This window comes from Miscanthus floridulus, chromosome 4 (assembly GCF_019320115.1).
Source record: "Miscanthus floridulus cultivar M001 chromosome 4, ASM1932011v1, whole genome shotgun sequence".
Lineage (NCBI taxonomy): Eukaryota > Viridiplantae > Streptophyta > Magnoliopsida > Poales > Poaceae > Miscanthus > Miscanthus floridulus.
This window is the reverse complement of record NC_089583.1, coordinates 47842070-47913945: the sequence shown is the minus strand read 5'-3', so window position 1 is coordinate 47913945 and position 71876 is coordinate 47842070. Positions and strand designations below refer to the sequence as shown.

Below are 71876 nucleotides of genomic sequence, written 5' to 3'. Positions count from 1 at the left end.
ATGTCCATTGTGTCATCATACAGCAAAGAAGCCTCACAAGACCTCAAGAGCGCCAAGCCAGAGCAAGAAGTGCAAGCAGCTCATGACCTGCTCTATGCCTGCACATACCGGACGTGTTCGGTATGCCTACTGGACGTGTCTGGTATGGTCGAGGCAGCAGACCAGCAAGCAGCTGTTTGCAATGATGCTCAAGCCTGGTGGTGACCAAGTGATGAGTCAACCTTAGTATCTCATGATACTCATCACTTGTGTCTCATGGCCAAGAAAAGCAAGAAAAAGAGTAACAAGAAAGATCAAGAAAAGGAGAAAGCACAAGTAGATGATCAAGATGGGAGTGATGTTGAAGTTGAAGACAACTACAACCTTGATCATCTCAACTGCAAAGACAAGTTCATCATCATGAAGATATTTGAAAAGAATGATGAGCTTGAAGAAGAGATTGAGAAGCAAGAGCAATCACTTCAAAAGCAAGAATTGTTTCTCATCTCCAAGATGGAAGAACTAAAGGCTCTAAGTGAAAGGTATGAAAATTTGTCAATTGAGCATGCTTTAGTTACTAACTCCTCTTCTAGTGTTTCACAACTAGAGAAGGAAAACTTTGATCTCAAGGCAAGGCTAGATGAACTATCAAGCAAGTATAATGTGCTACAAGCAAACTATGTTCGTCTAAAGTGCTCTCATGAGGAAGTAGTAGAATCAAGCTTCATGCTTGAGGTAGCTCATGAGGTTATGATCACCTCGGTAAAATTTTCTCAACCTCTTACACATTCACTCACTAGTACACCATCTCAATTAAATATTTCTTATACTAATGAGTGTGCTCCTCAAGCAAGCCAATCTTCAATTGAGCTAAATCTTATAGAAAACATAGAGCTCAAAGAAGAAGTGCAAAGATTAAAGAAAGATGTGATTCGGTTGAAGGGTAAGGAGAAAGCACAACCTTCTCAAGATAACCGTGATAACATGGTGAAGAAGCTTGAGAAGGGTTCAAACCTTGCTTTCTCCAAAGCCCAACAAAAGAATCACATCTCAAGCAAGGCCAACACAACCAAGAGCAAGAAACATGGAAAAAGGATGTGCTATGGTTGTGGATTGTATGGACATGAGTGGGCTATGTGTCCACACAAGAGTTGGGCCGACAAGGTTGAAGCCGCCAATCAAAAGGCTTCTACCAAGGAGGCCAAGCAAATGAAGAGTGATGGACAAAGTGCTTGTCTCATGAGCAAGAAATTGGAGTATCCTACCAAGAAATGCCCAATGTACAAAGAAGCAATAAAGGAAGCCCAAGTTGCAACAAGAAGATGCTATGGATGCAATGAGATGGGCCATAAGGTTGATAGATGTTCATACAAGCAAAACAAGCATAGAGCAAACAAAGGCCGCATATGCTATGCTTGTAGAAGAAAGGGGCATCTAAGCTATGAATGCCCAAATGGTAACTCACCTAAGCCGAACACATTTGTTTATAATGATATGCTTAGGAAGACCACAAATGGAGTTAGCATTAGCAAGGTGATGTGTTCACCACAAACTAGTGATGAAGCCATTTGGGTGCCTAAGCACTTGTTGACTAACTCAAAAGGACCCAACAAGAGTTGGGTACCAAAGTGTGCTTAGGTTAATGATGTAGGTACTTGGTGATGAGATGAAGGTCTCGGGGTGGTTGAGCAAGCAATTTGACAATATTCACTCAATCTATCAACCAATTCTTATCATAATCCCTTATATGGTTGACCCGAAGATAATTCAATGAACATATCATATATTTCATCCTTGCCATTGGTAACAAGTACCTAAACCTTTTAGGATAGCCACCTTGTTCATTTCGTGTTCTATAGTTCACAAATAGGTACATTTGTGAAATAATAAAAGTGGCTAATTAGATTCAATTAAAAAGAATTCTACTTTGCCATATGATGCTTTTGATCACTATCTAGTAGAGTAATTTATTTGTTGAGATGCTAGTATATAATAAATAATAAAGCTAAACAAAGAATCACAAGCAGTGAATTAATTGTGTCTGTTCTGCACCTACCGGACGTGTCCGACATTACTACCAGACGTGTCCGGTATGGCTAGGGACAGAAAGGCAGTGGTTCTGTTCTAAGTATTCTAGACGTATCCGATATTGCAGGAACCAGAACACTAATAAGATTACAACTGAGTCTTTGATCCATATATTCTCATATATCCTCAATTTACTCAGAAGCTTGTGGTTTATCAAAACTAAGTGGATTGTGAGCATCTCTTGAACTCAATTGTAAATATGGCAATTTTATTAGGTTTATGGTCAAAATGGAAAATTGGCTCTCAATTTCTTAATAGAATAAAAGTGCTTGTTGAAAGTCATTCAAATTACTTGAAGCACTTATTTAGGGGGAGCTAAATTTCTATTTTGCACCATTGTGGACTAACAAATTTATCTAGCATTCTTTGTAGTTCTTTGGATGAAAAAGTATCTAGCATGATTATTTGGCAATTGAGGTCAACATAAAGATCATCATGCTATTTATCTTCTTAGTGGTATTCTTGTGGGCTCAAGGCAAAGGTATGTGTTTACATACATACATTGTAAGTGCATCTAAGGCCCTTTATATGTTAGAATGTGCATTTGTGTGACATAGGAGAGATATTTTTCAAAACCCATAACTATCATGTGTAGGTGGTGTGAATTTGAAAAACTATTTGAATCTTGGTCTTTGTGACCTAGCCTTGCCATGTGATGATTATAGCTCTCCTTGATTGTTTGATTGGCTAATCACACATGACATGGCTTTCTTAAGTCCACAATCTACTATGTCTCACTCTCTCTCTCTCTCAAGTAAGCGAAATCTTGTATATGCCAAATATTTGGAAAAGAGAAAATCAATTTATGGCATTGGATAAGAAAAGTGATGATACTCAGTTTGGATCAAGATTATATACCTTTTTGGACTGAGAAATAATAGAAAAGGGGATTGGAAGAGAGAAAACACATTTTGAAATAAGATGGGCTAGCCCGCGTATACCGGACATGTCCGGTATGTACCGGACGTGTCCAGTATGAGCGGGACTATAAAACCAAGCATACCCCTTCGGCCCAAACAAGACTTGTCTCCTCCAAACCAACCAGCCGACACCCTTCTTCCCCACCTAGGGCGATCGAGGATTTCACCAAGGAAAAGGAGAGAAGGAGATCGCATTGGAGAAGGCTTGCATCAAGATTGAAGGCCCGAGGATTTGGATTTCTCATCGCCTTCTCATCTCTTCTCTCAAGGTACCTAATCATGGACCTCATCTGATCTACATGGTCAATGCATGATTTTGAAATTCCTTCGGTCAATATGCTGCATTGGTGATATAGAAGCAATGCCCAAAGTTTGGAATTGATCCGTGATGGTTTGAATCAAGGAACCCTAGTTAGGGTTGCTGGTCGCCCATACCGGACGTGTCCGGTATGCTACCGGACATGTCCAGTATGGCCTAGTAGAGCAGGCTCTCTACTCTCCTTTGATTCAATCCTATCCTAGAATTGTTTGTTAGGCTTAGCTTCTTTTATATCTACATTTTGCAAACTTTTTGACAGTTGTATGTCAAGATGATTGTAAAACCATGGATAAAAGATTCTATGTCTAATTGCAATTCGAGAAAAAGTTATGGGTATGTATCTAAAATTCTATGAAAATCTTTGGATACAGGACAGCAGCCATGAGTGGACGATAGGAGCCGAGGTCCAAGCACAGGCATGATCCAGCACTTGAGAAGTACAAGAAGGCAAGACAGGAGATGCATCCTAGATTCAAGCCTACCAGCAGGAGGTCTACTAGGGCTGCCTCTAGTGCAGCAGCTCAGTATGCAGAGGGGTCCGGGAGCTCTTCTTCTAACACAGACACTGATGAGTTTAGAGTGGAGTCTAGAGAAGAAAGAAAGAGGAAGAGCACTGACAGAGGATCAGATGGTGATAGCTCAGATGAGGAGCAGGAGATTGAGGAGGAGAAGCTAGTTCCTCCTATTCAGCACCAGCCTGGTCAGGGGGTGCATTATGGTCTCCTTGAGACACGTTTGCCCAATGTGCCCTCTTATGTTCCCAGAGTTGACTATAGGGGAAGGGTATGACCAGGAGAGCTAGAGACGAGTGAAGGGTTGATTAGAGGGGCTTACCTAAGGTTCAGTATGATCACTGCTTCTCGACAACTTTTCACCTAGACTTCTACTCTAGTGTGATTCTCACCAAGAACCTAGTGATTGCTAGGTCTTAGTGGATTGACTGGCAATATATTAGAGAGTTACAGAAGGCCTCAGTTGATCATGCCATTGCCATCTGCCAGAGCACAGGAGTTTATGAGATCATGGAGTTCTAGCATGACTAGAACACAGAGGTAGTAGCTCAGTTTTATGCTACTCTATTCGTTGAGGAGGATGAGAGACGGATGCACTGGATGCTTGAGGGCCAGTGGTATAGTGTTGATAATGATGTTTTTGCCACCCACCTTGGCTTCTTAGAGGATGATCTCTAGAGGGACAGGATCCACACCGAGCAGGTGTTACCTCCTGAGTAGCTTGCATATATGTATCCTCCTAGTGGTGAGAGAGGAGTTGTGGGGAAGGTTCTAGGTCTTCACCCTACCTATAGATACTTGGACAGGATGTTTAGGAAGACTATTGACTACAAGGGTGGAGACAAGGGCAACATTGCTGATTACTCTAGGAACCTACTCCACAGGATGGCACCTGATGCTCGGCCCTTCAGCGTGTTTGACTTTATTTGGTCCGAGATCAGGAGTGTTGGAGAGAGGCCCTTCAAGGGCTGTGGTTTTGCTCCTTATATCATGCATATGATTGAGCAGGTGACAGGGCACACATTCGAGTATGATAAGATTCACAAGGCCCTGAAGATTGTTGTAGATCTACCTGAGATAGGGTTACCTCCAGCAGGACTAGGAGGAGCAGCAGCAGCACCAGAGGCAGATGCACCTAGGAGTGGTGCACCAACAGGAGCTTCACCTTCACCACGTGCTCGTTCATGTTCTACTTCACGCCATGGTAGTCCTCCCTCGCCTATCCATAGGCTTTTCAACTCCATATTTGGGATGTGCTGAGACATCCAGACCAGGCAGTAGAAGGAGAGGGAGGCGAGGAGGAAGGATACTCGAACCTTGAAGCAAATTGCTTCTAGGCTTGAGCTTGATCCTCCTAGGTCTCCACTATCAGATGAGGCAGCTAGTGAGCAGGAGACTGAGGAGCAGCAGCAGGCTAGATATGACAGAGAGTATGCTGAGTTCCTTCAGAGACAGCAGCAGCAGGCACTTGAGCACCCTAACACTCTACCACTTCAGGCTCGTGTGCCTACTCACTCTCAGCCATGTCCCAGCACTGCAGATGACTATGCCACAGATTGGTGGAGTGACCTGACAGGTGGTGGCAGCTACTATGGGTCTGGTGGCTATGACCCATCTGGTGCGGGTGGTTCTCGTCCAGCCGGTGTTGCACGCTCAGATGATGAGGATGCTGGTGATGATGATGATGATGATGAGTGATCTCAGCTTTTAGTGATAGCTTGTAGCCCCTTTGTCCTTAGTATGTCATTGTTGGACCTTTGTGGTGATAGATGACAAAGGGGGAGAGAGACTGATTAAAGCTTCAGGATAGTTTCATTTGCTTATCTTTGTACCTAAAGATATGTACTATAGGCTGTAGTGGTTTTTGTTTTTTGAGCTTCATTGATGTATCTTGAGTTTGAGACAGGTTGTATCATGTGAGAGATGAGACTTACTTATGCTTTATCTATGTATCTCTTGAGACATGATCTTTATTTATATATCAGTGGTTTCTGGACTTGAGAAAATTTGTAATGAGTGCTATGTGTGAATTACATGTGTTATATTTATTTTCATAAGGACTATGCATGCTAGAATGAAAATATTTGATGTGATGCCTTTATATTTATTCTTGTGTGATATATCTTGTCATATGCATCATGGTTTCACTTTGTCACACACACATGCACCCCACGGATGCAATGATTTAGGGGGAGTCTCCTATATGTTTTAGTATGTGCAATTGACATTTGAGGTCATTTTGTGAATTCTACTTATAAGCACATATTAAGGGGGGCCTCTCATAAATCATTGAACCCAAAAGCTTAAATGTTTATATCCATGTGTAAGCTTTAATCAAGTTGTCATCAATCACCAAAAAGGGGGAGATTGAAAGTGCATCTAGCCCTTTAGTGGGTTTTGGTTGATTGAATGACAACGTGATTAAAGGACTAACCCGTTTGCTAAGTGTGGACAGGTAATAGGTTATCTCACAGGTACTTAATGAAAGCCAAAATGATGTGTTGTTGTGTAAACAATCTAGTTTAAGCACAAGACAACAATGCAAATGGAATTCATGCAAAGGCTTAATTATTGTGGGATTTCCATGTACTATGTAAAAGAAAGCTTGTAAGAATTAATTAATGAGACATAAGGGATTGCATATGGATTGGTCTCATATTTGAAGCTTGCTAAATTGAAATGAAAAAGATAACAATACATGAATGGATGATTCAACACAAGATATGACTTGATGGCTTAAGATGGTGAAGATAGCAAGGAAAGGCTTCGAGCTACTAAGCAAGGGTGAAGGGCAAGCGATGGCTTGGCGGCCGAAGAACCTAGCTAGGGTGAAGAAGGAAGTACTTGCATTTAGTTGAGGTACTAATCAAGCTATGATGTTCATGTTTATGTGGAGGATCAAATCACTATTGGAGTGTTTGATGGAAGTGACTTGATACATTTGGGATTATTCAAATTTGATGAATGGAATCAAGTCACATGCTCAAGATGGCTATGCTCAAGTGAAAAGATCAACATCAACATGTTAGCACCCATTCTTGATGGAGATTGGAAGGGACAGCATCAATTCAAAAGAAAATAACTCAAGTGGTATAAATTCATTTTTCCTTTGATCTTGAGTTTAATAGGTATGCCGTACTATTAAGAGGGATGCATCATGTTGATAGATAATGTTTCATAAGTGCTCAAGCCAACCCATGTGAGTTTTGAGTATTTGAGCGTCAAAAGAGCTAACTTTATCTCTACTGGTCTGGCAATACCGAATGACCGGACATGTCTGGTATTTGCCCAGCAGCTATAAAATTGTTGTTCTCGGGTTGGTTCGTTGGGAGTTCTGACGTAAGTCGGGAGTTTCGACGGTTGGGAGTCCTGGCAAGGGTCGGGAGTTCCGACGTCTCACACTTTAACTGACTTGGAGGGTTCACTGCCCTGGTCATACCGGACGTGTCTGGTATTCATACCGGACGTGTCCGGTATGCATGACCAGAAGCCAACGGCTAGTTTTCAAAAGCCTTGAGGGTCGGGAGTTTTGATGGTCGGGAGTTCTGACAAGCGTCGGGAGTTTCAACACCTCAATAACTTTAACTCAGTTACATGTTTTTCAAATTTGCTGAGGGTCGGGAGTTCCGACGGTCGGGAGTCCCGGCATTCATCGGGAGTTCCAACGCCTCACAACTTCACTATAACTTAGTTACCGTTGGCGTAGTGTAAGTCATACCGGACATGTCCGGTATGCATACTGGATGTGTCCGATATTGCAACGGCTATAAAACGGCTAGTTTTTCAAGGGGGCTATAAATACCCCTAAGCCTCCACCTTTAGAGGCTGCTGATTCTGCTGACATACACGTTTTTGAGCCTTGCCAACTCTCCTAAACCCTCTCTTAGTGAGTGTGTGATACAAATTGCAAAATCCATTTGTGGGTTAAGAGAGAAATTGAAAAAGAGAGCAAGCCACCACTTGAGCACTTGTGCATATTGTCAATCTCGTGATTCGCATTTGTTACTCTTGGACTCTTCGGTCCTAGATGGTTAGGCGTCACCGGAGAGCACCCGAGAGCTTGGGGTGTGCCATGAAAAGTTTGTAACGGTCGATTCCGCCGCCTCGAAATCATCTAGTGGAAGGAGGAAAAGGAGTTGGAAAAGACTCTGGCTAGAGTGACCTTCATGGTACCCTCTAGGGCTGACCTTTGCTGGGTCACCCACAGCCCCCTCAATGGAGAGTAGGACTCGAACGAGTCTGAACTTCGATAAAACAAATATCGTGTCTCAATTTGCATTTCATTCGATATTTGTGTTGCTCCAGCTCTTGTGCAGGTTCTCTGTGTATATTGATATCTCTAGTAGGTACCTGCGGCCAAGTTTGAAGATAGAAATCGAAAGGAGCAAGTTCGAGGCTGTTCTGCAGAACCGTGCATACCGGACATGTCCGGTATTAGAGCTCTGTGCCGAAAATATTTATTTTCAGTTCTAACTTTGTGTTATAGGGTTATAGCTTCTAGATATATTATTTATACCTTGTATACTCTGTGGCTAACTTGTGAGGGGTGGTATTACTCTTATTTGGAGTTTCCAATTTGGAAACTCCCTTTACTAATTATTTCCACATTTAAAGGTGTTAATTTTTAGAAACGCCTATTCACCCCCCCTCTAGGTGGCATCCTAGGTCCTTTCAGTTCCTCCTTGGTTTCACCGTTTCGAGGGGGCTGTCGATGCTGACATTGAAGATTGCGCCGCCATGGAACAGAGGGGGAAGAAGTAGTTTGGTGGTCATTTCAGCGATGGTCTCCATAGAGCCCTAGGACTCGGAGTCTAGATTCTCCTCCAGGATGGTCTGGAGGGACGCTCTGGGGCGGTGGATGACATGCAGCATGTTGATGGCCGATGGAGGCTGGTCGGCGATCTGGTCGGTGGGAGGATGGACATCTCCAACCTGATCGGCGAATTTGCCCCTTAGGGCATCTTGGTAAACGGCGATGGTGTTGGTGAACCCGAAGGGTTGGGCCATAACCCTTGAAGTTTCCTGAGCATCCTTCGATAGATCTAGATCGGAGGGTGGTCGGCGCTGAACTAGAGTGTCCAGAGCCGATTCGGCGATGGAGAGGCAATCGACGAGCTTCAGACTGACCCGATCGATGGATGCGATCAGATCATCATTGTTGATCTGTCTCCTCTAGTAGCGAGAAAGTGAGCGGTGACTCATTGACGAAGGGGACCTTAGAGGCGGTTCCGAGATTAGATCTATAGTCGCAGGTGTTGGGGTGATCAGCGCAGCATTGATCTGTACTGGCTCGATGAGCTCTCTGACTCCGTCACCATTGATGACTTTTGAGATGGATCCAACAGTGAAGATCTAGCCAGGCTACAGAAGGGACAAAGATCCTACGGAAAAAGCCATCTTGTTCGACAAGGAAATAACATGCACCCCCCTACCTGGCGTGCCAACTGTCAACAGAATATCATCGGCAGTCCTCCGAGGGGTATCCCACAAAGGTAGATTGATCGGTAGAGAAGCGTGTGATCAAGAACAAGAAGGCAACAGAGACATACGAGTTAGACAGGTTTAGGCCGTTAGTATGACGTAATACCCTACTCCTGTGGTCTGTTGGTTTATATTAGCTATTGTATGATATTATGTGAGTTTGGAGGGGGTCCCTGCCCGCCTTATATAGTCCTGGGGGTAGGGTTACAAGTTGGTTAGATCTAAGAGATAACCAAAAAGTAATAACAGATTACAGGAATCTTAGGATCATACATATCCTAATAGATCTCATAATATCTTCAAGATATCTTTTTGATGTCTTGCGGGAGGCACCGAGCAGAGTCGTGCCCTGCAAGGCTTCATCTTGTGGGCTAGGCCACCTCGGGGGTGTAGCCCATGTGGTCTACCATGGGTATCTAGGGTCATACCCCCCACAAGTGGGGAGTAGCTTTATAAGATACTAGGTGAATACTTGCATGTTGGATGACTTGTCAGTGCATGCTACATGCATGTAGCAGTAGAATAGAAAAGGATTCTAAGCATGCTTGAGTTAATCTGACATGTTGGATGAAGAATGAATCTTGTAGTAGGGTCAAAGAAAAAAAGTCTAAAAGCTTTGCCGATGTCATCCGACATGCGCGCATCAAGACCCCAGACATGCTGCCCAAGATTAGCACCCTGATCCGAACAGCATGGAGCAGCTTGATAGCACACTGTCGACAAAAGATGCTCAACAGTCCACCGAGGGGTATCCCACGTTGGTAGATTTGTCATAGAGGTGAGCGAGATCAGGAGCGAGATGGTAAAACAAGCACCAAGCACAAGATTTAGACAAGTTCGGCCATTAGTATGACGTAATACCTGCATCCTGTGTTCTGATGTATTGCATTGAGATATATGGATCATGTCCACTAGGGGACCCCTGCCTCTCCTTATATACTCTGGAGGGGCAGGGTTACAAGGAAAGTATCCTATTTGGTACTATACAATAACTTGTGGTGCACATCGAGCAGCGTCGTGCATGCCTTAATCTTGTGGGCTGGGCCACCTTTGATGGTATGGCCCATGTCTTATCTTGTGGATACAGGAGGCCATACCCCCACAGCTAGTCTTCAAGCCTGATAGTAGGTGACATAGTCACGTGGTGCTAGGGTCAGAAAGTAGAAGACCAGCCGAGCAGGCAGCCAGTCCCCGGGCGTAGCCTCGAGATGAGAACAAGCACATTCACCACAAGGTGAAGTGTGCCCACTTAGTCCACGAGCCTGCTGGAAGATGAAGAATGAATCTTGTAGCAGGGTCAAAGAAAAAGAAGTCTAAAAGCTTTGCCGACATCATCCGACATACGCGCATCAAGACCCTAGACATGCTGCCCAAGATCAGCACCCTGATCCAAACAGCATGGAGCAGCTTGATAGCACACCTATGAGACATAGCAAGATCCGACCACCAAGGGAGCACCAAGGAGTCCCCGGCATCGCTGGCGATGTCCGAGCAACGAGGAGCGAGGAGTCCCCGGCGTCGCTGGCGATGACCGAGCACCGAGGAGCGAGGAGTCCTCGGTGTCGTTGGTGATGTCCAAGCACCAAGGAGCAAGGAGTCCCTGGCGTCGCTGGCGATGTCCAAGCACCAAAGAGCGATGAGTCCCTAGCGTCGCTGGCGATGTCCGAGCACTGAGGAGCTAGGAGTCCCCAATGTCGCTAGCGATGTCCAAGCACCAAAGAGCGAGGAGTCCCTAGCGTTGCTGGCGATGTCCAAGCTCCGAGGAGCGAGGAGTCCCCGGCGTCGCTGGTGATGTCCAAACACCAAGGAGCGAGGAGTCCCCGGAGTCGCTGGCGATGTCCGAGCATCAAGGAGCGAGGAGTCCCTGGCATCGCTGGCGATGTCCGAGCACCGAGGAACGAGGAGTCCCTAGCGTCACTGGTGATGTTCGAGCACCAAAGAGCGAGGAGTCCTCGGCGTCGCTGGCGATGTCCGAGTACCGAGGAGCCCCCGGTGTCGATGGTGATGTCCGAGCATCGAGGAGCGAGGAGTCCCTGGCGCCGCTGGCGATGTCTGGGCACTAGAGAGCGAGGAGTCCCCAGCGTCGCTGACGATGTCCGAGCACCAAAGAGCGAGGAGTCCCTAGCGTCGCTAGCGATGTCTGAGCACCGAGGTGTCTCTGGCATAGCTGGCAACGTCCGAGCACCAAGGAGTCCCCGGCATAGCTGGCGATGTCTGAGGAGTCCCTAGCGTAGCTGGCGATGTCCGAGCACCGGCGTAGCTGGCGACGTCCGTGCGGTGAAGTGTGCCCACTTAGTCCTCGAGCACGAAGAATCCGAGCGGCGAGGAGTAACCGGCGTAGCTGGCGATGAAGCACGAGCAACGAACAGTCTGGTCAACTAGTCGGCAGCGAAGTGTGCATCGAGTAGAAGCGAACGATGAACAGTCCGATCAACTGGTCGGCAATGAAGTCGATGAACCTAGCGGTCCGACTAGTTGATCGGTGGAGAAGTCCGAACACCAAGTGATCCGATCACCTGAACAATGATCCTGCAATACAAATATGTAGAATGGGTAGTACATGATGTAAAAATATATGAACTTCAGAGAAAAAAAATAGCGTATGTAGCTCGGCGATCAGTTGGAGCGAAGATGTATTTATATTTAATATAAACTGCCCGACCAGTTAGTGTGTAGCTGAGTCTCTAGCCCTAGCTAGCCCATAGTCCATAACGTCGAGTGCGGAGCCTGTGCACGTGTAGGAGGAACAGGCAGTGACCAAGGAGCCACTATCGACCACCCATAACGTAGAGCGCGGAGCCCGTAGCACGTGTAGGGAGGAGCCGGAGACAAGGCCGTCTCTAGAGGTGTCCGAGCATCAACGCGACTGTTTGGGGGTTCAGAAAATCGTTTGGAGAGCAAACATGGAGAAAACTAGTTCGGAGAAACATTATGGCGATATACGGAGATTGGAGAATATTTAGAAGAATATTAAAGCATGACTTAGCTTTAGATAGAAAGTCTGGTTGGCGACGTATGGCGTTATCTGGTCGGCGTTGACGGCGAGCACCTAGCGAGCGGTGAGTTGTTGGTGAAGACGACCTCAGAGGTGGTTCCGAGATCGGATTTACTATCGCGGGGGCTGGTGTAGCCAGCGATGAATCGTCGTCGTGGACCGACATGGATCTCCACAAGATTGACGATGAGAACGCGTTGTTGATTTGAGGTCCATCTGGCTCGCCATGGGATCAAATGCACACCCCTATCTGGCGCGCCAACTATCGACAAAAGATGCTCGGCAGTCCACCGAGGGGTATCCCACGATGGTAGATTTGTCGTAGAGGTGAGCGAGATCAGGAGCGAGATGGTAATACAAACACCAAGACACAAGATTTAGACAGGTTCGACCGTTAGTATGACGTAATACCTACATCATGTGTTCTGATGTATTGCATTGAGATGTATGGATCGTGTTCATTAGGGGACCCCTGCCTCTCCTTATATACTCTGGAGGGGCAGGGTTACAAGGAAAGTATCATATTTGGTACTATACAATAACTTACGGTGCACGCCGAACAGCGTCGTGCACGCCTTGATCTTGTGGGCTGGGCCACCTCTGATGGTGTGGCCCATGTCTTGTCTTGTGGATACCGGAGGCCATACCCCCACAGACACCAAGTGCTAGCAATAAATTATTGGTGCCATCGGTTAACAATAGAGGTGAAAATGGAAACCGAAGACAAATGATATTCCTGATGAGCTATTTCTGTTACATGTCATGAGTGGAGGTAGATGCGTGGGCCAGGAGGCAACGATGACGTGGAGAGCTGTGGAATGAGAAAAAATAGGGTAGTGGAGTTTTGCTTTATTAGAGTTTAAGATATACTTCATCCATTCCAAAACACAAGTTGTTTTAGCTTTTCTAGAAACATAGATTTTGCTATGAACCTAAATATAAATTATGTCTAGATACTTAGTAAAAGCTATGTATCTAAAAAAGTGAGAACGACTTACAATTTAGAATAGAGGAAGTGGATAGATTTGCTTCAAAAATATAAGCTCCATACATATCAGTTTCACTCATGAAATGCATTAGTTCCTTAATCATGTTGTTATTGAACCCAACAAAACTCACTTAAGGCCTAGATGCATTTTCAAAGGCAAGTACGGGTATGTGAGAATTACATAGGCTAAGATTTGTCATGATTAAAATTTTAGAGCCCTAATTCAACTCCCACTCCCCTCTGTTTGGACCATTTGGTCCTTGGAAGCATTGCCGAGGGAGAGCAGGTCAGCACGACAGTGACCATGTGCCTTACCTGTCAAGAGAGGGTGTGGACATATACGTAGAAATGGGGGAGAGAGGTTTACAAGTTTTACCTGACCTCATCCATATTGGCAGACCTCATCCATATTGGCACGGCCACATAGGCATCTACGAGTGTCGTGGTGGGCTTGTGGGAACTTTTATACTGAGCGTGGCGTTAGAATGAGAATTCAAATGGTTGTTTTTTTTAGCTAGAGGGCTTAACCGTGAATCTATGAAAAGTTTAAAATCGTAGTGCATTTTATAGCCTATTCGTTTGGTTGTGGCTTGTCGTAAACGATCGTAAATTTTCAGCCGGAATAGTATTTTTCTCTCACACAAACCAGCCAGCAGTACTTTTTTACGAACCAGCAACGATACGAACCAGCCAACCAAATATGCTGTTACTCTTTTATGAATCTCAGGATGTCTAAGTGCTATGGAACCCATTTTCAGAAGAGCTGGTTTTGCTTCATCTCTGTGTCATTTCATCTTTGTTCTTTATTTTAAATTATTCTAAATCATGATAAAGTGTCAACTTCTGGTGCAGAAATTCAAATTAGGATTCAAAACCGGGCAGCAAGTTGGTCGTGTACTGCAGGTCTGGTCAACACAGCGTAGCTAAAATATTGGTAATACATATACGTATAGTCCAGCTAGGACTAATAATGAATAATAATAAGGGTCAATGTTATAATACCGTGGAAGGAAAGAAGACAATGTCGTCATTCCTTCGTAGCTAAGCAAAGAGCACCGCAGACCAGGAAAGACCGCAGGCTGAACTTGAAGAGGAAGACGACGAGCAAGGAAACGGCCGTGGCCCGTGGTAGCCGTCGTTCGGCTTGCGCCTTGCGCTGTGGAGTGGAACCACCTTACCACCGGGAAAACAAGTGGTCAGGGCGCGGGGGTGGGTGAGGTGGGCCCGCATTGGTGGGTGGGCCCGCATTGGTGGGCCCGCATTGATCCATTGCAATGCAAGGTCCAGTTTAGTTTGCAAAAAATTTTGCAAAATTTTTCACATTTCCTGTCACATCAAATCTTTAGACGCATGCATGAAGCATTAAATATAAATAAAAAATAAAACTAATTACACAATTTAAACGAAATCCACGAAACGAATCTTTTAAGCCTAATTAGACTATAATTAGATATTATTTACCAAATAACAACGAAAACACTACCATACTCATTTTGCAAAAAATTTTGCATGCCCAAGCCACTGCTGGTGCGGACTGCAGACTTCGCATCGTCGCGGTCAGTCGGGTCAAACGTTGGGTGGGAGGCCAGCAGGCAAGTGGCACACGCGCACAACGGCTCTGTTCGGTTTTTTATAATTTATTTTTTATAATTTTTTTATTAAAATAGTATTTTTCTCTGCCGTGTTTCCACCGTCCCCACTCGCACCACTCCCCAGCCGAGCCGCCAGTGCAGGCCCTATTTGTACGGGTCCCCTTCCTCCTCGTGCTGCTCCAGTTCGTGCAGTCGTCACCGCGAAAGCAAAAGCTTTCCCTTCGATCCATCCTTCCTTCCCCTGAGAGACGTGATCCATCCCGCTCGGGCACCAGCCACCAGCGATGGGCTCCCGCTACGAGGTGGAGGTGACCGTGGGCTCCGCCCGTGACCTGAAGAACGTCAACTGGCGCCACGGCGACCTGAAGCCGTACGCCGTGGTGTGGATCGACTCCGGCGCCAAGTGCTCCACCCGCGTGGACCTCGACAACGGCGAGAACCCCGCGTGGGACGAGAAGCTCCTGGTCCCGCTCCCGCCCTCCTCCCGCCTCGACGACGCCGTCCTCTACATCGACGTCGTGCACGCCAACGCCGCCGAGGGCGTCAAGCCGCTCGTGGGATCCGCGCGCCTCCCGCTCCGCGACGTCCTCGACGACGCCGGGATCGGGGGCAAGGCCTCGCGCAACCTCCGCCTCAAGCGCCCCTCGGGCCGCCCCCACGGCCGCCTCGACGTCCGCGTCGCCGTCAAGGAACCGTCCAGGTACTACGACCCCAACCCTTACCCGGCCCCGGCGGGCTACGCCAACGCGGGCACCCGTGGTGACCCCTACGGCTCGTCCGCCGCCGCTGCTGCTGGCGGCGGCTACTACGGCTCCGGAGGTGGCTACGGCTCCGGTGGCGGCGCCTACGGCAGCGGCGGCGGCTACGGCGCCGCGCAGCCCTACACCGCGGCGCCCCCGGCGGGGTACCCTTCCACCTACGGCTCCGCGCCGCCGCCTCCTCAGCCGGCGTACGGCGCTCCTCCTGCCGCAGCGTACGGCGCTCCTCCTGTCGCCGCCGCCACCGCCGCGTACGGAACCAGCGCCGTTGGTGCCGACGGCAAGAAGAAGAACAAGATGGGGATGGGGACGGGGCTGGCGGTGGGCGCGGCGGCGGGCGTGCTCGGAGGCCTGGCGCTGGCCGGCGGGGCCAGCTTGCTGGAGGACAAGTTCGAGGAGCGCGTGTCGGAGAGGGTGGAGGAGAACCTGGAGAGGGAGGACTCGTACGGAGGCGGCGGCTACGGGGGTGGCTATGACGACTACGGCGGCGACGACGACTACTGATCATCGGACCTGATGGATCCTCCAATCATTTGGCCGGCTGCTGCGCTTGTCGATCATCTACCTTCTTCACCTTCGTCTTGGTGTCCTAAATATTTACTTTATGATGAACCGCAAATTAGATCATGTTCTATTCTATCCCCATCCTTGAATTTCTTTTCTCCGTTGTGGTTTATTGCGGCGGTATTGCTGTTGAGACTGAGACTTGAGATCCTCATCTGAGATTTGAAAAATGCCGAGTTAATTAATCCTGTCGCTAAGTGTGTATTGGATTGGATCATACATCGAGCTGTTTCGATTGATTCACGGATAGATAGCTGCGGAGTAGGAGTATCTGCGTTGATCGGTAACAACGCGCTGCGATCTCGTCCTCGGGCGCCATTGACTGCTCTACCCTCCTCCCATCGCTGCGTTATGGGTGTATCGAAGACGACGACCAAGTTCAGTGACTCGGTGGGAGCCACCAGTGCATTCTCATTGCTTCCGATTCCAATTGGATGGAGTAAGCAGCGAGATGCCGTGCCGAGACCTCTATTCGGCATATGCTTTTCTTCTATACTCCATGGATTTAATTGGATCACATATCTCCATCAGATTGTATTGCAGAACGACAGCTTTACTTTCATTCTTTGCTTGCATTTTCGTGCTACTCCGCCACTGGGCAATTTGCAGTTACGACGAGAAGGAAGACGCGGTACCATGCCCATTTCGTTTTACGGTGGAAATAAAATTGCACGCGTGCATGACGTGCGACGTTCTCTGCAACTTGTTCTGTCATTCCGCACTTCGGAGATGGCTCAAAAAAAAAAAAAAAAATCGGCAGCCATCCTCAATTCCTCATCCTCGACAAACTCAGCGGCAAGCGTCGATCTGCCTCTGCCTTGTAAGGTTATGGGCTTACTCCATATGGCAGTAGGATAACTCTGCCGACCGGCAGTAGGTTGCAAGCAAAGGGAGCCGTATCCTCCTCCTCCTCCCCTTTCTTCTTCTTCGTCGTCTTCTTCTTTTGAGAAAAAGGGAGCTGTATCCGTAGCCTTCTGCCATCAATAATGTCTATGGCCGAGCAAAGTGTTGGTCCTGATATATATCACGGTTCAGATTGTTGGCGCCTCTGCATCATCACCAGCCGCCAGCAGAGCTGCGTCGGCCGAGCTACAGGAAGGCGCGGAGGGCAGCTCCAGTAAGGAAAGGCCGAGGCGGGCCAAGACCATGAACCCTTGGGTGTTTAGGCCGGACTGGGCCAACGTGTGAAGCCCAGCTGAGGAGTGCGTGTGTGAGAGTGCTTCGCTATATAAGCCAGAGAGCTTCTTGTAAGAGGGGTTATGCTATTTCTGTAACAAACTCTCCCAACTCGTGATCGAAGAAGTTATCTGTTCCCCGACCTCTACTCTGCTTCCTGTCCTTCACTCCGATTCCTCTCTTCTCCTACCTTTGCTGCTAACAAATTGGTACCGGACACCCTTCCTCGGCCTTCTTCTCCTCGCTCTCACCTCGATCTGGGAACGTAATACCCGACGGCAAGTTGATCACCGCTCTTCGCTTCGGTGTCGAGCGTGTGATTCCATAGGTCCATGCCGAGGTCGTTCTGATCGGTGACGAGCGTAGCGAGTCGATCCGAGCCACTACCCAATAGCCACACCAAATAGATCACGACCACTACACCAGATTCCACCGCCAGCTTGGGGCCATGGATCCGAACACCAAGCTCCTCATCGATGAGATGAAGGCGATACGCTCGGCTTTGGAGGGCCGCATCGGAGGCATGGAGTCGTCGTTGGGCAAGGTGCAAACCTCGCTGGGCCGATGGATCAGGTCGGTCGAGAGCTTCATCTCCGAGCGTTTCGCCAAGCTGGAGATGCAAGCCCAGGTGTTCGACACCTGTAAAGCCGACTGATCGACACGTCGGTGAAGGAGCTACGTCTCGAGATAGGCGCGATCCGTAAGTCCGAGGAGGCCGTGGAGAAGATGCGTGAAGAGATGACGGCGTTGCGCAAGGCGGTGAGTCGTGCCGCACTCGACGCTAGTCCATCGGCACTGGCGGGCATCCTGCATCAGCCGGGCGCGGCCTTCGCGTCCTCGTACGCTGGGAAACCAGCCACTAGCCCATGTTTTGGGCCCCACATCGAACTTTGTCACCAGGGACTTGAACCTCTGATTCAGTCTCCGGTCAAGGGTATGATTCCGATCTCTGCTTCTACCTTCCACACTGGTCTGATTCCTGTTCCACTACCGTGTCCGTTCCCGGGCATGCACTGTTCGTTGTCTGGGTCCATTCTAGAGCAGGGAGGTCATATGTTTCAGATTGGGGATGGTCTAGTTCGGGAGCAGCCGTAGCGTGATCATCACGGTCACGGGGGCTATGGTCATGGGGGTTACCACCACTCCAATAGCAAGCTGCCTAAGTTCAATTTTCCTAGGTTTGATGGGGAGAACCCTAAGCTGTGGATTTCCTGTTGTGAGGACTATTTTTGAGATGTATTTTGTTGAGCCTAGTCAGTGGATTCGAGTAGCCACGATGCAGGTGTCGGGGGCGGCAGCTTGTTGGTTGCAGTCACTAGATCCCAGTTTTTGGTCAGGGAGTTGGGGGGAGTTTTGCCTATAGGATCACTGGTACGCCTAGAGGGGAGTGAATAGGCCTGTAAAAATTCAACTCAAACCGAAGTTAAATTTACCAGCGGCACTGCCGCACCTGCAGGAGAGATTAGCTCACAGTTCAAAATCTGCCCAGCGAAATTTAGATAGGGTAAATTTCCTAGCTTCCTGCAAGGTAGTAGATCATAGATCGACAGCTGAAAGTGGTGGAAACACCACACACAAGTAGACCAGCATCAAACTCTAGAAATCACCTCAACAACCATATGTCATGCAAGTAATGTAAATCAAGCACAAGTGACACAATGATTTATCTCGTAGTTCGGCTCGCCACCAAGGCTTGCCTACCTCCACATTGTTGAGGTTAGCCACTAAGGCTTAGAGCTATCCAGCCCTTCCTCGTTCTCAAGTCAAGAGACTTAACTCTTGAGATGAGGGGTGAGTTTACTAGCTCCAAGATATGGTTTCAAATCTCCCGGTGCTGCCACATAAGTTGGCAAGCTCCACGGGCGACGCTCTAGCCGACTAGGAGCCAAGCTCCAAGAGTAACAAACACAACCGCTGGCTAAAACATGAACCAAGTGCTATTTAGAGTTTAGGAATCAATGGAGTTGCTCTCTAATCAAGTTAGACCATTTTCTCTCAAGGATTGATGGGAAAATCAATGGATTTGCTTGGGGGCTTTAGGTCAACAATGGAGAGAGAGAGAGAGAGAGCTCCTGCTCTATTTTGGGCATGCTTAAGTGAGGAAGAAGATACATGTTCATTTCCGTTGGAGAGGAAGGGGAAAGGTATATGTACCCCCTAACCCCCAATGGTCACTTTAAATCACAGATAGCCATTGGGGAGGAAAGGGAAAGGTATATATACCCTAGCCCTCAATGGACACCGCACCCAAGGGGTCAGGCGAGAGGAAGCTTGCGGCCTCGAGGTCGAGCAAGACGAAGCCCGCAACCTCAGGGTCGGGTGAGCTGGATCCCGCGACCAAGGGGTCGGGCGAGCCGGATCCCACACCCAAGGGGTCAGGTGAGCCAGATCCCACATCCAAGGTGTCGGGTGAGCCAGAGCCTGCGTCCTCAAGTTTGGGCGAACCGGAGCCCGCGACCATGGGGTCGGGCGAGCCAGACCCCGCGACCAAGGAGTCAGTTGAACCAGAGCCTGCGACCAAGGGGTCGGGCGTGCCGGAGCCCGCAACCAAGGATTCGAGCGAACCGGAGCCCGCGGCCTCGAGGTCGGCGAACCACTCTTCAAGTGCGGCAGTGCCGCACCACGCAAGACAGCAAGGGTAATAGTGAAGTGGACTATCTTGGCTATGAATCTAAGGATGCATGTGGTTGTTTGAGCACTTGGTAGCACATATTAGCTTAAGCATTGTGCCCCTTTATAGTACGGCTTTTTCTATACTCAAATTCAATATATAAAAGAATTTAAACCTCCTTTGAGTTTGAAGCCATCTACATTTATAATTGGAGGCTCCTCCGTTTCGTGTAGCATCCTCGAATATAAATTCCTTGTTTGTCATCTCATTAAATCTTATTAGTTCTCTAATTGCGTGGTCATTATCACCAAAACCCACAATTATGGCTTGATTGCACTTTCAATCTCCCCCTTTTTGGAGATTGATGACAACCCAATTAGTGCTTACAAAAGATATGAAATAAATACTAAGACTTTTCGAGCCATGGGTATAGAGCCTCCCCCTAAGTATGTGAATATAGAATTGAATTCTCAAATTGAAATAAGAAGCCAAGATTCACATTTTAGTGAAAGTGATGGGGCTCCCCCTACATCCATGCTCCTGTGGGGTGATGCATATTGTGTCAGGTAAGTAAAATGTGATGCAAATGATAGTTTATGCACAACATGGTTTGCTATTGCAGCTGGGTGCGGCATTGTCGCACTTGCTGTAACATCACAGATCAGAATAGACACCACACAGCTAGCCCAGACAAAAAGATATGCAACCTAGCACAATAAGATGACTTCTAATCCACATAACGATACATGTCCATATCCAATACACAAAGAGTCAAATAGTAGCATTATTTCACAATTTAGAGTTTTGAGTGACTCTCAAACTTTCCACCTAGCGAAAACTAACACTCATCGAATAGGATATGAAGCGGCATAGCTGCTGCGAAAAGTTGTTGACCCCTCTAATTTTCTCCCCCTTTAGCATAAAGCACCAAAAAGAGAAGAAAAGAAGAAAGATCAACACTTACTCGACATCTCCCTAGATGTCCGTCCAATCAATATCATCACCTCCTGCAGCAGTCTCGGCACCACCATCACCATCATCGTCATCCTCATCATCTGAATCTGTATCGGAGAGACTCAGAAGGTCATACTGTGGAGGAGGTGGAATAGGAGGAAGTGGTGGAAGGTCCTTTCCACGCTGCTGACGTTGCTCAAGCTGTGTCTCATACGCTCTGTCAGCTGCATAGGTGCACTTGCCGAAGATTGCCTTCAACCACTTGCCAAACTTCTTCATCTTGCCTCCTCTACGAGAATTAGAGCAAGAAGACTCAGAGATATCTACATGAGCATGAGAGCTCCCCGCTCCCTGAGTAGCTATAGCTAGCTTGGTCTTCTCAATTTTGTAGACAGTGTGCATCCCATCCTTTGAAAATAAAATCCAGTGACCCTCTCAATCATGAACATGAGGTAAGGGGCATAGGGCAGCCCCCACCTCCATTCCTCCACTACAAATCTCAACTCAGTCCACATGAATCTAGGGACATTGAACCTGTCCCCACCTGGAGCAAATCTAGCCAACACATTTCTCACATAGCCATTAATATCTGAGGCTACTCCATCCTTTGGGTTGATGGTGTTCCTGATGAGGTTGTTGAGGATGTAATAGAAGTTGTGTAGACCACTCCTCTTGCCATCTGTAATCCTTCTATCTCTCCACATGTAACTGATGTCACAGATCTCAGCTTGAGGCTCATCATGAATGTAAGTGTAACCTATGTGCTCCTCCCCAAAGCCAAGAATCTAGCTGAAAGTGACAAAGTCGACTCGGTAGTGCCAACCATCAGTCATCCAGTGAATCTCATTAGAGGTCTAGTCATAGAAGTATGTGGCATGAAACTGTGCAAGGACCTCCTCATTCTAGTTATACTGAAAACCCATGATGTCTGAAAGCTAGAACATGTCATAAAGTTTGATTACCTTGTCAAACTTAGGCTCCTCCTCCTACATCTCATGCCAATCAATATACTGTATCTTGATGATCTTGGTTTTCTTGGATGCAAGAATGGCAGTGGCATAAAAGTTGGAATGAAACTCATTCCAAAATCGCCCAAATCTTTGCGCACTGCATAGGGATTGATCCCCTTGCCTCTTCCACTAGCTTCCAACTTTTGGAATAGTTGTCAATTGCATGCTGGCGGGAGTCATCTGGAGGTCTCATGATGATCTCACCCTCAAAATCTCTCATGTATCTACCATCAAACTCAGAGAGATGTTGTGGGGTGTCAGGAATGGCATCAGTGGTACGACCTATCATCTCCAGCCTCTCCTCATCTTCAATATATTGCTCACGCCTCCCCCAGTCACCAAGTCCCCTTGGAGCTGTACTACAGCCTAATACTGTTGACCTCCCTCGACCACGACAAGGTGGAAACTTGTCTCTTTGCTTATTCATCTTCTTTTTTCCCTTTCGGTCATTAACTCTATGCTCCATCTTCTCAAACAAGGAATGAAGAGCAGAGGAAAGAAATTGCTTGGGCTAGGGGTAGTAGCAGCCATCAGTGATGTTGAGGGAGGGCTGGCGGCTGCCGCGGCACTGCTAGAGATAGGCAACACGCATCCAAGCGATGGCGATGGCATGGGCGTGAGAGGAGAGAGAGGCGTGGGAGTCAGCGTTGGGGGGAAAGAGAGAGGGAAAGAAGTTACTGCGGACCTAAGGGTAAGAGGAAGAATAAATGGGCTCCATAGTAAAACCATTTGGGCCGAATCTCAATTGAGATTCAAAGTGCGGCACTGCCGTATGCCTAACCTGGCACTGTCGCAGAGCGACACTGCCACATGGCAGGCGCAGCGCTGCCGCACTCCCCAAAATAGTGGGAGTTAGCTATAATCTTATATGATTTTCTCTGTATAAGATATGGACACATATCACCTATATACCATGACCAGAAACAAATAATCAATATAGACCATGATCAAGATACATAAGTTGCCTTTTATAAATCATTTTCATGCACAATATGAAAATTTTCAACTCTTTTTCCTATATACTAGTTTATCAAACAGAGGCATGCTAAAATTCAAACTACGTTATGAGAATCAAGTATATTTAGCTCACTAAGCAAAGCACAAAACCTTGACTCATCAAGGGGCTTTGTGAAGATATCGGCTAGTTGCTTTTCAGTGCTCACATGGCGAATTTTGATATCTCCTTTGGTTTCGTGGTCTCTCAAGAAATGATGTCGGATGTCTATGTGTTTGGTTCTAGAGTGGCTTATGAGATTGTTGGCTAACTTTATGGCACTTTCGTTGTCACACAAGAGTGAGATTTTTGTGAAGTGACATCCAAAATCTTGAAGGGTTCGCCTCATCCATAGTAGTTGAGCACAACATGCACTGGCTGCAATATACTCAGCCTCGGTGGTGGAAAGGGCTACACAATTTTGCTTTTTAGAACTCTAAGACACTAGGGACCATCTAAGGAATTGACATGTCCCCAAAGTGCTTTTTGATCTACTTTGCAACTGGCTTAATCGGAATCCGAATACCCAAGTAGATCAAACCTAGAGCCCTTAGGATACCATAAGCCAAGGTTAGGAGTGTGTACTAAATATCTCAAGATTCTCTTAATGGCCACCAAGTGACACTCTTTTCGGGTTAGCTTGAAATCTAGCACACATGCACACACTAAGCATAATATCAGGCCTAGATGCGCACAAATAAAGTAGAGAGCTTATCATGGAACGATATACCTTGGTATCCATGGCTTTCCCATCAATGTTGAGATCAAGATGTCGATTGGTTGGCATGGGAGTTTTGATAGGCTTGGCATTCACCATGTCAAACTTCTTGAGCATATCATGGGTGTACTTCGTTTGGCTAATGAAAGTTCCATCCTTCACTTGCTTGATTTGAAATCCAAGGAAGAACTTCAATTCACCTATCATGGACATCTCAAATCTCTTGGTTATAATCCTACTGAATTCCTCACAAAAAGGATGATTAGTACAACCAAATATTATGTCATCGACATATATTTGGCACACAAATATATTTTTACTAACTTTGTGAGTGAAAAGGGTAGGGTTGGCTTTGCCTATTTCAAAGCCTTGTTTAAGAAAGAATTCCTTAAGGCATTCATACCATGCTCTTGGTGCTTGCTTAAGCCCATAGAGCGCCTTTTGGAGTTTGTAGACATGGTTGGAGAACTTGGGATCTTTAAAACTCAGTGGTTGCTCAACATAGACAAATTTTTGAATGGGGGCCGTTGAGGAATGCACTCTTCACATCCATTTGATATAGCTTGAAATTGTAATGAGCAACATAGGCTAGAAGCATTTGGATTGCTTCAAGTCTTGCCACCAGTGCATATGTTTCCTCAAAGTCTAAGCCCTCTACTTGAGTGAAACCTTGAGCAACCAATCTTGCCTTGTTTCTTGTCACCACGCCATTCTCATCTTGCTTGTTGCAGAAGACCCACTTGGTACCAATGGTATTGGTGTTGGGTCTCTCCACTAAGGTCCATACTTGGTTTCTTTCAAAGTTATTGAGCTCTTTTTGCATGGCCATCACCCAATCTGGGTCTCCAAGTGCTTGTTATACCTTAAGAGGCTCCAAAGAGGAAACAAACGTGTAATATTGACAAAAGTTTGCTAAATGTGAATGAGTTGTTACTCCCTTTTGAAGACTCCCAAGGATGTTGTCAATGGGATGATCCCATTGTATTGTTTGCCTTAGCCTTGGATGATCAATGGTCTCTTGTCCATCTTCTAGATCTTCATTATTTTCTTGCTCGAATATGGGTTGTAGGTTTTGTCCTTGAATCGGAGTTGGACTTGCTGCTACTGTCAGAGGGAGTGCGGCACTACCACTCTTATGTGCGGCACTGCCACTCTACTGATTTGCAGCAGGGGTCTGGCTCCCCCTCAGCATCATGTATGTTAGCGGAACTTTGTTCATCAGCAGCTTGAGGAACCTCCATTTAGTGACTTCGTATTCTTGTGGTCTTATATCACCAATAGCCAATTGCTTGATTGCTTCACATGGTGGATCCTCCTTTTCTACAACACTTGAATCAACTTGCTCCTACTTGAGAGCCATTAGATTCATCAAATGTCACGTCTACCGCTATTTCAACTCTCCCGGAGGTTTTGTTGAAAACATAATAGGCATGCTCATTTGATCCATAACTAAGAAGAAAACCTTCATCAACTTTAGGTGCAAACTTATAGGTTTTGGGTTTCTTATTAAGTATGAAGCACTTGCACCCAAACACTCTAAAGTAGGACACCTTTGGTTTGTTACCGGTTAAAAGCTCATATGAAGTTTTCTTCAACTTCTTATGTAGGTAGAGGCGGTTGATGGCATGGCAAGCGGTGTTGATGGCTTCACACCAAAAGAGGTCTGGCAGTCTTGTACTCATCTAGCATTGTCCTTGCCATGTCAATTAGTGTACGGTTCTTCCTCTCTACTACACCATTTTGTTGAGAGGTGTATGGAGTTGAGAACTCATGCTTGATGCCCCTCTTCATCAAGAAACTCCTCAACTTGGGTGTTCTTGAATTCGGTCACATTGTCACTTCTTATTTTCTTGATGGGGAGACCGAACTCCTTTTGAGCTCTTCTCACAAAAGTCTTCACTTTGTCTCTAACTTGACACTTATCAAACAAGAAAATACCCAAGTGAAACGAGAATAATCATCAATAATAACAAGACCATATTTGTTATCCCCGATACTTAGGTAGGCGACCGGTCTAAAGAGATCCATGTGTATGAGCTTCAATGGTTGTGTCATGGTCATGATGCTCTTTAGTGGGTGAGGTACGCCAACTTGCTTTCTTGCTTGACAAGCGCTATATATTCTATCTTTCTTAAAGTGAACATTTGTTAGCCCAATGATGTGTTTATCCTAACGGCTCTGTTCGGTTTTTTATAATTTATTTTTTATAATTTTTTTATTAAAATAGTATTTTTCTCTGCCGTGTTTCCACCGTCCCCACTCGCACCACTCCCCAGCCGAGCCGCCAGTGCAGGCCCTATTTGTACGGGTCCCCTTCCTCCTCGTGCTGCTCCAGTTCGTGCAGTCGTCACCGCGAAAGCAAAAGCTTTCCCTTCGATCCATCCTTCCTTCCCCTGAGAGACGTGATCCATCCCGCTCGGGCACCAGCCACCAGCGATGGGCTCCCGCTACGAGGTGGAGGTGACCGTGGGCTCCGCCCGTGACCTGAAGAACGTCAACTGGCGCCACGGCGACCTGAAGCCGTACGCCGTGGTGTGGATCGACTCCGGCGCCAAGTGCTCCACCCGCGTGGACCTCGACAACGGCGAGAACCCCGCGTGGGACGAGAAGCTCCTGGTCCCGCTCCCGCCCTCCTCCCGCCTCGACGACGCCGTCCTCTACATCGACGTCGTGCACGCCAACGCCGCCGAGGGCGTCAAGCCGCTCGTGGGATCCGCGCGCCTCCCGCTCCGCGACGTCCTCGACGACGCCGGGATCGGGGGCAAGGCCTCGCGCAACCTCCGCCTCAAGCGCCCCTCGGGCCGCCCCCACGGCCGCCGTCGACGTCCGCGTCGCCGTCAAGGAACCGTCCAGGTACTACGACCCCAACCCTTACCCGGCCCCGGCGGGCTACGCCAACGCGGGCACCCGTGGTGACCCCTACGGCTCGTCCGCCGCCGCTGCTGCTGGCGGCGGCTACTACGGCTCCGGAGGTGGCTACGGCTCCGGTGGCGGCGCCTACGGCAGCGGCGGCGGCTACGGCGCCGCGCAGCCCTACACCGCGGCGCCCCCGGCGGGGTACCCTTCCACCTACGGCTCCGCGCCGCCGCCTCCTCAGCCGGCGTACGGCGCTCCTCCTGCCGCAGCGTACGGCGCTCCTCCTGTCGCCGCCGCCACCGCCGCGTACGGAACCAGCGCCGTTGGTGCCGACGGCAAGAAGAAGAACAAGATGGGGATGGGGACGGGGCTGGCGGTGGGCGCGGCGGCGGGCGTGCTCGGAGGCCTGGCGCTGGCCGGCGGGGCCAGCTTGCTGGAGGACAAGTTCGAGGAGCGCGTGTCGGAGAGGGTGGAGGAGAACCTGGAGAGGGAGGACTCGTACGGAGGCGGCGGCTACGGGGGTGGCTATGACGACTACGGCGGCGACGACGACTACTGATCATCGGACCTGATGGATCCTCCAATCATTTGGCCGGCTGCTGCGCTTGTCGATCATCTACCTTCTTCACCTTCGTCTTGGTGTCCTAAATATTTACTTTATGATGAACCGCAAATTAGATCATGTTCTATTCTATCCCCATCCTTGAATTTCTTTTCGCCGTTGTGGTTTATTGCGGCGGTATTGCTGTTGAGACTGAGACTTGAGATCCTCATCTGAGATTTGAAAAATGCCGAGTTAATTAATCCTGTCGCTAAGTGTGTATTGGATTGGATCATACATCGAGCTGTTTCGATTGATTCACGGATAGATAGCTGCGGAGTAGGAGTATCTGCGTTGATCGGTAACAACGCGCTGCGATCTCGTCCTCGGGCGCCATTGACTGCTCTACCCTCCTCCCATCGCTGCGTTATGGGTGTATCGAAGACGACGACCAAGTTCAGTGACTCGGTGGGAGCCACCAGTGCATTCTCATTGCTTCCGATTCCAATTGGATGGAGTAAGCAGCGAGATGCCGTGCCGAGACCTCTATTCGGCATATGCTTTTCTTCTATGCTCCATGGATTTAATTGGATCACATATCTCCATCAGATTGTATTGCAGAACGACAGCTTACTTTCATTCTTTGCTTGCATTTTCGTGCTGACTCCGCCACTGGGCAATTTGCAGTTACGACGAGAAGGAAGACGCGGTACCATGCCCATTTCGTTTTACGGTGGAAATAAAATTGCACGCGTGCATGACGTGCGACGTTCTCTGCAACTTGTTCTGTCATTCCGCACTTCGGAGATGGCTAAAAAAAAACAAATAAATCGGCAGCCATCCTCAATTCCTCATCCTCGACAAACTCAGCGGCAAGCGTCGATCTGCCTCTGCCTTGTAAGGTTATGGGCTTACTCCATATGGCCGTAGGATAACTCTTCTATGGCCGAGCAAAGTGTTGGTCCTGATATATATCACGGTTCAGATTGTTGGCGCCTCTGCATCATCACCAGCCGCCAGCAGAGCTGCGTCGGCCGAGCTACAGGAAGGCGCGGAGGGCAGCTCCAGTAAGGAAAGGCCGAGGCGGGCCAAGACCATGAACCCTTGGGTGTTTAGGCCTGGACTGGGCCAACGTGTGAAGCCCAGCTGAGGAGTGCGTGTGTGAGAGTGCTTCGCTATATAAGCCAGAGAGCTTCTTGTAAGAGGGGTTATGCTATTTCTGTAACAAACTCTCCCAACTCGTGATCGAAGAAGTTATCTGTTCCCCGACCTCTACTCTGCTTCCTGTCCTTCACTCCGATTCCTCTCTTCTCCTACCTTTGCTGCTAACAAATTGGTACCGGACACCCTTCCTCGGCCTTCTTCTCCTCGCTCTCACCTCGATCTGGGAAAGTAATACCCGACGGCAAGTTGATCACCGCTCTTCGCTTCGGTGTCGAGCGTGTGATTCCATAGGTCCATGCCGAGGTCGTTCTGATCGGTGACGAGCGTAGCGAGTCGATCCGAGCCACTACCCAATAGCCACACCAAATAGATCACGACCACTACACCAGATTCCACCGCCAGCTTGGGGCCATGGATCCGAACACCAAGCTCCTCATCGATGAGATGAAGGCGATACGCTCGGCTTTGGAGGGCCGCATCGGAGGCATGGAGTCGTCGTTGGGCAAGGTGCAAACCTCGCTGGGCCGATGGATCAGGTCGGTCGAGAGCTTCATCTCCGAGCGTTTCGCCAAGCTGGAGATGCAACCCAGGTGTTCGACACCTGTAAGCCGACGATCGACACGTCGGTGAAGGAGCTGCGTCTCGAGATAGGCGCGATCCGTAAGTCCGAGGAGGCCGTGGAGAAGATGCGTGAAGAGATGACGGCGTTGCGCAAGGCGGTGAGTCGTGCCGCACTCGACGCTAGTCCATCGGCACTGGCGGGCATCCTGCATCAGCCGGGCGCGGCCTTCGCGTCCTCGTACGCTGGGAAACCAGCCACTAGCCCGTGTTTTGGGCCCCACATCGAACTTTGTCACCAGGGACTTGAACCTCTGATTCAGTCTCCGGTCAAGGGTATGATTCCGATCTCTGCTTCTACCTTCCACACTGGTCTGATTCCTGTTCCACTACCGTGTCCGTTCCCGGGCATGCACTGTTCGTTGTCTGGGTCCATTCTAGAGCAGGGAGGTCATATGTTTCAGATTGGGGATGGTCTAGTTCGGGAGCAGCCGCAGCGTGATCATCACGGTCACTGGGGGCTATGGTCATGGGGGTTACCACCACTCCAATAGCAAGCTGCCTAAGTTCAATTTTCCTAGGTTTGATGGGGAGAACCCTAAGCTGTGGATTTCCTGTTGTGAGGACTATTTTTGAGATGTATTTTGTTGAGCCTAGTAAGTGGATTCGAGTAGCCACGATGCAGGTGTCGGGGGCGGCAGCTTGTTGGTTGCAGTCACTAGATCCCAGTTTTTGGTCAGGGAGTTGGGGGGAGTTTTGCCTAGTAGGATCACTGGTACGCCTAGAGGGGAGTGAATAGGCCTGTAAAAATTCAACTCAAACCGAAGTCAAATTCACCAGCGGCACTGCCGCACCTGCAGGAGAGATTAGTTCACAGTTCAAAATCTACCTATCGAAATTTAGATAGGGTAAATTTCCTAGCTTCCTGCAAGGATAGTAGATCATAGATCGACTGCTGAAAGTGGTGGAAACACCACACACAAGTAGACCAGCATCAAACTCTAGAAATCACCTCAACAACCATATGTCATGCAAGTAATGTAAATCAAGCACAAGTGACACAATGATTTATCTCGTAGTTCGGCTCGCCACCAAGGCTTGCCTACCTCCACATTGTTGAGGTTAGCCACTAAGGCTTAGAGCTATCCAGCCCTTCCTCGTTCTCAAGTCAAGAGACTTAACTCTTGAGATGAGGGGTGAGTTTACTAGCTCCAAGATATGGTTTCAAATCTCCCGGTGCTGCCACATAAGTTGGCAAGCTCCACGGGCGACGCTCTAGCCGACTAGGAGCCAAGCTCCAAGAGTAACAAACACAACCGCCTGGCTAAAACATGAACCAAGTGCTATTTAGAGTTTAGGGAATCAATGGAGTTGCTCTCTAATCAAGTTAGACCCTTTTCTCTCAAGGATTGATGGGAAAATCAATGGATTTGCTTGGGGGCTTTAGGTCAACAATGGAGAGAGAGAGAGAGAGAGCTCCTGCTCTATTTTGGGCATGCTTAAGTGAGGAAGAAGATACATGTTCAGTTTCCGTTGGAGAGGAAGGGGAAAGGTATATGTACCCCCTAACCCCCAATGGTCACTTTAAATCACAGATAGCCAGTTGGGGAGGAAAGGGAAAGGTATATATACCCCTAGCCCTCAACATGGACACCGCACCCAAGGGGTCAGGCGAGAGGAAGCTTGTGGCCTCGAGGTCGAGCGAGACGGAGCCCGCAACCTCAGGGTCGGGTGAGCTGGATCCCGCGACCAAGGGGTCGGGCGAGCCGGATCCCACACCCAAGGGGTCAGGTGAGCCAGATCCCACATCCAAGGTGTCGGGTGAGCCAGAGCCTGCGTCCTCAAGTTTGGGCGAACCGGAAGCCCGCGACCATGGGGTCGGGCGAGCCAGACCCCGCGACCAAGGAGTCAGTTGAACCAGAGCCTACGACCAAGGGGTCGGGCGTGCCGGAGCCCGCGACCAAGGATTCGAAGCGAACCGGAGCCCGCGGCCTCGAGGTCGGCGAACCACTCTTCAAGTGCGGCAGTGCCGGCACCACGCAAGACAGCAAGGGTAATAGTGAAGTGGACTATCTTGGCTATGAATCTAAGGATGCATGTGGTTGTTTGAGCACTTGGTAGCACATATTAGCTTAAGCATTGTGCCCCTTTATAGTACGGCTTTTTCTATACTCAAATTCAATATATAAAAGAATTTAAACCTCCTTTGAGTTTGAAGCCATCTACATTTATAATTGGAGGCTCCTCCGTTTCGTGTAGCATCCTCGAATATAAATTCCTTGTTTGTTATCTCATTAAATCTTATTAGTTCTCTAATTGCGTGGTCATTATCACCAAAACCCACAATTATGACTTGATTGCACTTTCAATCTCCCCCTTTTTGGAGATTGATGACAACCCAATTAATGCTTACAAAAGATATGAAATAAATACTAAGACTTTTCGAGCCATGGGTATAGAGCCTCCCTCTAAGTATGTGAATATAGAATTGAATTCTCAAATTGAAATAAGAAGCCAAGATTCACATTTTAGTGAAAGTGATGGGGCTCCCCCTACATCCATGCTCCTGTGGGGTGATGCATATTGTGTCAGGTAAGTAAAATGTGATGCAAATGACTAGTTTATGCACAACATGGTTTGCTGTTGCAGCTGGGTGCGGCATTGTCGCACTTGCTGTAACAGCACAGATCAGAATAGACACCACACAGCTAGCCCAGACAAAATGATATGCAACCTAGCACAATAAGATGACTTCTAATCCACATAACGATACATGTCCATATCTAATACACAAAGAGTCAAATAGTAGCATTATTTCACAATTTAGAGTTTTGAGCTGACTCTCAAACTTTCCACCTAGCGAAAACTAACACTCATCGAATAGGACTATGAAGCGGCATAGCTGCTGCTGAAAAGTTGTTGACCCCTCTAATTTTCTCCCCCTTTAGCATAAAGCACCAAAAAGAGAAGAAAAGAAGAAAGATCAACACCTACTCGACATCTCCCTAGGATGTCCGTCCAATCAATATCATCACCTCCTGCAGCAGTCCTCGGCACCACCATCACCATCATCGTCATCCTCATCATCTGAATCTGTATCAGAGAGACTTCAGAAGGTCATACTGTGGAGGAGGTAGAATAGGAGGAAGTGGTGGAAGGTCCTTTCCACGCTGTTGACGTTGCTCAAGCTATGTCTCATACGCTCTGTCAGCTGCATAGGTGCACCTGCCGAAGATTGCCTTCAACCACTTGCCAAACTTCTTCATCTTGCCTCCTCTACAAGAATTAGAGCAAGAAGACTCAGAGATATCTATATGAGCATGAGAGCTCCCCGCTCCCTGAGTAGCTATAGCTAGGCTCGGTCTTCTCAATTTTGTAGACAGTGTGCATCCCATCCTTTGGAAAATAAAATTCAGTGACCCTCTCAATCATGAACATGAGGTAAGGGGCATAGGGCAGCCCCCACCTCCATTCCTCCACTACAAATCTCAACTCAGTCCACATGAATCTAGGGACATTGAACCTGTCCCCACCTGGAGCAAATCTAGCCAACACATTTCTCACATAGCCATTAATATCTGAGGCTACTCCATCCTTTGGGTTGATGGTGTTCCTAATGAGGTTGTTGAGGATGTAATAGAAGTTGTGTAGACCACTCCTCTTGCCATCTGTAATCCTTCTATCTCTCCACATGTAACTGATGTCACAGATCTCAGCTTGAGGCTCATCATGAATGTAAGTGTAACCTCTGTGCTCCTCCCCAAAGCCAAGAATCTAGCTGAAAGTGACAAAGTCGACTCAGTAGTGCCGACCATCAGTCATCCAGTGAATCTCATTAGAGGTCTGGTCATAGAAGTATGTGGCATGAAACTATGCAAGGACCTCCTCATTCCAGTTATACTGAAAACCCATGATGTCTGAAAGCTAGAACATGTCATAAAGTTTGATTACCTTGTCAAACTTAGGCTCCTCCTTCTCCTGCATCTCATGCCAATCAATATACTGCATCTTAATGATCTTGGTTTTCTGGGATGCAAGAATGGCAGTGGCATAAAAGTTGGAATGAAACTCATTCCAAAATCTACAATCAATGCCCAAATCTTTGCGCACTGCATAGGGATTGATCCCCTTGCCTCTTCCACTAGCTTCCAACTTTTGGAATAATTGACAATTGCATGCTGGCGGGAGTCATCTGGAGGTCTCATGATGATCTCACCCTCAAAATCTCTCATGTATCTAGCCATCAAACTCAGAGAGATGTTGTGGGGTGTCAGGAATGGCATCAGTGGTACGACCTATCATCTCCAGCCTCTCCTCAGTCTTCAATATATTGCTCACGCCTCCCCTAGTCACCAAGTCCCCTTGGAGCTGTACTACAGCCTAATACTGTTGACCTCCCTCGACCACGATAAGGTGGAAACTTGTCTCTTTGCTCATTCATCTTCTTTTTTCCCTTTCGGTCATTAACTCTAGTGCTCCATCTTCTCAAACGAGGAATGGAAGAGCAGAGGAAAGAAACTTGCTTGGGCTAGGGGTAGTAGCAGCCATCAGTGATGTTGAGGGAGGGCTGGCGGCTGCCGCGGCACTGCTAGAGACTAGGCAACAGCGCATCCAAGCGATGGCGATGGCATGGGCGTGAGAGGAGAGAGAGGCGTGGGAGTCAGGCGTTGTGGGGAAAGAGAGAGGGAAAGAAGTTACTGCGGACCTAAGGGTAAGAGGAAGAATAAATGGGCTCCATAGTAAAACCATTTGGGCCGAATCTCAATTGAGATTCAAAGTGCGGCACTGCCGTATGCCTAGCCTAGGCACTGTCGTAGAGCGACACTGCCAGCATGGTAGGCGCAGCGCTGCCGCACTCCCCAAAATAGTGGGAGTTAGCTATAATCTTATATGATTTTCTCTATATAAGATATGGACACATATCACCTATATACCATGACCAGAAACAAATAATCAATACAGACCATGATCAAGATACATAAGTTGCCTTTTATAAATCATTTTCATGCACAATATGAAAATTTTCAACTCTTTTGCCTATATACTAGTTTATCAAATAGAGGCATGCTAAAATTCAAACTATGTTATGAGAATCAAGTATATTTAGCTCACTAAGCAAAGCAAAAAACCTTGACTCATCAAGGGGCTTTGTGAAGATATCGGCTAGTTGCTTTTCAGTGCTCACATGGCGAATTTTGATATCTCCTTTGGTTTCGTGGTCTCTCAAGAAATGATGTCGGATGTCTATGTGTTTGGTTCTAGAGTGGCTTATGAGATTGTTGGCTAACTTTATGGCACTTTCGTTGTCACACAAGAGTGAGATTTTTGTGAAGTGACATCCAAAATCTTGAAGGGTTTGCCTCATCCATAGTAGTTGAGCACAACATGCACCGGCTGCAATATACTCAGCCTCGGTGGTGGAAAGGGCTACACAATTTTGCTTTTTAGAACTCTAAGACACTAGGGACCATCTAAGGAATTGACATGTCCCCAAAGTGCTTTTTCAATCTACTTTGCAACTGGCTTAATCGGAATCCGAATACCCAAGTAGATCAAACCTAGAGCCCTTAGGATACCATAAGCCAAGGTTAGGAGTGTGTACTAAATATCTCAAGATTCTCTTAATGGCCACCAAGTGACACTCTTTTTGGGTTAGCTTGAAATCTAGCACACATGCACACACTAAGCATAATATCAGGCCTAGATGCGCACAAATAAAGTAGAGAGCTTATCATGGAACGATATACCTTGGTATCCATGGCTTTCCCTTCAATGTTGAGATCAAGATGTCCATTGGTTGGCATGGGAGTTTTGATAGGCTTGGCATTCACCATGTCAAACTTCTTGAGCATATCATGGGTGTACTTCGTTTGGCTAATGAAAGTTCCATCCTTCACTTGCTTGATTTGAAATCCAAGGAAGAACTTCAATTCACCTATCATGGACATCTCAAATCTCTTGGTTATAATCCTACTGAATTCCTCACAAAAAGGATGATTAGTACAACCAAATATTATGTCATCGACATATATTTGGCACACAAATATATTTTTACTAACTTTGTGAGTGAAAAGGGTAGGGTTGGCTTTGCCTATTTCAAAGCCTTGTTTAAGAAAGAATTCCTTAAGGCATTCATACCATGATCTTGGTGCTTGCTTAAGCCCATAGAGCGCCTTTTGGAGTTTGTAGACGTGGTTGGGGAACTTGGGATCTTTAAAACTCAGTGGTTGCTCAACATAGACAAATTTTTGAATGGGGGCCGTTGAGGAATGCACTCTTCACATCCATTTGATATAGCTTGAAATTGTAATGAGCAGCATAGGCTAGAAGCATTTGGATTGCTTCAAGTCTTCCCACCGGTGCATATGTTTCCTCAAAGTCTAAGCCCTCTACTTGAGTGAAACCTTGAGCAACCAATCTTGCCTTGTTTCTTGTCACCATGCCATTCTCATCTTGCTTGTTGTAGAAGACCCACTTGGTACCAATGGTATTGGTGTTGGGTCTCTCCACTAAGGTCCATACTTGGTTTCTTTCAAAGTTATTGAGCTCTTTTTGCATGGCCATCACCCAATCTGGGTCTCCAAGTGCTTGTTATACCTTAAGAGGCTCCAAAGAGGAAACAAACATGTAATATTGACAAAAGTTTGCTAAATGTGAATGAGTTGTTACTCCCTTTTGAAGACTCCCAAGGATGTTGTCAATGGGATGATCCCATTGTATTGTTTGCCTTAGCCTTGGATGATCAATGGTCTCTTGTCCATCTTCTAGATCTTCATTATTTTCTTGCTCGAATATGGGTTGTAGGTTTTGTCCTTGAATCAGAGTTGGACTTGCTGCTACTGTCAGAGGGAGTGCGGCACTACCGCTCTTATGTGCGGCACTGCCACTCTACTGATTTGCAGCAGGGGTTGGCTCCCCCTCAGCATCATGTATGTTAGCGGAACTTTGTTCATCAGCAGCTTGAGGAACCTCCATTTTAGTGACTTCGTATTCTTGTGGTCTTATATCACCAATAGCCAATTGCTTGATTGCTTCACATGGTGGATCCTCCTTTTCTACAACACTTGAATCAACTTGCTCCACTTGAGAGCCATTAGATTCATCAAATGTCACGTCTACCGCTATTTCAACTCTCCCGGAGGTTTTGTTGAAAACATAATAGGCATGCTCATTTGATCCATAACTAAGAAGAAAACCTTCATCAACTTTAGGTGCAAACTTATAGGTTTTGGGTTTCTTATTAAGTATGAAGCACTTGCACCCAAACACTCTAAAGTAGGACACCTTTGGTTTGTTACCGGTTAAAAGCTCATATGAAGTTTTCTTCAACTTCTTGTGTAGGTAGAGGCGGTTGATGGCATGGCAAGCGGTGTTGATGGCTTCACACCAAAAGAGGTCTGGCATCTTGTACTCATCTAGCATTGTCCTTGCCATGTCAATTAGTGTACGGTTCTTCCTCTCTACTACACCATTTTGTTGAGAGTGTATGGAGTTGAGAACTCATGCTTGATGCCCTCTTCATCAAGAAACTCCTCAACTTGGGTGTTCTTGAATTCGGTCACATTGTCACTTCTTATTTTCTTGATGGGGAGACCGAACTCCTTTTGAGCTCTTCTCACAAAAGTCTTCACTTTGTCTCTAACTTGACACTTATCAAACAAGAAAAATACCCAAGTGAAACGAGAATAATCATCAATAATAACAAGACCATATTTGTTATCCCCGATACTTAGGTAGGCGACCGGTCTAAAGAGATCCATGTGTATGAGCTTCAATGGTTGTGTCATGGTCATGATGCTCTTTGGTGGGTGAGGTACGCCAACTTGCTTTCTTGCTTGACAAGCGCTATATATTCTATCTTTCTTAAAGTGAACATTTGTTAGCCCAATGATGTGTTTATCCTTTTGAAGTTTGGCCAAGTTCCTCATCCCAACATGGGCTAGTTGGTGATGCCAAAGCCACCCCATGCTAGATTTTGCCACTAAACAAGTCTCAAGATTAGCTTTACTTTTGTTGAAGTCAACTAGGTAAAGCTTGTTCTTTAAATGACCCATAAAGACAATAGAGGAATCCTCCCTTCTAAAGACTTTCACACCCTTATCCGTAAAGAGACGATTGAAGCCCATCTCGCATAATTAAGAGACGGACAACAAATTATAACCTAACAAATCAACATGTAAAACATTTGTAATTGAATGCTCAAGGGTTATAGCAACTTTACCAAGACCAATCACATCCCCTTTAGAGTTGTCTCCAAAGAGAATATTTTCATTTGAGTCCATCTTCGGGATATATGATGAGAACATAATCCTTTCTCCGATCATATGATTTGTACATCCACTATCAAGCACCCAACTTGACCCACCGGAGGAGTATGCCTGCAAAACAAATTTAGTTGCTTGATTTAGGTCCCCAATTAGACTTGGAGCCTTGCATGTTTGTCACAAGAAATTTAAGAACCCAAATAGAAGTATTCCTATATGTGTTGGCCTCCTTTCCAACATATTTAGCAACCATTTTTCCACTGTTGTTGTTCCTTAAAACAAAACACAAAGTCAAGCTTTGTCGAGGTGGTTGAAACTTTGGTTGGTAGGCATACTTGTTCATAGTGCCCCACACTGATTCCTTTGGCTTCTATTGAACCTGTTTCTGCTAGGACACCTTCTTTTTGGGCTTAGTTTGATCAGGAGCAGAGTTGGTAGCCTTCCCATTTTTGTGAGGAGCGGCACAGTCGGCCTTCACTGTGGCACAACCGCGGTGCGACACTATCGCTCTAGACTACGGCACTACCACTGTTTGTGCAGGTTGATCTATACTAACTCTTTCCTTTCTCTCAAACTTGACACAGTCATAGCCATTTATGATCTATCTTCCATTTGTCTTGGCTCCTGCAGTGTGCCCAAGCCCATGCTTGATTGAGGGGTGTCTCCCTTGCTTGAATTGAGGCACTTTTGAATCATTTGCCTTCTTGTCACTTACTTAAGCCTTACCACTCAAGCAGCCCTTACCAATGATCTCATTGAGTCTAGCAATTTCTTTTCTCATTGCCTCAATGTTAGCAAGGTTAGTGGAATAAGCATTTAGATCAATATTATAACATTTTCCACAACCTTGACTAGTGGAGGTAGTAGAGGCATCATTTGCCTTAGAGGGGTGTGAGTTGCTATCCCAAATAATGTTATATTGTAGCTCAAGCTCTTTGTGTTTTTCATCTAAGTCATAATACTTTTTTTCTTGAGAGTAATATTTTCTTTCTTTGTGATAGCATGGTCCCCTTGTTCTTTGGCCAAGGCCTTGCTAGCAATGTAGCCTATCCTCTTGTTGGATAAGAGTTCCCTCTCTAGATTCTAGCTTGGCTTGGACACTCTCTAAGTCCTCCATTAGTTTAGTGATGAATAGTTTGGTCTTTCCATCTAAGTTCTTAGTTAATTTATCAATCTCTTCATCACTAGATTCATCTTCACTAGAGCTATTACTAATATCACTACTAGAGATATCACTAGGAGGTGGAGGTGGAGGAGCTTTGGCCTTGGATTTAGATTTTACCTTCTCACCCTTTGCCATAAGACAAATGTGAGGGGAGTAGTAGTCATCATCGGATATGTTGGTGAAGAGTCTTGGTGAAGAGGATGGCTCATGGATAGCAATGGTTGCAACTTTCTCATCTTCTTCACTTGAGCTTACAATAGATGAATCCCATTCATGCCCAATGTGAGCTTCTCCCATGTTTTTCTTGCTCTTTCTTCGATCGGCCTTGTCCACCTTTTTCTCTTTCTTATAATTATTCTCCTTGATCTCATGTGGGCACTTAGCAATAAAATGGTCGGTGCTTCCATAATTGTAGCATGTCCTCTTCTTCTTGTTTGGAAACTTCCTCTTTACTACCTTGTACCCTTGCTTCTTCAACCCTTTGTGAAACCTCCTCATAAAGAGAGCAACATCATCCACTTTCTCATATTGGTCATCATCATGTTCACTCTCACTAGAGGATGAGGTGGTCTCTACTCTTTCTTGAACTTGCTTGATTGCTTTGGGCTTGCTAATTGAAGCTTGCTTGTTAGTCTTGGACTTGCTTGTAGAGCCTTGCTTGCTTGATTTGTTGGCCTTGAGAGCTACATCCTTATTGATCTTGATGCCTTCTAGCTTTGCTTGCAATTCTCCAAGCTTCTTCCTCTCATTTGCTTCCTCTTTGCATGTCAAAGGTCAAGATCATCCCAAGTACATCATTTGGTGTGAAGTACTCAAACTTCTTGTCTCTAATTAGAGTTGCTACGGTCTCATTTCTTGATGAATAAGCTTCCAACATAATCTTGACAACTTTGTGATCATCTAGCTCATCACAACCATAGCCTCTAATCTTGCCCACCATGGTCATCAACCTATCAAACATCTCTTGTGGCCCTTCTCCATCCAAGATAACAAATCGGTTGAGTTTGGACATCAACAAATCAATCCTTGCCTTTCTCACTTTGTTAACTCCTTCATGTGCAAGATGCAAAGTATCCCAAATTTGCTTGGCAACATCCACACCAATCACTCTATTGTACTCATCACCAACCAAGGCACTAAGTAGCACACTAGTAGCTTGACCGTTGAGGTGGATGATTCTCATTTCTTCCATGGTTGGATTCTTGGGATCAACCGGTGGCTCAAATCCATTGCAAACAACCTCCCAAATGCTAGGATGAAGACCTATAAGATAGGCTCTCATCAAGTGCTTCCACTTGATAAAGTTAGTCCCATCAAAATGAGGTAACTTGCTCGCGGGCACATTGATGAAGGACTCATGATCATGGTTAGTCATAGACATAGAAGAATAGTTAAAGGATATGGCGGCATATTTGTTGTCGTCATTCTTCTTTCCCTTTCCTTTCTTGTCCTTCTTGCTATGCACTTGGTAGGACTCATCGTCATCACCATCTTCGGAGCTGCTTGATAGCTCACTTGAAGATGCATTTTAAGGCTTTTGCTTCTTGTTCCTTCTTCTTTCTTGCTTCTCTTCTTTTTCTTCTAGCTTCTCTCTTGAGTCTTCTTTCTTCTTTTCTTGCTTTCTTCTCTTCTAACTGCTTGCTACTCCTTTTTCTTCTCTCTTGCTTCTCTTTTCTCTTTTCTAGCTACCCTTCTTCTTCTTTCTTCTTCATTTTGAGCTTTTTCGGCATTGGTCGCCTCTAGCTGCGGGAGCATGGAGTTGCTTGTTGTAGAGACGCTAAGCTCACTGTTGTCGGTGTCATGCAGCCCAACTTCCTTTGGATCGACATTGATGGGCTTCACAATACCAAATCCTCCCCCAGGCTCCATACCTCACATGGTCAAGCGCACACGAGGTAACCTCCCTTTGATACCACTTGTAGGATCACTGGTACGCCTAGAGGGGGTGAATAGGCCTATAAAAATTTAACTCAAACCAAAGTTAAATTCACCCGCCGCACTACCGCACTGTGAGCGCGACACTGCCGCACATGCAGGAGAGATTAGTTTACAGTTCAAAATCTCCCTAGCGAAATTTAGATAGGGTAAATTTCTTAGCTTCCTGCAGGGTAGTAGATCATAGATCGATAGCTGAAAGTGGTGGGAACACCACACACAAGTAGATCAGCCTCAAACTCTAGAAATCACCTCAATAACAATATATCATGCAAGTAATATAAATCAAGCACAAGTGACATGATGATTTATCCATGGTTTGGCTCACCACCAAGGCTTGCCTACCTCCACATTGTTGAGGTTAGCCACTAAGGCTTAGAGCTATCCAGCCATTCCTCGTTCTCAAGTCAAGAGACTTAACTCTTGAGATGAGGGGTGAGTTTACTAGCTTCAAGAGATGGTTACAAACCTCTCGGGGCTACCACACAAGTTGGCAAGCTCCACAAGCGATGCTCTAGCTGGCTAGGAGCCAATCTCCAAGAGTAACAAACACAATTGTCGGCTAAAATGTGAACCAAGTGCTCTTTAGAGTTTGGGAATCAATGGAGTTGCTCTCTAATCAAGTTGGACCCTTTTCTCTCAAGGATTGATGGGGAAATCAATAGATTTGCTTGGGACTTTAGGTCAATAATGGAGAGAGAGAGAGAGGTCCTGCTCTGTTTTGGGTGTGCTGAAGTGAGGAAGAAGAGACATGTTTGTTTCCGTTGGAGAAGAAGGGGAAATGCATATGTACCCCCAGCCCCCAACGATCACTTTAAATCATAGATAGCCGTTGGGGTGGATAGGGAAAGGTATATATACCCCAGCCCTCAATGAACACCACACCCAAGGGGTCAGGCGAGAGGAAGCCCACGGCCTCAAGGTCGGGCGAGACGGAGCCCACGACCTCGGGGTCAGGCGAGCCGGATCCCACGACCATGGGGTCAGGCAAGGCGGATCCTGTGACAAGGGGTCGGGCGAGCTAAATCCCGCACCTAAGGGGTCGAGCGAGCTGGAGCCCATAGCCTCGAGGTCAGGCAAACCGGAGCCCGCGACCAAGGGGTCAGGCAAGCCAGAGCCCGTGACCAAGGGGTCGGGTGAACCGGAGCCCACGACCAACGGTTGGGTGAGCCAGAGCCTAGGACCAAGGGGTCGAGCGAACCGGAGCCCATGACCAAGGGGTTGGGCAAGCCGAAGCCCACGGCCTCGAGGTTGACAAACCACTCTTCAAGTGTGGTAGTGCCGTACCGCGCAAGACAGCAAAGGTAATAGTGAAGTGGACTATTTTAGCTGTGAATCTGAGGGTGCATGTGGTTGTTTGAGCACTTGGTAGCACATATTAGCTTAAGCACTATGCCCCCCTTTATAGTATGGCTTTTCTTATACTTAAATTCAATGTATAAAAAAATTTAAACCTCCTTTGAGTTTGAAGCCATCTACATTTATAATTGGGGGCTCCTCCATTTCGTGTAGCATCCTCGAATATAAATTCTCTACTTGTCATCTCGTTAAATCTCATTAGTTCTCTAATTGCGTGGTCATTATCACAAAAACCCACAATTAAGGCTTGATTGCACTTTCTTTGCCACTTGCTCTTAGATCGTTTTGGCAAGGATCAGCATGAGGTGTTGCTGTGGCAATTGTTGCACATTCGACAAACAGCCGGGGTGCAGGAGTACGCAGATCATTTCACTAAGATGGTGATCAGTTGTTGGCTTATGGCAAGAACATGGACCCTCTATTCTATGCCATGAAATTTGTCGATGGTCTTCGAGATGATATCCATTCTGTAGTGCAAATGTAGTGTCCTACTTCGGTTGGTACAGCTGTGGTGTTGGCTTTGTTACGGGAGGAACTGGTGGACCCATCTAGGCGTCGTGATGGGAGACGGTCTGAAGGTAGGTGTTGATGAAATATGGTCGGTAGTCTACCTAGGGGTATGCCCAAGGTAGTAGATTGTTGGCAGACTGATGCGCAAGCTACAAACAAGATGGTGATGCAAGACAGACATGAGGTTTTATCCAGGTTTGGCCGCCGTGAAGGCGTAATACCTACGTCCTGCGTCTGATTGTATTGCTGTATGTCAATGAGAGATGTTTTTTAGGGGTCCCCTGCCCGCCTTATATAGTCTAGGGAATAGGATTACAGATCTAGAAACTAATCCTAACTAGTTACAATTGTCATAGGTGGCCGGATAAGGATTCCTATTCTAACCGACCAGGATCTTGCTTGATCTCTAAATCTATCTTGATTCCTTGCGCGGGATTCCAAATAGATTAGCCGGGCCACGCGTCGTCTTCTAGTGGGCCAGACCCCCTGATCCAGGCCAGCCCAAGCCTAGCCATAAGGGTATAGGGGTTAATACCCCCACAGCTAGTCCCTGAGCACCATGTATTATGCTGCGACACGTCGTTCGATCTCCTTTAACTAATGCGATCCATCTTCATGTCATCTCCAACTAGTTGAAACATTGACCAATCAAATGTGCTAGTATTCTGGTCAGAACAAAGAGCAGTAGACCATGATTCCGGTTGTCTGAAGAATGCATGGTGCTCTAAAGAAAAAAGAAAAAGATTTCTTTCCTTATCAAGTGTGCCCACTTGTATTTCTGAAAAGAAATGTAAGTGACCCTTGGACAATAGTAGTTCTGGCAAACAGTCAGAGTGTAGGGGTCGATAAAATAAGCACATTCACTGCAAGGTGAAGTGTGCCCACTTAGTCCCTGAGCCTGGTAGTAGGTGACGTAGGCACGTGGTGCCAGGGTCTAAAAAGAATTTCCACTGAAGTTAAGAATCCAATCGTCGTACAAGCAATACGAGATGCACCGGTAGGTGCATCGTACCGATGTAGTCCCTGAGCTTGCTGGAAGGCAAAGTATAAGCCTTGTAGCAAGGTCTAAATAAATGCCTCTTGACTGTATGTGAGTACAAATCACATATAGCCGAGGAGAGCGGTCTCCGAGCAGTGGTCGGAATAGTTCTCGAGCACGATAGTGGTCGGAACTAGTCCTCGAGCACGATAGTGGTCGGAATAGCCCCCGAGCACAATAGTGGTCTGGACAGTCCCCGATCACGAAGGGGGTCTGGACAGCCCTCGAGCACGATGGTGGTCTGGATAGTCCCCGAGCACGAGAGGTGCGGCGAAAAAACCAAATGCCACTTGTACTATTATTTTGTGTATTTATTTATTTACTTGCTCTGTCAAGTCCAATCTGACACGTCTGGTCAAAAAAGTAGATGGGTATAGCATGTCATACTGCCTTCTTGTCCTTTCAAGCAAACAGTTATGTGGCACCTATAAGTAGGTGTGTCAGCGTGAGCCCTCTCACACTGGTAACAAAGAGGCGCATACACTGATAACAAAGAGGCGCATATATTGGCATAGATCTCGAGGCTATGAAAACAACCGTCTGCGGCGCATGCGCATGTCTCCCAAGAATCTTGGGCAGACAAAACGACAGAACTCTTGGTTAAATATAGTATAGAATTGGTAAGTTACTTTTTACTGAACCCCATTGCCATTCGCAGTCGCAGCCTTCTTCTTCCTCTTGCCAACCCTAGTACCTTCGAAATCACCACCAGTCAATCCTCCACCGTTTCCTCATTCATCAGCAAGGCTAGACTCATGGCGAAAAGTGACGCACAGAAGAAAGCAGGAGTCATGGCGAAGGAGTGGTGGAAATCGAGAAGCAACGAGCAGACCATTAAAGACCTCATCACCATGGGAGTACTCCACAACAAGGAGCTCATAGGATGGCATGCGCCGGAGGGCGAAGGGTACCCCGATCCATAACCAGGTTAGATCATGGTATTCGAAGACTTCTTTAAGTGGGGATTTCGGGGTTCCGGTACATCCTTTCCTTCAGGGTCTCTGTCTGTACTATGAGATTGGAATTTACAATCTACATCCCAACTCGATCCTCCTTGTTGCCACCTTCATTCATCTTTGCGAAGCATATGGCGGCTTCCAGCCCCATTTCAACTTTTTTTGCCATCTTTTCTGTCTATGGAAGAAAGGAAGCGGTGGCTCAAAGATAGCCAGAGGTGTGTACCTCAACCTCTGTGACGGGATGAAGGCCTAGTACCTACACTGCCCATGGAACATGTCGCTTGACGACTAGTACAAGAAGTGGTTCTACATCCGCAAAGAGCCGAACACAATCACACTGTGCGATGTGGGGTTCATTCTGGAGAAGAGGACAAGCTAGTTAGAGAAGCCCGAGCACCTAGAATAGATTCCAGAAATATTTGGGATGATCCCATGGAAGAAACTAGATGGTCCGAGCGTGGTCGGGAGCTTCATCAGCCGACAGATCTAGCCCTGCCAGATGAGGGTACATCCTGGCTACGAGTACCAAGGTAGCGCAGACCCGATGAGGACGAGGCAGGAGGCGCTTGACAAGATTGAGGTTAGGGCCAGAATTGGAGAGCTATTTAACTTAGCTGATCCAAATTATGTCAGATTGAGTGATATCGAGCACGCTTTCAAGCTCGCCCGACCTCCCCCAAAGGTAACTCATCTTGCCTTGTACCTGTAGTCTTATATTGTAGTAGAAACTTACTGTGTTATTTCCTATTTGTTTCCCAGATTAATGGTCGGGATAGGGCGACAGTGTTTGTGTCGCCACCCCCTAGTGTAGATTGGCCGCAAGTTGCTAACCCAACTACCCAGACCAGCGTCGGGGTCAAGGACGTCGACTGGGCCATGCTCGGAGTTGGAGAGGAGGCAGCGGCCAAAGCTGCTGGTAAATGGCCAATGGCCAGCAAGCATCGTCAGGCGATCTTTACTTTGTCAGATGATGACATAGAGGAGGGAGAGGATGCAGACATCTTTTGACTCGTCCCTCGAAAGAGGAGGAGGCAACTGGAGTCGATGGAGCAAGGTGGCTCCTCCATGCCGGTGGGACCTACATCGCCGACACTGCAGCGCGAAGGACAAGCGGCAGAGGGGTCGAGCACTAAGGCCCAGCAGGCGGTGCTAGATGTAGAGGGAGACCAGGTGTCACCCGCTCAGCATGTGGAGCAAGCACGGCCGAAGAGACGCACCTTCGCCACATCATTCCATGCTTCCAACATATAAGTATTGGTAACCTTGATGTAAGCTAGCAATTTGTATTGAATATGGTTGCCTTCTGAACTTATCTTGGATGTACTAGTTCGGCGTCCACCGAAAATCTAGACCAACTAGCCAGGAGCAGCGTGGCTCCTGCCAGTAATTTCAGAGAAAACTGCCCAGCAGCCGGCCATCAAGGAACCCATAGCAAAAGGTCCATCAGGGCCTCAACAAACAAGTAGTCAGACAACAGTCCCTGAGCAGGGGGTCGAGGGAAGAGCCGAGCCAAGCATAAGTGCTCTAAGCACCAACCCTACTGAGGGCAACACCTCAGCACCAAGGGTAACGAAACAGACTGAGGAGCAATGGCTGAAGGTGAGAGCACAGAGCACTGTTTATCGATGCTACAAGCCTGTGGGAAGGCCATAGTAATCAGCAGAAGCTGCTAACTCTAGGGCTAGCACCTATACTCGAAGAAGAGCCCAAAGAGGACGAAGTAGAGAAGGTCCTAGGCCATCCACAGGACAAGCGACAACATGTGTATGTGTCGCACTGGCAGAATGACCAATGGGTTATTCATGAGGAAATCCCAGAGGTCGAAGAGACCAAGAAAGTTGAACGAGCGGCGAAACGACTGGTGACGAAGGTCTAGGTATGCTTTGCTTCACCACCTGATCTTGCTGTCTAGTCAAACTTTCTTACTTATCTTTTTGCACATAGGATTTAATGAAGACCGCAATGTACCGTAAGAAATGCTTCGACTAGATCGAGGGGATCACTGCAAGCAATAAAGAGCTAACTGGCAGAAGTGGAACGCTTGCAGCCACCAACTTGAAGCCGCCAACCATGAGAGGACAGGAGCAAGAGTCCTAGAACCAGAACCTGGTCGTCCTAGCTCAGTAACAAAGAGCAGGAAAGAATAAGTAAGTAGTTACTTTATCACAACGAGTAGCATGACAAGTGTTGTTGCAGTTGTTGGTAGTAACAGTTGTAGTGCAGGCTTAGAAGCCGAAGTGGTCCAGTCTCTGAGAGGAGAACAGTCGTGTGGTCATGGAGTGTGATCGCCTGAAGGAGGACAATAGAAAACTAGCACACGACCAGTCGTAGCTCTAGGGACCACACGACCAAGATGAAAGAGGAACTAAAAAGTAAGTTTTCCAAACCCCTTTGCTCACTTTTGTTGCCCTGCCTTATCTTGTCATGGTATGACATTTTAATAGCTTGTGCGGTTTGTAGTTTTAAAAGTCAATGCCAAGAAGCATCTAGAGGCTATGATAAAAGACTGCGACAGCTGGAAGGCGCAGTGCCAAGAGATCACCAAGGATCAGGACACATGGAAAAACCGATGCCAGGAGGTGGCAATAGGCATTTTGTCGGTCCTTAACCTTATCAATCCAGCGCTTACAGAGGACGTGCCAAGGACGCCACAGCTGGGACTAGTCGATAGATGCCAAAAGGCATGGGGATGGTTCCAGGAGTTCGTGAAGGAGGTGGGTGAGTACACAGGCGCACATGTGCTAAGCATGGTATGTGCTCACTACCCCTTGATCGATCTCAAGTTCCTAGAGGCTGGATACCTGAAGGAGATAGATCTAGACAAGGCTGAGGAGCTTCGGATGACCCTAGTTGGACTTGTCGGCAAAAATAATTGGCGACATTAACCTATGTGGAGGTAGGATAGCACCTATACAGGGTACTGCCATCAACAAGTCAGTTGGAAGCTCCGTCATTTTTAAGCCAACCGGCTGAAGCCTATGGTCTCGACTAGCTAGGCATCGGTGGGGCCATCTTCTTTAGCTCAACCAGTACAAGAGTCCCTGAGACTCGAGCACGATGTCAGGCCCAGCGAGCAGTAGGTGTCGTGTGCCCCGACTAGCCAATAGTATAGGCTATAGCTATAGAAGAAGATTTAGTTGTGTTATTGTAAACTTGGACCTTTTCAGGCAAGCTTGTAATAACGTAACTGTATATCAGCATAAGCTTGTTTGTTTTATAGAAAACATATTTAAGCTTGGATCTCGTGTTGGTGTAACTAAGTGAGAACATGTTAGCGTTCTGTTTAGTTGTACCAGTTTAGTCGACATGTCATCCTGAAAGGTTTGTATGGCCCTGGTTTGTCCTATGGTCAGAGTGTGAGGTGCGAAGCTTGTGCACACGTAGATGCACACAAGTCAAACCAGAGGGGACCTGCCGATCACCCATAGCGTAAAGAGCAGATCCCATGCACGCGTTAGGAGGAACCGGGGATAGGGCCTGCTCTGAAAACTCGGGGAAGAATGGTGGTCGGTTTTGACTGGTTGAGTTAGAATAACAATAGACTTCGAAGTGACACATTAGAGTGGTCGGAGAAATTAGAATAGCTTTATTGAATTAAATCGAAGGTACAAGAGGAGTACATATCTTAGTAGTTAAGCATAGAAATGCCTAAGCTTGTCAATGTGCCATGAATTGGGTATGTCTATACCATCTAGGTGAGCTAACCTATAAGACGTTGGTCGTGTAACCTCCTTGATCATGAAGGGCCCTTCCCATGGAGTTATGAGTTTGTGGACACCAGCCTGATTCGTCTTCCACTTCAGGACCAGGTCCCCAACCATGAAAACTCGCTCCTTAACGTTCTTGTTATAGTACCTACGCAAAACAGCAAGGTATTTGGCTGTACGTACACAAGAATCGAGCCGCTTCTCTTCTGCACTATTCACTTCTAGCTCCCGCACTTCATTGGTCTTGTCTTCATCGAAGTTCTCTACTCGTGCTGATCTGAAGGCTATATCTACTGGGAGCACTGCCTCAGCGCCGTAAACCATAAAGTATGGTGATACGTCGGTATTGCGAATGGGCTGGGTTCTGAGGCCCCAGACCATGGCAGGTAACTCTTTGAGCCATCTTCTAGGAGCTTTGTCATTTTCTCTATACATCCTCTTCTTAAGTGCATCTAAGATCATACTATTTGCCCGCTCGACCTATCCATTAGCTCTAGGGTGCGCCATCGAGACGTATTTTACTACTATGCTCCTTTCATCACAGAAGTCTCAAAAAGCATTCCCGATGAACTGAGTACCTAGATCAGTGATGATGCTATTGGGTATGCCGAAGCGGTGGATGACCTAGTCGATGAACAGTGACAGCCTTTTCTGAAGATGCCTGTACCAGAGGCATGTACTCTATCCACTTAGAAAATTTGTCGATCAGCACAAAGATACATGTAAATTTTCCAGGAGCCGGTTTGAAAGGCCCGATCATATCCAGTCCCCTAGCATGTGAAAGGCCAAGAGACCGATATTGTCTAAATCTCGTGTGCTGATACGTGGATTCTCTTGACGAAGAACTAACAACCCTCACAATGGTGGACTAACTTCTCTGCATCGGCTACGGCTGACGGCCTAATAGAACCCTACTCAGAAAGCCTTGCCAACCAGCGTTCTTGAGGTCGCGTGGTTGCTGCAGGAGCTAGAGTGAATTTGGTCCAAGAGATGTTCACCATCCTCCTAGGTTATACACTTCATCAAGATTTCCTCCTTTGTGTTCTTGCGCCACAATTTGCCATCGATGCCTACTGCGACGCATCAGGCGTTCGTTTTCTATCTGATTGGTGTAACTGCTACCATCTATTAGGTACTTGATGAAAGGTACTCTCTAGTTAGGCTCCTTAGTGGTCGGAGGTGGTTCGATGGTGTTTGACGCTAGAACCGTAGCCACCAAAAGCTAGTCTAGAGGCTTGTCGACCATGGGATCTTCCTCTTCGATGGAAGGCATGAGCAGGTCTTGAACAAATATGCCATGTGGGACTTTAGCTCAGGATGATCCTAACTTTGACAGCGCATCTGCAACTTGATTTTTGTCTCGGACCACATGTGTGTACTCGATGCCATAGAACTTGCCTTCCAGCTTTCTGATCGATTTGCAATATGCGTCCATCTTTTCGCTAGTCGTATCCTAGTCCTTGTTGAGTTGGTTGATGACCAGAGCCGAGTCTCCATATACATAGAGACATTTGACACCTAAGCTCAACTGCAATGCGTAGACCATGTAGGCATGCTTCGTACTCGGCGGCGTTATTAGACGTTAGAAAATAAATCATGAGGACGTATCGGAGCTGCTCCTTGGATGGAGACACGAAAAGGACTCCTGCTCCTATGCTGTCGATGTTGAGAGAGCTATCGAAGTACATCTTCCAATACTCATTGGGCCCCTAAGAGGCAGGTGTGCTTAAGTCTATCCACTCGATGATGAAATCGACAAGTGCCTGAGACTTGATTGTAGTACGGCTTGCAAATTCCAAGGAGAAAGGGCATAGCTCCATTGCCCATTTGACGATGCACCCGTTCGCATCCTTGTTGTGAATGATGTCTCCCAGAGGGTACTCAGTCATGACCACCACACGATATCCGTCAAAGTAATGTTTCAACTTTCAGGATGTTATCAGTATGGCGTAGATCAGTTTCTGAATCTATGGGTACCTGGTCTTGGATTCATTGAGTACCTCACTGATGAAATAGATTGGTCACTGTACCTTGTAGATGTGGCTAGGCTCATCGCACTCAACCACCATGGTAGTGGAGACCACTCGATTAGTTGCTGTAATGTAAAGCAGGAGGGTTTTGTCTTCTTTGGGAGCAGTGAGGACCGGAGGTGATGTAAGGAATTGTTTCAACTGTGTGAAGGCAGCGTCTGCTTCCTCCGACCACTCAAACTTCTCAGATGCTTTGAGCAGCTTAAAAAACTGGTAGTCCTTTTTCAGCCTAATCTTGATATAAAATGACTGAGGGCAGCCATGCATCTGGTAAGCTTCTAAACATCCTTCACCTTTTTGGGCGGCTTCATGTCCAAGACAGCTTTGACTTTCTCTAGGGTTAGGGCGTATGCCGTCGTTACTGACTGATGTTGCCAAGCAGTATACCAGAAGGAACACCAAAGATGCACTTCTTTGGGTTTAATTTCCATTGGAATGTGTTAAGGGCTGCAAAGGTGCGTTCTAGGTTGTCAACAAGGGTATATGCTTCCTTGGTTTTGACAACTATATCATCAACAGTAAGCCTCGATGAGGTCAGTCTTTTATCTCATCTTTGAGGCAGGCCTATATGGCGCTGTTGGTAGGTAGCCCCGGCGTTCTTGAGCCCGAACGACATGGTCAGTGTAGCAGTAGGCAGCCGAAAGGCGTGATGAAAGATGTCTTGATCTGGTCATCCTTTTTTAGAGCGATCTGGTGATAACCAGAGTAGCAATCGAGAAAGGAAAGCAGCTTGCAACCGGTAGTTGAATCTACAACCTCGTCTATGCGAGGTAAGCCAAAGGGGTCTTTAGGGCAGTGTTTGTTGAGATCAGTGTAATCAATGCACATTCTCCATTCATTATTCTTTTTGCGTACAAGAACTGGGTTGGCTAACCACTCCGGATGATACACTTCTTTGATAAATCCGGCTGCCAAAAGCCATGTAACTTCTACCCTAATAGCCTCCTTTTTGTCGCGAGCGAACCGTTATAGCTTTTGCTTGATAGGTTTGGCCTTGCTGTCGACATTTAAGGAGTGCTCGATCAAGTTCCGAGGTACACCGGGCATGTCAGCAGGTTTCCATGCGAACACACTCACGTTGCTCCTCAAGAACCTGACGAGCGCATCTTCCTATTTAGGATCCAGGTTGGCCCCGATAAGGGTCATTTTGCTAGGATCACCGTCGACCAGCTGGATCGCCTTATGTTCTTTGGACTTGATGTTCTTGCATGGAGCCTCGAGCTCTGGGATCTCCAGGTGGTCGGCTAAGGTCTTCTTGGTGTCGAGCATGGTCTCAGCCATGCGAATAGAGAGGTCATGAGCCTCTGCTATTTTGAAGCTGTCATCCTCACAGGTATAAGCTGCATATACGTTACCCCTGAGAGTTAGAACCCCTTTCTCGGTAGGCATCTTGAGCACCAAATACCTATAGTGAGGTATGGCCATGAATTTGGTGAGCGATGGTCGACCAAGGATAGCATGGTAGGTGCCGTCGAAGTCAGCGACCATGAAGTTGACATAGTCAGTGCAGAAGTGGTCTGGGGTACCAAATTGCACAGGTAGCGTGATCTACCCGAGAGGTGTAGAGCTCTGTCCGAGGAGGACACCCCAGAACTGTGCCTCATATGGCTTGAGATCCACCTGGGTTATCTTCATGGCTAGCAGACTGTTCTTGAACAGTATATCGATGGAATTGCCACCGTCGATCAGGACTCTGTCGAATTGAACCTTGTTGATGCAAGGATCGAGGACCAGGGGAAAACATCCTAGCTTAGGTATTGTAGCCCATTGGTCCTTTCTGCTGAAGGAAATCTTGTGATGAGACCAAGGAGGGAGCCGCGGATCGGTGATGAGGTTGTCGATGTTGGCCACGTTCAAGCAGGCGTGGGCGAGCAGCTTGCGTTCTTGTTTGGTCTCGATGGACACTTTGCCTCCAATGATGGTGTGGACACGATCGGTTGGCTTGACGTACTTGTGACGGGGATCTGCGTCTTCATCATCATTGTCCTCATTACGCTGTTCCCCTGCGTCGTTAGGCTTGTCGGATGTATCCAAAGCCTGTTGACGCGTGTAGATAGACTTGAGAACGCGGCAATTCTCCATGGTATGGTTCAACTTGGGATAGAGCTGGCAGGGCCCTTTCAATGCTTTGGCATAGTCTTCTTCGTAGTTACGACGTCCGCCTCCTTTTTTAACGGTGTTGACCTCGCCATCGTCTTCCCAAGCATGCTTGCCCCTATAATCGTCACGGCGGTTACGCCGCTAATTATGCTGGTCGTGGTGGTCGTGGGAGTCGTTGCGCTGGTTGTGGCGGTCAAAATTGTCGTTCCGACCACGGTTGCCACGGTAGTCGTCACGGTGTGGGGGGTGGTCGGAGCGTGGAACCCTTGCTGCTTCTTCGATAATTATCTTTTTAGCATCATCGGCATCCGCATATTTTTTAGCAGTGGCTAGGAGCGCTGTGACTGACTCAGGTCTCTTGTGGAGGAGCTTGTCCCTTAGGGCATCGTGGAAGCGGAAGACCAGTGATGAAAGCCTTGATTGCCTTGTTGTCAGAGATTGACGGGACCTTGATGCGCATCTCCGAGAAGTACTCCCGTAGTGGCTCATCTTTGTGATCTCGAATCCACTGCAGATCATATTTGTTGCCGGGTTGCTCGCAAGTTGCAATGAAGTTGTCGATGAATGCTTGCTTGAGCTCTTGCCAAGAGTCAAAGTAGTTCGCTGGTAAGCTGACCAGCCATTGGTGGCCTGCATGGTCGACGGTGACTGGGAAGTAATTAGACATGACGTGCTCATCAGCCATGGCTGATCTGCACGTGGTTTCATAGAGCATGACCCATAATTCGGGGTTCTCCTTGCTGTCATACTTCTGAAGTTTCTCGAGCTTGAAGTTCTTGGGCCATATGACTTGGCGAAGGTGAGAAGTAAACTGCTTCAAACCCAGAGGGTCCGTGGGTAGTATCAGTATTCCATACTGGCGATAGCTTTTGTGGGATGCACGATCATGGGCTCTTTGGTTAATGCGATCGCGCAGATCATGTTCTTCGAGGTAATGGCTGGAGATCGTTATTGCCATCGCAGGCAATCCCGGATTGCCCCCCTGGTTAACCCTAGTGACCGCTGGTTATCACGGTGATTGTCACGTGTTGTCTCAGGTGGTTGTCGTCCCTGGTAGTTGCGGCGGTTGTCGTCCCGACCACCATCACGGCCACCGTTCCTGCCTTGACGGTTGTCTGAGGGGTCATCGTTGTGCGAGCCATGTTGGTTAGGTGGCTGTGAGCGACTTGAGTACTGGCGGCTGTGGCTTGACTCGACTGAGACGAATGGAGCCCAGGCTTGATTTACAATCTCCGCGGTCTGGGCTATAGCAGCCATCAGGTAAGCTTGTATATCATCATGAACTGCCTGGGTTTCCAGGGGTATTGGGTAGTCGCTTGCATTATCGCCATAGCAACAGCTACGTTGGCGCTTGGAGTCCTGAAGACCTATTTGTCCCCCACCCTATCGAAGGCATTGTTAAGGTTCGTGTGGCTTGGACCCTTATGCGTCGTGCCTCCTCTTCTGCCTCGGCTTTGATTTGTCGACGATTAAACCGGTCAATATTGCATGCTTCGTGTGCTAGCCTTTCTTGTTCTGTTTCGCCAACTACCGGTGGCTCGTCATTACTGACAACATTGATCAAGTCCCCTCGCCTTGGTGGGAAAGATAGGAATCGTGGGAACCCCAGGGCGTGGTCTGGGATATCCAGATCGTATTCAACGCCTTCATCGTCATGATGCTGGAGCTCGGTGTGGATGGAGGCATCAGATGTGATGCCGAACAAGGAGCTTGAGCCACCCTCTTGAACTGTGTGGACGGATCCTTCTTGATAATCCTCAATCCGGACCATGTTTGACGAAGTTGCGTAGGCTGTAGGGCTGGGCCTGGTAGTTCTCCATCGAGGCTTCATACTCGGAGAGCTGGAGACCCGTTGCGGAGGCTGGCCGGCGATGAACGGAGCGCCCTTCAAGAGTAGATGTGACCACGAGATCCGTACCGAGTCGTGCAGGATGACTAGCCCGAGCTGGTTGGGTAGATCTGTTGTGGGTAGTGGTTACCTGCTCATTAGGTTGACTTTGAATTGAACTTACTAGAGTGAGGGTTACAGCAAGTTTGGTGCCGACCCGATCGATGGAGTCGAGCAGATCGGTGTTGTCGATCTGCCTCCCTTTATAGCGAGGAAGTGGATGACGGGTTGTCGGCGTGGCTGAAGACGATGCTAGCGTGGCCGGAGCCAGATCCACCATGGTTGGAGCCATAGACGATGCAGGTGAAGCAGTGGTCGACGTAGATTGAATCCGCGCCTCCTCTGGAGTCATGGCGATGAAGTCGTCGGAGTTGGTGGTCCAGGTGATCTGGCCGATGGTGAACGTGAGGCCGTTCGGCGTAGCCGTGGAACCGGGGATGATGACCATCTTGTTCGTCTGGAGAGCAGTACACACACCCCCTACCTAGCGTGCCACTGTCGACGAAATATGGTCGGCAGTCTACCTAGGGGTATGTCCAAGGTAGTAGATTGTTGGCAGACAGATGTGCAAGCTACAAACAAGATGGTGACGCAAGACAGACACGAGGTTTTATCCAGGTTCGGCCGCCATGAAGGTGTAATAGCTATGTCCTGCGTCTAATTGTATTGTTGTATGTCAATGAGAGATGTTTTTTAGAGGGGTCTCCTGTCCAGCCTTATATAGTCCACGGGGACAGGGTTACAGATCTGGAAACTAATCCTAACCAGTTACAATTGCCATAGGTGGCCGGATAAGGATTCATATTCTAACCGACTCAGGATCTTGCTTGATCTCCAAATCTATCTTGATTCCTTGCGCAGGATTCTGAACAGATTAGCCAGGACCACGCGTCGTCTTCTAGTGGGTCCAGACCCCCTGATCCTGGGCTGGCCCAAGCCTAGCCGTAAGGGTATAGGGGTTAATTGTAACACCTCTGGTGTTTTGACCTAATACTAAAATTTGACATGTCATCATGTGCATTGCAAAGCATTCATATAGTATAAAGTTTTGAATGCATTCACTAAATAAGGTTTATTTCATAATGTTGTTATTTCATGTAATGTGTTTCAAAAACCCTAAATATAGATCATGACCACAAGGGTCAAATTTCATGTGATCATGTGAGGTCATGTGTCATTTGACTCAAATAACCCTAATAGGGCCATGTTACTGGTCAAAAATCAAAATTTAAGTAAAAGAAAGACAAATCAAATTTGAATTCATATTCAAATTATAAAGGTCCTTTTTGCCCCTTTTGACTAAATCAAAATCCATGAGGAATTTGGGGTTGGGGCAAAAAGCAAAGTTGGAGATTATTTTATGTAGATCAACTTTGGTATTCAAAGTTTTTCAATGTTTACATATAAAATTTGGAGTAATTTTGAAATGATTCAAATGCTCAAATGCACCCCAAATTCAAATTTCAAAATGGAGGTAGAATTTGAAAATATTTCTAGAAGCAAAGTTGTAGAGTTTGAAAAATTGAACAACTTTCATTTTTGGAGATTTTCAACTTCATTTAGAAAATTTGTGAGTAATTTGAAAAATGGACGCAGTGGCAGTTCTGTAATTATTTCAAAAATCACCTCCACCTCTCTGCTTGCCGCCGGCGCCATGCGGAGGTCACCGCCGATCGGATTTCGCCGCTTTCACGCGCAGTGACACGCCCAAACCTCCGTGGTGAGTTTGCCCGTGTGCTGTCAACACCGCACGCCCTCCTTCTTGCTATAAATAGGAGCACGCCGTTGTCATTTCCGTTTTTCACCTTTTGCTCTGCTCCGCCGCCAGCTTGCTCCGCCGCTCGCCGTAGCCTCCGTCGAGCAGCATCCGCCGTGCCCAGCTACGCCTACGCGATCGTCTCGGTCCTGCGCTTCTTGGCGTCTTGCCTACGCCGCTTGGGTTGGCCGGAGTCGCCCGGCGCAACTGCTTCTTCCCCGAGCCTGGCCAGAGCTCCGCCACCATCGCCTCGACGTGGCTAGGCCGTTCTAGACCATCTCCGCCTTCACCAAGCCCACCGACGTGACCGTGGTGAGCCACTGAACATGAAGTTCACTTCGCTTTTGACTCTACCGCAGTTTTGCCAGGGTTACACCATGAGCCGACGTGCTCAAGCCACCATGGCCGGCGTGGGGTCTTCTTCGGTGTACCTTCTGCCATTCCAAGGACGGGGATGGGTTCGTAGTAAGGTGTAGATCATTTTGGTGAGGTTGGCTTCGCCGGAGCATCACCGTCGGCGCATTTTGCGGCCGGTCAGTGAGGGTAGCGCCGCCGTGTTTGCTTTGAGTCACTGACAGTGGGGTCAGCCTGTCAGTGCGAGTGAGGAAGAAGAACAGTGATGATTTTTATTTTCTGAATTTGTGAATAGTGCCAAAACTTTGGGAATTTGTAGGAAATTCATGATAGCTCCAAAAATTCTAAAATTTTGTGTGTAGCTTCTATACATGTTCTAGTATGATTTAAAAATTTGAAACTTGAAATTTGAATATATTTTTAATGTTCAAATATTCAGTCCATTAATTGAAAAATGCAATTTCCATGATTTTTGTAGGTCACTGTATAATTCCAAAAATTATGAAATTTGTTTTGGTACACTAATTTGTCATGAGGAATCTTACATAAAATTTTTAGGTCATTTGGAACAAGTTCATTTTTGAGCTTAATTTCCAAATTAATTCAAAAATAAATAAAAGCAAACCCTAAGTGTTAGATTAGTGCTTGATCTTGTTTTGGTCATGTTTTATGATCAGTAGGGTTTCAAGATCAGTGTGGTCGGAGAGTTCACTGTAGTGGTCGGAGAGTTCACCGTAGTGGTCGGAGAGTTCACCGTAGTGGTCGGAGAGTTCACCGTAGTGGTCGGAGAGTTCACCATAGTGGTCGGAGAGTTCACCGAAGTGGTTGGAGAGCTCACCGAAGTGGTCGGTGCTGGAGTGGTCACATCCGTTACGAATATGGTTTGGTTAGTTTGGCTTGTAACTGTACCATGGAGGAAAGTTGTATTCAAGGTGTTGTTATATTTCATGCACCATGAAAGCATCATGTTTACATTATCATCATGTTGAAGCATATGCTATTATTTCGTGTAGAACCCGAGAGTGAAACAATTCTAGTTGAACAAGTTCTGGAAGAATCCCCGGTTGTCACAGGATTCGATAATTGTGGTACTGATCCGGAACCTGAGATCATCAACGAAGGCAAGCCCCGGTTTATGCATTAAACCATTACCTTGTTTACTTTGAAAAGTTTATCACCTATGTTACTTATTGCATTAAGTTGATATGTCAAATGTTACCTACTTGATGCATTGCCTACCTTGTTAATTGTTTACCATCCTTGAAGATGTTTTTATTTACAAAGGCGTAGAATGCTTAGTATGCTTTATAGTAGGCTTTCAAAGTAAAAGTTTTGATACAATCAAAGATGGCATACTGGCCAAAGAAAGAAAGAAGATAGAATAAACTAGAGACTAGTCGGGTAACTTATCTTGAATGTTGGGTAATGTTGCCGACTATGTCGCTTAAAGGCCACTTATTGTGGATCTTCTGAATGAGACACTTTGTAGTACTGGTCACATACTCCGGTAAGCCTACTTCGGCTAATCCGATACTAAGACGAATGCCCACGCACTGGGAGTGGCAGAGATGACGGGAGTAGCGTGTACCCTCGTGACTGGAATGTGGCCGGATTTGAGGTGTGCTGTGCTCTCGGGTGGCGTGGAGACGGCTTAAGTATAAGGAGGATCCGGTAGCGAGGTTGATATATGCAAGATTAAGTTCTACATATGTCGTGTGATAAGGAATCCCCAGCTGGGACTTGAATCAATTCGAATTGCCGGTGCTCCGCGGATATGGAGACTCGATTCATTATAGAAGCAATGTAGGACTGGTGAATTACTAAAATATGAGAAAAAGAATGGAATATGGAAATGTATATTTAGTTGAGATAATGAACAACAAGAACTAGTGGTAAAACTTGAAAATAGAATGAAGAATAGTAAGCTTTTGGCAAAGAACTTTTGAATCTTGCTACATCCTTACCTTGCCCAAACCCCTGCATCTCCAAAGTCTTACACCCGTTACGTCGGGTTAGTCTTGTTGAGTACCTTTGTACTCAGGGTTTGTTAACCCTTGTTGCAGGTGAGTCACATGTGCAGGCTTGTTTTGGTCTCTGCTGCATGTCTGTGTTTGAAGTCAATGACGATGAGAGTGATGAATGGCCTTTGGACAAGGCACTAGTTTGTATGATAAATAAAGCTAATGTAATATTATCCCGCTACTATGGTTGTATGACACTTATGGTATTGTAAGTTTGAAAACAACTGGTTTGTAATTATGTTATCTTAAGACTTCCGCTATCTTTTATTCTGGTATATATTTGAATAAACTGTTGTAATCTGCAATGACTGTGATTGGGATCCTGTTTGAAAAGAGAATCGTGGATGATTCGGGTTTCCCGAGGATACCCGACAGACCCTTTTAAGTTGTTGGGAACTCGTGTACGCTATCAAAGGTCTGTTGAGGCAACGATAGATGCATGTGGGCCCGATTTCTTAGGAGGTTCTGCCACATTAATACCCCTATAGTAGGCCTGGACGAAAAACTCGTAACTCGCTAGCTCGCTTGACTCGCTCATTAATGTCTTGTCTCGGTCTCAACTCGTTTAAATTTTTAATTAATAAGCCAGCTCGATATAGTTCGGTGCGAGCCATAATGAGCAAGTTAATTTCATATGAGAGCCATAACGGCCCATATAGCAATATATCTCTCGGCCCAGCCCAATATAGATGAAACCCTAACCAATATATACCATGTCACCCCCAGTAGACTCCACTTCCACCTCCCGAGCCGCCATTTCCCTTTCCCCTGTTGCCTGTTGGGCGTTGGCTGCTGCCTGCTACCTTTTGTCGTGTAACAGCAAATCTGCTAGGCTGCTAGTGACCTGCTGCTGTTTATTTTCTTGGTCTAGTTGTTGCTCATCTATTTTGCTCCAATCTAGAAAACTGTATGGATGAATGGAATTGTTCAATGGATGATGCTGTGTATGGATGAATGGAATTCGTCCGTTAGTGGATCAATCAATGGATTATATTCTCCATCGATGAATTTATCTCTACATTGTTTATTTCATTCATACAAGTCATGTGTTTGCTCTGTACTATATTTATATGCTACGAGCTAGCTTGAGCTCGCTAACGAATCGAGCCGAGATAGTCTTCTGACTCATTTTTATAACGAGCGATAACGAGCAGAGCCCTAGCGAGCCGAGCTGTCTCCATATCCAGCCCTATCTGAAGGGCACAGCTACGCCAGGCTGCCGCCGAGGGGGGCTATGCCCCTGCCTCTTCCACCTCAGGGGGACATGGGCGGCCGTGCTCCGTTGGGGGCTATGGCGTCTGATGATAGGCGCTCGCCCACGATCGACGCCAAGCTCGCGACGCTGCGGGATTATCGCCGCGCTCGTGGCCTCTGCTTCCGCTGCGGTGACCATCGCTGCCCCAAGAAAATTCAGGTTCATGTGCTTCAGGAAGTCTGGGATCTTTGTCATTCTGATGAGTCTGAAGAATGTGGTGATTCAGGGGAATCTGAAGATCAGGTGTTGGCTGTGGAAATATTAGCTGATACTTCTGGATCAGTTTCTGCTCGTGCTATTCTGTTGTCTGGGTCTGTGCAGGGCAAGGCAGTTTCTATCTTAGTAGATTCGGGCAGTTCCTGTTCTTTTCTCAGCGAAACACTGGCTACTCAGTTGTCAGGTGCCTCACAATTGACCAACGCACCTTGGGTCCGTATTGCGGATAGAAGTCTGGTACCTTGTTCTTTGGGCTTTCGTGATCTCAATTGGGAGGTGCAGGGAATTTCATTTCAGTCAAGTTTTCTGGTGATGCCGTTACCATTTTATGACATGATCTTGGGCATGGATTGGCTAGCTTCCTTTAGTCCCCATGCAGATTGATTGGCAGCACAAGTGGTTGATTATTCCATATGGTGACTCTACTGTCAGGCTACAGGGCCAGCTTACTGAACTTCCTACCGGCTCTGTCATTCAGGTCTCAGCAGTCTTTTCTGAGTCCACTCCACAGGCTCCGGTTGAGATCCCTCCAGTGGTTTCTGCTCTGCTCAGCGAGTTTCAGTCGGTGTTTGATCCTCCCTCGGGTTACCCTCCACCCAGGTAGTTTGATCACCCAATTCCACTGGATCCTGGAGCGTCTCCTAAGCAGGTACGGCCATATCGGTACTCACCGGCCGTTAAGGACGAGATTGAGCGGCAGGTTTCGGAAATGTTACAAGCTGGCATTATTCAACCCAGTACAAGCCCATTTTCATCAGCAGTCTTACTTGTGAAGAAAAAGGATGGCAGTTTTCGCTTTTGTGTCGATTTTTGGCATCTCAACGCCATCAAAGAAAAAGCCAAGTATCCAGTACCGGTTATTGAAGAATTACTGGATGAGCTCACCCACTCTTCTTGGTTCACTTGTCTGGATTTGACAGCCGGATACCATCAGATCCGTTTGCAACCTGGTGAGGAACCAAAGACAGCTTTTCAGACACATTCAGGTCAATATGAATTTCGCGTCATGACTTTTGGGCTGACAGGGGCACCGGCCACTTTTTCAGAAATCCATGAACACTACGTTGGCGCCACTGTTGAGAAAAGAGGTTCTGGTATTCTTCGATGATATTCTCATCTATAGCCGTTCTCTTGAAGAGCACATCCAGCTGCTGCGTCAGGTCCTGGAGTTACTACAGAAGGATAAGTGGCAGGTGAAATTATCCAAATGTGTATTTGCACAGCATCAGCTTAAGTACCTGGGCCATGTGATCTCTGAGCAGGGAGTTGCTACTGATCCTAACAAAATCCGAGCAGTGAACCAATGGCCTGTGCCGGCTTCGGTGAAAGAGCTACGGAGCTTTTTGGGTTTAGCGGGGTACTACCATCGGTTTGTCAGGAACTTTGGTCTCATCACTCGGCCTCTGAATGACCTGCTTAAGAAGGGAGCTATTTTCAGTTGGACAACACTACACGATCAAGCCTTCCTAGCATTAAAGCAAGCTCTCACGTCTGGACCTGTTCTGGCATTACCGGACTTCTCCAAGCCTTTTTGTGTCGAAACTGATGCTAGTGGATCGGGTATTGGTGCAGTCTTGACTCAGGCAGGACATCCTTTAGCCTATCTTAGTAAGTCTTTATGCCCTCATTCTCAAGGCTTATCGGCTTATGAAAAAGAGTATTTGGCTATTCTGTTAGCCTTGGAGCACTGGAGGTGTTATCTACAGCATACTGAGTTTACAATCTTGACTGATCATAAGAGCTTGGCACAGTTATCTGAGCAGCGCTTGCATACGCCGTGGCAGCAAAAGGTTTTCACAAAGCTAGTTGGCTTGCAGTATCCCATCATCTATCGTCAGGGTTCAGATAATCGTGCAGCTGATGCCCTGTCTCGCCTCCACCAACTTGAATGCTCGGCTGTTTCTATCGCTCAGCCCCAATGGTTGCTCGAGGTTGCTGATTTTTCTGCTTCTAATGACCAGGCCAAAGAGCTCATCGCTAAACTTGTTGTGGATCCTCAGGTTGTTCCTCATTTCACTTATCGCGATGGCTTACTGCGTTACAAGCAGCGGGTGTGGATTGGTAATAACCCTCAGCTGTAACAGAAAATCATTCAGGCATTACATGGCAGCGCAGTGGGCGGTCACTCGGGAATTCTAGTGACATACCGGCGTTTGAAACAGTTCTTTGCTTGGCCCCAGATGAAGGCCTCAATTCGTTCTTTTGTTCAGGCCTGCATCACCTGTCAGCAAGCCAAGGCCGATCGCTCGCGTTTACCTGGTCTGCTACAGCCACTACCGGTGCTAGATCGCACTTGGAAGATTATCTCCATGGATTTCGTGGAAGGGCTGCCATTATCTGGAGGATTCAATTGCATTTTAGTTGTGGTGGACACCTTTTCCAAATATGCTCATTTCTTGGGGCTCAAACATCCGTTCACTGCTGCCGGCGTGGCTAAGCTCTTTCTGTCACAAGTCTATAAGCTTCACGGTATGCCTTCAGCAATTATATCTGACAGGGATCGTATCTTTACCAGTAACCTATGGCGGGAGCTTTTTCGTTTGGCCAAAGTGGGTCTGTGTATGTCTACTGCCTACCACCCACAGTCTGACGGTCAATCTGAGCGCGCCAATCAGTGCTTGGAAACCTTTTTGAGGTGTTACGTGCATGCCTGCCCTCGATAGTGGAGTTCTTGGCTGGACCTCACCGAGTTTTGGTATAACACATCTCTTCACTCATCCTTGGGTCACTCACCATTTGAGGTTCTCTATGGATTTGCTCCTGAACAATTTGGGCTCCATGCTTCGGATGATCCTCCCATCTCTGATCTGGCTGATTGGTTACGAGATCGTGAACTCATGTCTGAATTGATTCAGCAACATCTGCATAGGGCGAAGCACCAGATGAAAAAGCAGGTGGATGCTCATCATTCTGAACGTACCTTCCAGCTAAATGAATGGTTCTTTCTTAAGCTGCAGCCTTACGTTCAATCGTCAGTGGCTGATCGTGCACATCAGAAATTGGCCTTCAAATTTTTCGGTCCTTTCGCATCATCGAGCGTATTGGATCAGTGGCCTACAGGTTGGAGCTCCCGGCTTCCTCTTCTATTCACCCTGTCTTTCATATGTCACAGCTTAAGAAGTCAGTGGGTGCTCACCATACTATGTCGGACTCTCTTCCGCGGCCAACGATTCGTTGGAGTGTCCCTGAGAAGATTCTTCAGCATCGCACAGTCTTGAAGGGCTCTTCTTATGTTCGTCAAGGTTTGATCCAGTGGTCCAACCTGCCACCATCACTGTCTACTTGGGAAGATCTCGAGTACCTGCGTCAGCAATTCCCTCGCGCTGCTGTCTGGGGACATCCAGGCGCGCAAGGGGGAGGGGATGTTGACGCCTCTGCATCATCACCAGCCACCAGCAGAGCTGTGCCGGACGAGCTACAGGAAGGTGCGGAGGGCAACTCCAGGAAGGAAAGGCCGAGGTGGGCCAAGACCATGAACCCACGGGTGTTTGGGCCAGACTGGGCCAACGTGTGAAGCCCAGCTGAGGAGCGCGTGTGTGAGAGTGCTTTGCTATATAAGCCAGAGAGCTTCTTGTAAGAGGGGTTATGCTATTTCTGTAACAAACTCTCCCAACTCGTGATCCAAGAACTCATCTGTTCCCCGATCTCTGCTCTGCTTCCTGTCCTTTACTCTGATTCCTCTCTTCTCCTACCTTTGCTGCTAACACAGACCATGTTTGGTTCGGTAAGCCATCTGTGACACGAGAGCTGCAGTACATAAAACTAGACTCCCAGTTCAATTTGGCGAATGGCGGTAGACGGATAAGAGGCACTAATAAGAATCGCAGCTGGCGCTTGGTGGGATCTTTATCAATTCTCACATATAGTGATTGGGAATCTGATTTTAAGCGTATCTAAACAGGGTCTCGGTTGAAAGTTTCACTATTGAGATCTTCCTCGCTACAAATAATCCATGAGTCCAACACGGGTCGGTTGAGATTCCTGGACACCAATATAGTCGATGATCAGAGAACGGACATGATCATCTTCGCCTCACCCTGCCCTGCAGGGATGTTAAGATTTAGGACTTAGGAGATTGATAGCGGCGATGTTGGTCACACTTCTGTATGATCTTATCAAAAATTGTGCGAGTAGACATTACCGCATGTCGCTCATGGTGGGGCACATAGGCATATACAATTTTTTTCTCGATGATGCAACGAGAGTTTGACATTGATAAATCACCCTAACTTAGGATCACTAAAAAGGTCCATTTTTACCTCCCTGAAGTAGGTTAGATTATTCTCCTCGAACTTTAAAACCAAACATCTCATCTCTTAACTCTCAAAACCGATCAAATGTCTCTAAATATTCTAAAAATGTCTAAAAACCCATTTTATTGGAAGTGGTCATACAATTTTTGATAAATACATTATAAGGCTTTTCAACCACAAAAAATGTCTCTAAAGATTCTAAAAAATCAATTAAAAACCATAGACATAGATTGGGATACCACAAATTCAAATGAAAATTTAGAGCTCATGAAAATGTCTCTAGAAGCTTTGAAATTTTGATTTAGCTCTAGGAAAATGAGAAAAATCTAGAAAATCATTGAAATACTCTAGCTGATGTCTAAATGTGTTTTGATAACTTTCCACAATAGAAATATAATATGCAACCAGCATAAATGCATTCAACATTAATGTATGTTGCATTCATACTAGTTGCATCTCATATTTTGGTGCGGAAATTTTTAAAAATTGTTTGGACATCAATTAGAATGTTTTAGTAGTTTATCCAAATTTTTTGGATATTTTTTCGTTTTGCTAGAGGTAATTATAACTTTCTGAAGCTTCCAGAGATATTTTTACAAGATCTATATATTATTTTTGGGTTTGTGGTATATCAATATATCTCTAGTTTTTTTTCTCAAAACTTTTAGAAGCTTGGAGATATTTCCATGGTTTAAAAACCTTATCAAGCATTTACCAAATTTTTATTAACTAAAGAAAAGATAGAACTGCCTTCAAAACCACTACAATCCGGGACGGGGACGTGATTTGAACAGTTTTGAGAAATCGGGAGATAAGATTTTTTTTTTCTATTTTGGAGTTTGAGTAGGAAAATCAGACTGCAATGCTAGTTTCTTTAGAAGGTAAATGGACTTTTTCTACAACCACTGAAGAAAAAAGAATGCAGGCCCAAAAGGTCCACCCCGCTTGGGCTGGGCCTGGTGGCAGCGAGGCAAGGCCTGGGCTCACCTGGGTTTTTTTTGTGAAGAAAACAAAATACGCTAGAGAAAAGATACAGCAATTTGCAAGGTGGGTAGATCGTATAATGTTGCTGCCCTCTTATTTGGATGATCTTGTCTTCATTTTTCATTCACTTCTAATCATGTTTTTTTTTTAAAGTACACGCCATATATAGCAACAACTTGCAGGCAGCAGGCTGCTTTTCTGCTCCGGGTCCACGAGCATCTCCTCCTCGGCTCCACCTGCTCGTGGCGGACTCGCATGCTGCCAGCGGAAATGGAGTGGGATATGTGCGTCATTACGCGTTCAATCAATGGTATAAAATGGTTCAGGTGCATTGGGTGCTTAGTTCCCGGCCACAGCAGGCCACGCCACGAGCCATAGATATCGAAGTGACTGTTTGGTTGATATATATCGAAGTGACTGTTTGGTTGATGAATATGCGTATAGAGATTCAGATGGAATCTCGCCACAACATGTGGCGGCTATTTTTTGCACCACACTTGTGGCATCGCCGTAAGCTCAGCGTGCACTGGCGGGCAATTAAACAGCCCCTGATGCTTCTAGTTCTTGATTATTTGTTGCAAATTTACAATATAATTTGATGTTACCTGACCTATATATATGCATTGACTTATCCATCCTTTACTAACACCAAACGGATCGTAAATTTGTTTCTGCCATCTCAACAAAATACAACAACAAATCTTATTGGGCCAAAATTTTGAACAAATGCACTGCTGGGTGCTGGCTGGCTCTCTCAGTCTGGTGGTTGTCCGTTGTCCCTGGCCGGCCATGCTACATGGATAGACGATCGGCGTGCCGTGCCGTGCTGGAGCAGGCGCTGTGTGGTTGATTTTGGACATCGTCCGACAAAGACCCTACTAGTTCGCGGAGGTGTACCGTGTCCTACATGACATGCTGCCTCACGTGTGGGTGTGGGTGTGGGCGTGGGCGTGGGCGTGTGGCACGCCTAAGGTACACGCGCACGAGCCGTCCGAGACTTTGCATTGACGACGAAAGCCGAACCAAATGGATGGATTAGTCGTTACGTTCTCGTTGCTAATTGGACGATTGATTAGTGCGTGCGTCCGTGACTGACCCGCACCCTTGGAGTCAACCCTTGGATTGGGTTGTGTTGGCTCGGATGGGATGGATGAAATGAAAGATGAGCTGCCTCTGCCTGCATTCTCAGTCCCACCCCACGCATGGCGTGACGCGCCCGGCCGGCCGGCCGCGCCTTTTCCTTCCACCCATCTCTTTTCCTTCCTTAATTCTACTCCAATTAAAGCAACACAAGCGGCTGATCCATCGATTGATTGATCCAGCAAAAAGCTGCTTCTGATCCACCATCGATTCGTTCGGGACACATACCATATATCCAATAAAGCAACAAGCTGGATCCATCGATTGATCGAGCAGGAAAGCAAGGGGAAATAGGAAAAAGATGCAGCGGCAGCAGGATGATGACACGGTGCACGCCGCAGCCATCGTCTTGGCCGCCGCCGCGAGATCCACCAGCACAGGCCTCCTGCGCCACCAGCAGCTGCTCGACGATGACGACCACGCCAGCTGCGCCGCCGCGGTACGTTATATACTAGTACCTGCTTTCGCCTTACCTGTGTTGGTCACGCTACCTGCTTTCTTTCAGAATTTCTGAAGCATCGATTGAGTTTCACAACTCAAAATCATATCAATTCTGATGGAGTTGTTTGCTTGCCTTCATGCTTTGGGTCTTGGAATGGCATGTGCAGAAGAAGACGAGATGGTGGTCGCGTCTGAAGGCGAAGCTCAAGTGGTTCCGGCCGCACGGGCACCCGCAGCGCATCGCCGACGCGTCGCGGTCGCCGGAGCCGGGCGCGCCCTGCGCCGAGCAGGCGGCGGGCAGCTCCAGCATCCACTACTATGCGCGCCACGCGGCCCAGCCTGCGCTGGCCTTCGTGGCGCCGCCGTCGTCGCCCGCCTCGTCCGTGCTCACCTCGGAGTCGCCGTCGCCCGTGGTGCTCCTCAACGCCAACAACGCCAGCAGCAGCTACAGCTCGCCCACGGCCTCCATCTTCGCCATCGGCCCCTACGCCAGGGAACCGCAGCAGCTGGTGTCGCCGCCGGCCTTCTCCGCGTCCGCGGGCCTCACCGAGCCGTCCACCGCGCCGGTCACGCCCCCGCCCGAGTCCGGCCTCCACCTGCCGGCCACCACGCCGTCGTCGCCGGAGGTCCCCTTCGCCCGCTTCCTATGGTCTTCCGCTGCCACAGACCAGCAGCCGCACTGCTCGGGAGGCGGCATGGTCACCGAGGGCTTCCTCCACGCCTACCAGCTGCAGCCGGGGAGCCCCGTCCTCGTGTCCCCCGGATCGACCTCGTCGTCGCCGCCACCATGGAACATGCAGCAGCAGCAGCACTGGGTGCCAACGCACAGTGATGGTGGGCGCGTCCCCATCAAGGACGAATCAAATGATGATGAGGTGGCCACTGGCGGGGGCGAGTTTGTGTTCGGCAGTAACGCGGATGCGGCGGCCGGCGAGCGGTTTGCCGGTGGTGAGGTCGGCGCCGGTGGAGACGCGACTGAGCAATGGCCTTTCCTCCTTGCTCATACTCATAGTCATAGTTGATTGACTCTACTCCTTACAGACCGAGGATCAACGGTCCATACATTGCAGACTGATTATTGACTGAATTTACTAGATTTACATGCTGCCGGCCTGCCCATGACTAAATTCGGCAGATATGATGATGTCCTCGCCGGCGGCGCCCTGCATCTGCATGGGCGGAAGCAGAGGGGGCACTGCCCACTGGCTGCCGTCGATGTAGGAGACGTCCATGAATGGCGCGGCCTGGCGCTGGTCCAGCTGCCTCGCGTACGCCACCCTCTGCGCGGAGCCACCGCTGGCGCCGGGGCCCGTGCAGTCGTACTCCCCGAAGAACACCGACTGCTGCCTGGCGGGGTCGTTCCAGTCGTCCCATCCCCCGGGCGCAACGACGGCAGAGAGGTACGTCCTGGCGAAGACGACGGTGGCGTAGGGGCCCCACGCCCTGCCCAGCCACACCTGCCCCGTGCCCACGACGGTGCAGCCCACGAACGCGAAGCCCGTCCTCTCGGCGGGCGACGCGCGGCCGTGCGCCGTGACGCTCCCCGTGACGGTGCCGTCCGCGGCGGCGTTGGCGACGGAGCTGATGGTGCAGCCGAGGTAGAGGGAGCGCGCGTTGCCGAAGATGAAGTCGATGGAGCCCTCGACGTAGCAGCCCCGGAACAAGTGGCGGCCCTGCTCGTCCAGCAGCGTGTCCTGCGAGCTGTAGAAGCCGCACCAGTAGAAGGCCGCCTGGTCGCCCGCGACGCGCAGCGCCACCGCCTGGCCGCCCGCGCCCCCCGGGTCGGCGGGGGCAGCCGTGTTCTGGACGCTGACGTTGTAGGCCACGAAGTTGGCGGCGAGGACGGCGACGGTGGCGCTGGAGAAGGTGCCGCCGCTGGAGTTGGCGGTGTCGTTCCAGACGACGGTCGTGTTGAGGTTGCCGCGGCCCTGCAGCGTGACGCCCGTCTTGTTGCTCCACACCACCACCTTCTCCGCGTACACGCCCGCGTCGACGGCGATCAGCGTGCGCGCCGCGGCGTAGTCGGACACGGCGTCCACGGCCTTCTGCAGGCTGGTGAAGTTGGCGCAGCCCTTGCGGTCGACGGTGAGGACCAGGGTGGCGTTGTGCAGGGACGCCATCTTGGCAACCCACCTTGCCTGGTCGTCGCACGCCCGGCGCCGGTGGTGGTGCCGCCCCTCTTCCGCTTCCGCTTCCGCCCCGGGGGAGGTGTAGGGAGAAGAAGCAGGATGCTGGAGGTAGAACGATGATCTGGAGGCGAGCAGGACGGCGAGAAGCGCAGAGCAGATGGCCGATGCTGCCCATAACACCAACGGCGCCTTATTAGCACCAGCTCTGCCTGTGCTTCTTGCTGTACGACGCAAAAGCCTCCTCATCGTCCTTTCCGTTCTTCAGTTTCAGTACACTGGAAATTAGCTGCTGAGCAGATCGAGCTTGTGTTCTTCTCGATCCTACTTGTGGTACTAGTAGGTGTTATCCATCATCAGTGGATTTAGGCTGCACTCCCTTGCGGCTTGTGCTCGTGATGATAAGCCATCAGCCATGCGTAACGTAATGTGAGTGCAAAGCAAAAACATATTGTGATTGTCGAGTATTCTAGTCTGGTAGACATATAAAGGCATGATGGATGGAAGAGGGGATGTTGGGCATTGCCGATTTTCCATCATGAACCATCTTAGAACAGAAGACATAAATATAACAGGTTTTACACGGCCAAGATCCTTGGAATTGAATTCATTTTAATAATTATAATTTAGACATAGATTAATTTAGTTAATAGGGTTGCATATGAAATATATTTGTATATTCCTAATCTTGTTCGTTTGAACTTATCAGCTTCAGCCGGCTTATCAGCCGTATAAACCATCAGCCGAACATCCCGTTGAAAAACGTGCTATAAGTTGGAGAGTAGAAAAATAGCATAGTATTCTATAGAATCAATTTCCATCTTCCACCCTATGATCGGGTTTGAGATAGACTTATATGTGAGCTTGAAAAAGTTATAGAATGTCAAATTCTAAGCAAAATAGTTTAATCCAATAAATAGATTCCAATTCTTCCAAATTGAGGGGATACAAACGGCCCAAAATTACTCATCTTTTTATATCTCTTTGTTTATTTTATAACGCTGCCTTTTTATAGGTACTCTATAATCTATATTCAATTATGATAAACTTATCAATTACCCTGAGGTAGTGTTTGTTTCGGGAAACTGTAACGTGACTTCGTTACAGAGGGTAACGGATCCCTTTGGTACTTGTTTGTTTGAGCCCTCCTGCAATCAGGTTCCATCGTTATCAGATACCGCTCTATACAAAGCTGTTGTCACACTCTCCCCCGCGTAATTAGATCGCTTGTTTCCAACTTTCTCCAATACCGTTACATCAAGTGAAACAAAGTCCGTCTTCCGATATTTTGTTAACGGCATATTCCAGTTACATTTGTCGTCCCGTTAGCATTCCTGATCCAAACAGCACATAAGTGTTTTTGTATTGGTATCTCTATAGTTTTTCTCACTCTGTATGGCATCTACATGTGTCTTTAATATATGTTTAGTTGAAACCTTATGTTAATTATTATGGCTCTTGCTGTAACAGGTCTTATGACATCACAAATCTAAATTTTAATTTAAAATTCGATCTTATTAGCTGTTATAAAAATTTTAATCCACATATTAAGCCAAAATCATTGTTTAAGCCTACATCATGGCACTAAAGATTAGTTGTATAGCACATTTTTTTAAGTAAGGGCAGAAGCTCTGCCATTCAATGACGAAGCCAGCGGTGAGGCTAGGGGGGCTCTAGCCCCCCCTACCGATCCTGGGCATGTGGAGCTCATCTAAGCCCTCCTTTAAAATTTTATGCATATATGTATTAGGTAGGAGGGACTAAGGTTAAGAGAGATAAAAAAATCTCTATTCTTTTGTTCAGCCTCTCCTAAATTTTTTTCTGGCTTCGTCACTGCTGCCATTCATTAAGAGGATAAAAATGAGTTATATGTATAGAGTGGCACCAGGACCAAAAGGGGCAAGCAAACACAGAGCCAAACCGTGGAGGCAAAATGTACACATGGGGGCTTTAGCCTAGCAGTAGAGCCTAATGACTAGGTGTTGTGAAAGCCCTTCTATATTGCACTAGATCATCTTTGGCTCGCCCGGAGTGCTGTGGAGTAATTATTGTTAAAAATTCGGCGATTACATTCCTTCCACAAATTTCACATGATATGAAGTGAGATCTAGGAGGAGCCATCGGTTCTAACCTCAAGGGAACAACAATATTTAAGCCTAATAGTCTTTTTTTTTTGAAAGATCCAGATTGGTTGCCGGCTTGTATTAGGGCCCGTTTAGTTCCCAAAAAATTTTGCACAGTATCCATCACATCGAATCTTGCGGCACATGCATGTAATACTAAATGTAGACAAAAAAAAACTAATTGCACAGTTGGGTGAGAAATCGCGAGACGAAACTTTCGAACCTAATTAGTCCATAATTAGACACTAATTGTCAAATACAAACGAAAGTGCCACAATAGCCAAAACCTAAAAATTTTTGGATCTAAACGTGGCCTTAGTATAAGAAGGGTAGCAGTTACACGTGCAAGTTGTGCTACAGCACTGATTTCAGCAGGTTGTGAGAACAACAGAGAAAATGAAACAAAGTAATTACTCCCTAAAGTTCGCTGCAACTAGGTGGTCTAAGACTTTTGCACCCACTGACTTCCATAAAGCAATTTCATCCCGTATTCTGTAGACAATATAAGCCACTGGCCTCTATTCGCGATCAAAGATCTGGTCATTTCGCTCTTTCCAGATTTCCCAAACTGTAATTACTGCAATCAGATGGTCTGATTTCCTATGTTCCAAAGCCAGCTCTGTAGATCATCCGTGCAAGCCCAATTTTCAGGGTCTAGCTTCCTCCCTTTGCACCAGCCACTGATTTTCTTCCAGATCTTCCTGAAGAATGGGCATTCAACTACCAAGTGGATGGAGGTCTCAAGATTTCTCATGCAAAGTGGGCAGAAATAGTTGTTTGGCCATCCTCTGAGAAGGAGACAGTCTGCAGTCCACAGTCTATTTTCAAGTAGCAGCTAAAGGAAGAACTTGCATCGTGACGGTGCCCAAATGTTCCATACAAGTTCAGGCAGCAGAGATTTTTCTCCACCCGAGGTAATTTGGAAAAAAGTAAAAATAAATAAATTTCAAAATCTGAAAACTTAAAAAGATTTTCCGTGCACTAAATGGATTTAAATAAAAAATCATCAACTACAAAGTTGTAGATATTTTCGACTACTATAACGGACCAAATTGTCAACCGCCGCTAGAAATTAATTTCTAGAGATGGTTAGAATTCCAAGCCACCTCTAGAAATGGAGGCATTGGCAAGTTGAACTGCCTCTAAAAATGATATATTTAGAGGCGGTTCTACATGCTAGTTATCACTGAAAATAGAGAGCTATCTCTAATTAAAAAGGGAGATACCTCTAAAAACGGTTTATATAGTTGTGAGGTGCATAGTCCATGCACCATAGCTGGATCGAAAAGATATGAAGTCACAAAAAAAAAGATATGCCTCGAACACCAGGACCGCGCGATGACTTGATGCACTTGGGCTTGACAACACGAAGCACCCGCGCGATGACTTGATGCACTTGGGCTTGACAACACGAAGCACCCAAATGCCAAAGCTCTTGGACTCGGGCTAAAATCATTTGGGCAAGAGAACAAG

The 71876-nt window shown here is 47.3% G+C and overlaps 3 protein-coding genes and 1 pseudogene across 3 annotated transcripts; 3 read left to right on the top strand and 1 right to left on the bottom strand.

Moving 5' to 3' along the window:
* The first annotated feature begins 14977 nt into the window (after positions 1 to 14977).
* On the top strand, positions 14978 to 16381 carry LOC136551486 (protein SRC2 homolog). The gene has a single exon (XM_066543031.1). It carries the CDS (start codon positions 15159 to 15161, stop codon positions 16134 to 16136), a length of 978 nt encoding a protein of 325 aa, XP_066399128.1. The 5' UTR covers positions 14978 to 15158; the 3' UTR covers positions 16137 to 16381.
* Positions 16382 to 25918: 9537 nt separating this feature from the next.
* Positions 25919 to 27331, top strand: LOC136551484 (protein SRC2 homolog; annotated as a pseudogene).
* Positions 27332 to 65724: 38393 nt separating this feature from the next.
* On the top strand, positions 65725 to 67176 carry LOC136551483 (uncharacterized protein At1g76660-like). Its single transcript, XM_066543030.1, has 2 exons — positions 65725 to 66152; positions 66322 to 67176. The coding sequence occupies exons 1-2, from the start codon at positions 66015 to 66017 to the stop codon at positions 67174 to 67176; spliced, it is 993 nt and encodes a 330-aa protein (XP_066399127.1). The 5' UTR covers positions 65725 to 66014.
* A 75-nt stretch (positions 67177 to 67251) lies between these two features.
* LOC136551482 (putative pectinesterase 14) lies at positions 67252 to 69132 on the bottom strand. The gene has a single exon (XM_066543029.1). The coding sequence runs from the start codon at positions 68527 to 68529 to the stop codon at positions 67252 to 67254; it is 1278 nt and encodes a 425-aa protein (XP_066399126.1). The 5' UTR covers positions 68530 to 69132.
* Positions 69133 to 71876: the final 2744 nt, after the last annotated feature.

Coding starts and splice junctions, on each gene's coding strand:
- LOC136551486 (XM_066543031.1), top strand. CDS start 15,159: ATGGGCTCCCGCTACGAGGTGGAGGTGACCGTGGGCTCCGCCCGTGAC.
- LOC136551483 (XM_066543030.1), top strand. CDS start 66,015: ATGCAGCGGCAGCAGGATGATGACACGGTGCACGCCGCAGCCATCGTC. Junction 66,153..66,321: donor ACGCCAGCTGCGCCGCCGCG/GTACGTTATATA, acceptor TGGCATGTGCAG/AAGAAGACGAGATGGTGGTC.
- LOC136551482 (XM_066543029.1), bottom strand. CDS start 68,529: ATGAGGAGGCTTTTGCGTCGTACAGCAAGAAGCACAGGCAGAGCTGGT.